At 41.9% G+C, this 60,948-nt stretch overlaps 1 protein-coding gene across 1 annotated transcript; it reads right to left on the minus strand.

The window, feature by feature from the left end:
* Positions 1-27,160: 27,160 nt before the first annotated feature.
* Positions 27,161-60,485, minus strand: aacs (acetoacetyl-CoA synthetase). The gene is made up of 18 exons (XM_061070790.1): positions 60,231-60,485; positions 58,787-58,890; positions 57,825-57,945; positions 56,382-56,495; positions 52,927-53,024; positions 52,415-52,529; positions 51,954-52,035; positions 51,695-51,848; positions 48,072-48,152; positions 46,807-46,931; positions 37,914-37,978; positions 35,866-35,988; positions 32,214-32,327; positions 30,721-30,846; positions 30,316-30,385; positions 29,944-30,002; positions 29,587-29,789; positions 27,161-29,486 (listed from the first exon to the last, which is right to left on the minus strand). The coding sequence occupies exons 1-18, from the start codon at positions 60,361-60,363 to the stop codon at positions 29,349-29,351; spliced, it is 2,025 nt and encodes a 674-aa protein (XP_060926773.1). The 5' UTR covers positions 60,364-60,485; the 3' UTR covers positions 27,161-29,348.
* Between the last annotated feature and the right edge of the window lie 463 nt (positions 60,486-60,948).

The following is a 60,948-nucleotide window of genomic DNA, read 5'->3' on the forward strand; positions in this document are numbered from 1 at the left end:
TCATAGTGTATTGAGTCACTGACAGGGGACACCTTTCTGTCCCACTCCAACTGGTTTCTGTTGCCGTATTAACGCACAGCAAGACCACTGTCAGGAACAGTAAATCAGAGCTGCGTCGTGTGTGTGTGTGTGTGTGTGTGTGTGTGTGTGTGTGTGTGTGTGTGTGTGTGTGTGTGTGTGTGTGTGTGTGTGCGTGTGTGTGTGTGTGTGTGTGTAGCGGAGGTAGACAAACAACTGCTCCCACATAAACAAAAATGAAAAAATACACAAGTGCACTCACACTTCCATCAAAGATATCTCAGATGAACACATATAGCTGGAGGGTTAACACTTATCTACACACACACAGACACACCGTGAACAGTCATAGAAGCACAAATTGTTATTAACATATATACTGCACACACAAGTTCCACTGACTTCTGCAGACACGCAAACAAGAACACAACCAGACATCTTAGCTTTATTTTGGCTTGGTTTATTTCTTTGTTTAATTATTTTCTATTTATTCTATTCTTCCCCCTCCTCCTTCACCTTCTACTCTTCACCTGTCTATCTCCTTCCTGTCTTCCTCTGACCCTTCTTCAGTTTCAGTCACCACTTTTGCCTCTCATGAGCTTTATAAGAAAATGGACATGGGAAGAAATGTTAAACAGCAAACAAACAATAAAAATACACACTGGAAAGAGTAAAACACCTTCGTTATTGTGGAGGAAGCAGATTTTGTTCATTTCATTCATGTTCAGTTGTTGCTTTTAACCTTTCCAGTTAATGTTTATTGAATATTAACAACATATGAAATAAACCTTTGTGCTGCAGTTTATGAAATTTCCACCCAAAGCCTTAAAAACGCCCTCTTTTCTTCTTTTCCTTGTTAATTCATCTTAAAATTTATTGTGTGGCTAGAAATGAGTTTGAAAAGGTGAATAACATATTAATTAAAAGGTGAATAACATATTAATTCATATTAATTAGTGTCCAGAGATGGCCTGGTGTCCATGTACCGAGCAGCGATGGGAGCAGAAGGTTCGATGTAAACGTTGCAGCCATGATGACTACACGCTCCTCTTCCCGATCTCCTGTACAGCCTCTGTCACCGCGATCACACACACCAGCAGCGGCCTGAGATCAATTACAGAGAATCCCCCCCCACCCACCCCCCACCACGCCCCTTCCCACGTCTGCCGCTACGGATGCAATTTACTTGCCCAGCGTAAATCAATGGAGACAAGTGGGGCTAATTTAGACCATTTGATGTCAATTTGGCCCTGACCCCTTCCTATCACACACACCAAGCCACATTTTCACTCTCTCTCGCATACACACACACAACTTAATGACTAGCTGCTCTAGGGTTTATTACGCAGAACTGAGTAGCATCCTCCAGTCTTGCTGGCAAGTGCACAAACACACACACACACAGACACACACACACACACACACACACACACACACACACACACACACCTATGAACATGTATGCACAAAAGCACACTTCCAGCCGCTTCATGCACGCGCACACACACACACACACACACACACACACACACACACACACACACACACACACACACACACACACACACACACACACACACACACACACACACACACACACACACACACACACACACACACACACAAGATGCACGCCATAACTCCTGTCCCCACTGCTGGAGATTTCCATATTGGTTCTGTCAGAGACAATTTTGTTTACAGGGCCCTTTGGATGAAATAACAGCGTTGGGTGCTATCAATTACTGTGAGAGAGAGTGGAGGGCGAGAGAAGGAGGGATGAAAGGAGGAGGAAAGGGGGGACATAGTGGGAGAGAGGGGGGGGGGATCACGAAACAATGGAGAGGAGGCTGGTAAGGGAGAAGAAAGATCAAGAGGAGGGACAGAGGAGGAGGAGGAGGGAGGAGACGGGAGGTGGGAGACAGAAGAACAGAGCCAGAGTGAGAGATGGATTTATTTTCTGACATAAACTGAGTCCGAGCTTTTCTGCCCCGACCAAGGTCCGTGAGCCGAGGCCTGGGAAATATTCAGCGTCACACGAAAGGTCCCGAAACAATAATTCATGCTCACAGACACTGCAACAGGACTTCTTCCCATACCATGAGTTGTTTACCTGAATTCTAAAATGTATTTTTGTTGATCTGTCTAATGATTGACTACAAACTTGTTATCTCACAGTTTGGTTTCACCACTGTGAGGCCGGGCCAGAGAAGAATGAGGTGACCCCCGACTCCGTTGAGTGACCAGGCATCCAGAGGAGAGGAGTGCAATAGTAATGATGGGGTGTAAGGAAAAATACACAAAACTCTCACTTAACGTGTACTCCAAAATGGCTTTTCGTGAAATTGCAACAAGATTATACGTTACAAAACTCTTCATTCTTAATGTGATGGTCCAAACTAGTGTTTTTACACGTTTTAGCCTCACAAAGTGCAGCTTTTAGACCTCGTCATCTCTCACATTTGCTGTTTAATAGGAAAGGTCCTCTTGTATAAAATGACCCCCACAGGTTGTCCATGCAAGCACCTGATTATGACCTATAATTACTTTTAGAGTTAGGCGACCTTTAGCTGCATAGTAATTACGACAGGAGCAAAGGAGAGAGTCAGGTGGTGCAGTCGTCTGTGGGGGGGCTGGAAAAACACAGGACTTTCACACAGGTGACTTCTGTTCATTTCTAATGTGAAACTGACGATCAACTTCTTTTATCCACGACCTGTCCACAGTCCTAACCACATGTTACTGTTGTAACCATGACTACGAATGAAGAACATCCCTATTTGTCGTCAACGTCACGGAAATCTGGTGTTTTAATCTTTGTGATTCTATCAATGAATTCTTGCAGTTACTCTAACCCAGTCATGGAACTATTTAACACATCGGGTATCTCCATCTCCCATGTGGAGATGAATCCCTGGAATATATCAGATCATTGGCTTTTTGTCTTTGACTCCTCACTTGTTTCCAGAAATCTAACTCCATGTTAACATCTGGTTTTCATAGATTATCACAGCATCTAAGGTATAATAGTTCCAAAATGGCAGGTTTACACTCCCCTCCCATTTCTGACAGTTCTGGGGTTTCCACTGATGCAATTGTCACCTCCTTTATTTGCACTTTTACTTTGATTACATCCACAACTCACCGCTGACAATGACAATTTAGACACTGACATCTGATATAATTTTGAATAAGGTCCTTAGAGTGATTGTTAACTCACAGCTCTGACACCCACTCCAACGCTTTTTCCGTAAGCCAATCATTCAACCTTTGAAAACCCATAGACTAGATATTGATTCCAAATATTCCCTTAGATTCCAAATCAGACCTTCTTCAAATCATTTTCCTCTATCTGGTAAACCTCTTTATTGTATGCATGTGTTTATGAGAGCTCCTCACTCCCATGTCCACTCACGGCCCATTACCATGTTTTGATGAAGTCCTCCTTCGTGTCCGCTGCACTAAATTCAAAGCATTTACCACCACTGCTCCGACAGTCTTAAATTATTCACCACTTATATTCAGGTGCTGGTAAGTGGTATGCAAATGGCAAAAATGAAATGATGCACAGAGTCCCATCCTCCCTGTTACAAAAAGGGTTGTCAATCATGCTCAGTCAGTGGTCTGCCACTCAGCGCAGAGGAGAGGTAACGTAAGGTGAGGCTGAAACACCTGTGAGGATGAAACACCGGCGTGTGAGGAATTAAAAGTATCTAATGAGCGGCTGTTAAATCGACCGACCACATGACCTGGCTCCAAACCAGAGTCGCAACCTTTTAGAGAAGAGGTCTCCGAGCGCCAGGCCACCCCTTGGAAATGAATGTCAGTGCAGCTCAGATGCACCCTGCTTTCTTTCTGCATTTTTATTGTCAGCTCCTGACGGCGCCACAGAGAGTGGGAGCAGCGCTGCACTATAAGAAGCTTTTCACCACTTCAATGAACAATCCCTGCAGATTCATGATACCATTTTAACAGACATTTCTCTGCCTAATGTTGAAGGAAATGCACAAAGGCCCTGCTGTCAACAAATGTTGATATTCACCATGAACCTTGTGTGTGTTTGATTTCAATCCACGTCTGTTTATCTTTATGCGACTCTGTCTGTCTGTCAGTCGGTCTTTAAACGTGTGTGTGTGTGTGTGTGTGTGTGTGTGTGTGTGTGTGTGTGAGAGAGAGAGAGAGAGAGTATGTGCGCGGATAAAGATGCAATCAAAGAAAGTGCCATTCATAGAGAAGCTGATATATATGGTAACTACATTCATACCCCTCTCACTTATTTTTATATTATACCTTGTGCTTTTTATAATCCCCTTTTCCCCAAATCTATGTACACAACACCCCATGATAGTAAAGCAATAACAGATTTTTGGGTGAAATGTATGCATAAGGAAAAACTGAACTTTTAAATAGACATAAGTATTTCAACCCTTTGCTATGAAATCTTAAATTGAACTCCCATTTCTCCAACCTTGATTGGAACATACATATCAGAACAAGAGGTCAAAAGAGCTCAGAGGTTGAGACGAGGCACAGATCTGGGGAAGGCTCCAAAAACTTCAGCTCAAATGAAAGTTCCCAGGAGCAAAGTGGCCTCCGACCTGGCAGCTCGATCAACCTTTGTGTGCATTACTCTCACTTTGTTTACTGGCAGAAAAACAGCAGCCCAACTGTACTACCCCCCCCCTCTTGCCCATTGTCAGATGGGATCAGCTCTTGTGATCCTCAAAAGACGAGCAGTGTCATCAATGGATGGACGACAGGAAGGAGTTGCAATCGCAAGAAAGATTGAGTAGCTTTATATTGAAAAGACTTTAGTCTGAACTATTCTTAGAAGAAGCAATAGCACAACAGTCTGTGAACAGTGAAGAATTGACTATGGGTCATTTCAAATAGGATGGACATGACGATTCCTCTCTTCACTGAGAAGTCAGCATTGGACTCGACCTGCATGAGACACCACTTACAAAGTTGTCGATTGGTGTTTACAGTTGATTTCCAGCAGGAAGAATACATGGCGGTAATAAGCCATGCAGTTGCAGAACCATGCTTTATTCAGTCATGCTCTAATCCTTGTTAATGAGCTTTGAGTGTTTGGAGCGGAGGACGAGTCCCGTAATTGCCTGAATGTTTGCAGATTGATCGCTGATCTGAATCATCTTAAACTGACTCGAGATCTTCAGACTAAGAGCAAAACTTAAAGCTCCCTAGACCTACAGTGGTGCAGCTGTGTGAACGTATTGAACATGTGGAATAAAAGAAGTTCACATCGGGATCATTCTTTTGATAAACTACAAAAAAATACAAAAAAAGACAATTTCTCTGCCGAAAAATTAAAGTGGTGGATGTTTCTCTGTGACAATTACAGCAATATTGACAATAATTATGGAGTAATATACACATATTTTCACACCTAATTTACTGCAGAGACATTTGAAAAAGGGGAAGTGATGAACTAAGAGAGACAATTCAACCTATCACAGATATAAACAGTCAGTTACATAGATGTCACCTACCCGAAGGCAAACACACACACACACACAAAGACTAGTGATTCAAACAAACATCCAATTTGCTGGGCACATTACCCAGGGGGCCTCAGTGTTTGCCACCTGTTGGGGGGGGGGATTGGGAGGTGACTCATCAGGAAGATGCTAATCTCACTTCTTACACAGAGACACACACTCATACACACATGTGGCCGGTAAATATTAATTCTCGACAGAAGCCCGGCGCGACTGGCAACTTAATTACACTCATTTGCCTGTGATTGTGTCCCACAGGAGCAACAACACACAAATACAAACACACACATACACACACACACACACACACACACACACGAGGAATGTTTAATATATAACTTTCAGCTAGAATAACTTGGCAAATACACATCTTTGGAACGTTTTCGAGTTATGCCCTAACAATGTAGAGCAAACCCAGAATGATATATAAGTGTGTGTATTTCAAAGAAATGATTAATGGAACTTTGATGTTATTCAGCAACACAATTTTTGAAAACCTCATCTCAGAAAGTAAAGAAGACACAAGCTGAAACAAGAGCATAATAGGTGCTGCATAAAGTATGAGGCAATTCCAAGGGAGTCCTCAGGAGACCTCCGTGATTTGACTTGGTATGACATGACTTGTTTTCCGCCCCCCCGCTGCTTTACTTGCACCATGTAAGTAGATTTTGCCAGGAGGACTTTGGTCTGACTGCATCGTCAGCCGAACCTGTCCATTAGTGGGACGAGACAAATGTCCCAGTCACACAGTGGTCCTTTTCTCTTGTTCTTTTTTATTGGATATCAAGAAACCAGAAAGACGGCGAAAGGGATGAAGAGACATAGAAGGGCAAAGTGAGGTGTGCTGCTGAATAGTTCAATTCCTCGACGACCCAAAATGTGTCCTGGTTTAGTTTCTGTCTGTTTCTGTTAAAATGAAACCAACACCGAGCTGAGAGACACCAGAAAAGATGGTTTGCCAACGGACGAGAGGACGCTCTCCCATTCTTTGTTGACCCTCGATCACCGGCCGCCTCTTAATTCTCAACTTGGTTGCTCCTCTTTATTTCCGCCAATATTATACTATTGTAATACTAAGGCCGCTAGGGGGCGATATGTGTCATTATAAGAACCCAGTATATAGCTGTGAATTGTTGCTAGCTGCAGCGCTTAGTGTTTAAGTCCCCTTCATGTAGTAACAAATTCCGTGCTTAAACACTCTTGGTTGGACCCAGAATAACTAAGTCCATGTGCTGATACCTGGACATGTTTCTGCTGACTGCTGCAGCCCGGGGCCGAGGTGATTAACTGGTGAGAACAGAAGTCACCCACAGCACTTCCTTAAAAAATTATTTAAAGCAATCTCAACAGACTTAAGAAGTTGGGGAAGCCTCTTACTCATAATGCTTGTTCTATAGAATGACTACGCCTGGTATTGATACTGTTGATAAGTGGTGCAAGCATGTTGTTTGATGTGGGTTTATGAAAAATGATCATTGCTGACGGGGAAGAAACCAGGTGAATGTGTTTTCACTCCTCTGCCATCACTGCTCTTCTGGGTCATAAATGCCACTGTGTAATATTACCCCAGGCCCGTCTCAGTTTGGCGAGTTCCTCCGAGTTCCGTGGCGTGGAGCATACGGCACCGTCACCCTACAGGAACAGATCGAGCCTTGACGTTGCGGTTCCGATAAAATTGTTCAGACTTTTTTAGTACAAACAGAGAAAGATGGAAAATGAGAAATAAGAAAAAGGAGACGACGACGACGGGCAGGTGGAGTCGGAAATTGAGCAAACTATCAAACTCTAAAAAGGTCGAGGAGACAGACTGAGATGGAGGTACACAGATAGATAGAGTCAGACAGGCAGATGGAGAGACGAGTGAGCAAATAAGAGAGTTAGTGATGGATGGATGCTGGGGTAGCAGAGAGAGGGAGCAGGACAGGAGTTGTTTGGAGCTGGTTGTTTGGACAGATGGCTGTCTGTGTGCTAATTACAGACTGAGTGCTTGACACTGTGAACACAATCAAAGAGGAAACTAGCTTTATTTGTTCAGCTTCACCCACACATAGGCGCGCACACACAGAAAACACACTTAGATACACACAAGCGCCGATGAAAACAGTTTGCCTGTGCCACAAAAAGAGATGCAGGCAAACACACACACACACAGAAACACACATTTATGCACATAGCGAAGCACAAACACACAACTCTCTATGTATGCACACGGCTACCCACAAAGCACTTGGCACAAACGCTGGAGGACAACCAGACCTTTTGTGTCATCTCTGCTACAAACTCAATTTTTTTTTATCCTTTTGAAAAATGACGCATGATGAATTTCTCCGCTGTGTCAAATCGTCCACATTTACTTTTGCCATGTTTACCTCCTCGACCTATGATTTTTATTATTCTTCACCGGCTCACATACTGAAAGTGGTCTTTACTAGGTTGTCATTGTCTACTCTCACTCGACCCATAATTGGAGACGTCCTATATGCCAAGAGTGAATATATATATATATATCTCAGTCCAATCAGTTAGAACTATACCAACTACTAAAAACAGAGGATGAACATAAACAAAAAGTTGGAATTCAAGGTAAAGCTTAAACATGTCTGACATTCATTGATTTCAGCTTCTTAAATATACCGATTTAGTGATTTTCCGAGTTTTGTATCGACGTCAAATCTTGGGGTTCAGGGATTTAATATACAAAGCAATCAACAACCACGGACGGGGCTGAGACAGAAAGTAGTCGCGGCTCTGCTCCTGTGTTTTGTTTGCATGTGGAGAGGATGATGAAAATGACCAACACGACACTTGCTTATACTTTTGTGCTCGACTGTTTATATGTAAACCAAAGTCACCTCTGTAAGTGTCATTAGAATTTAATATTCGCCACAAACAAAAAAAGGCCTCACAATAGAAATATCTAAAAACATGACACAACTGTTTGGCAGCGCAGACAAAACACTTTGTTACTCTGTGATTATTTATCCCTGTGCAATGCTGATGAATCTTGTTATCATCCAATTGTTGTACAGAAATTATTCAAAGAGGATCTTGGACAATGTTGACATTCTGAATCCGGAAGAGAACAATGGCTGCTTAGCAGGACTTTGGAAAAACAACACAATGGAAATGGAGATTATCCTTCTCTCCTGACATTTGCAAGTCATCCCCTGGTGAAGCAGTGTAATCAATGGACTGATTCTGTTTAGCACGACCCAGTGAGATGAGCTGCCGGGATTAATCACTGCTCTATTGTTTTTCTTGATCTTGATTTATTCCTTCAATTGCTTCGTAATTTACTGCTGTAAATCTAGTTTATTTTATGTCGAGGTTTTATTTTTGTTCCATCTTGAACCAATACTATGAATGAATACTTATAGGTTCTCTTCCCTTTAGTGTGCAGACGCATTATTCTGCTAACACCTGTTGAGTCACATGGTCAAGCAGGTAAGTTCATTTTAGCAAAATCACAAACAATAATCAAAGAGATAGCAAAACAGCTCACAGGTTCCTTTAAACCCCCCAAAACTGCAGCCCATTCACCTACTGCAACAGAAGTATATTCCCCTTCGGCCAGTTACATGAACTGGATCATGTTCAAATGCAGCAGGTAAACAACAGAAATCCATATCGGCAACTAAACCACAACAAAAACTGAAGTTCTCCCATGCCGAGGCTGCGGATGCACAGGGACAGAAAAAGACTAAATAAAGTGGTAAGAGGAGGCAGCTCGCTCTCGGACTGCCCTCTGGATTCCACTGAGGAAGTGGGTGAGAAGAAGATGTTACAGGGGCTGAACTCCATCATGGACACCACCTCTCAGCCCCGACACGACACTGTGGGGGCGCCGAGCCGCTCTCTGAGCAGCAGACTGCAAGAGGATTCCGAAAAAGGCCAAAGGAAATGTTTCCAGGGGACCAAAAGGTGATGAGCCTGCTGTAGTTCAATGCTTTGTGAAGTTCATGTTGCAGACTTCAATAACCAATATTTTGTGTTATTTTTGTATATTTTATGCGTTTTAGAGTTCTTTTAAATGAATATTGTTTTTTAATATTGACCCTTGACTTTATAACTTTTAAATAAAGTTATTATAATTGCATTGGAGCAGGAGTCTTCTTTGTTGACACATCTATGTTGTAATGAACTCAGATGAAATTCAACCATCGTTCATGAAACATCTGTGTGGAACAAATTTCTTCATCACGTCTTTAACAGAAAATACAAGACAAGACCTTGACATCATGAGTTCAAAAGGACCAAGAAGACAAAGAGAACTCTCCTTCCCTCTTCCTTTTCATTCACAGTTTCCTCATCCTTCCATCTTCCTCTGACTTCATGTCCCTTCCTCTCACCCTCCGTTGACTTCCTGTTTCTCATCCTTCTCTCTCTCTCTCTCTCCATCCGAGGCCACGCAAAAGCTTGTTCCATTTGAAAGCCGCGCGACACATTCCCACATCCCTCCACGGCTCAGTCACCTCCAAGCAGCCTCATTAGCAGAAAACATAATGAGCGGGGCTTTAATGAGCTTAACGAGGGCCTAACGAGGTGTTGGTCTCTGTCGTTACCGTGGCGTCTGGTCACGCCTCGTCAGGCAGCCGTATAAAAAGTGCCAGGCACCAGATGTTCTGTTAGTGTCTGTTGCTTTGTTTGCTTAGTTTTCCACCTGAAACATTTTTAAGCTTTTCATACTTTGGTAATTGAACAAAAGTTGGTTCAAATGTTAATTAATTTTTCTTTAATGAATGTCTGTGTTGATTCAGTCAAAAGGAAACAATTAGGAGCTGAACATTCTATGATGTTAATAGTGTAAGTCAAAGGGAAGTTGGAAGTAGTTTGTGTCATCAGAGAAGAGTTTGCTGAAACAGAAATAGGGGTCAAAGTCCACCCACAAATAGAAAGTATTAAAGTGTTTGCTTGTTTAAGTCCAATTTAGCGTGTGTATATATATGTGTGTGTGTGTGTGTGTGTGTGTGTGTGTGTGTGTGTGTGTGTGTGTGTGTGTGTGTGTGTGTGTGTGTGTGTGTGTGTGTGTGTGTGTGTGTGTGTAGTGACAGAGCAGTTTCTTCAGGGTAGTATTCTCAGAAGTCCAATTTAGGGACTGTCTGGAAAATCAATGTCTGTGTGTTTCATTTGTTTTTAACTACATCTGATGGTTTTGGTGTATATGTGTGTTTAATGTGAAGTTGTGTCTGAACCCCTGCTTCCACCACCGTCTACCAATTTATCCGCAGTGACACAACAGAATCATGTAACATATATTCCTCTCTCTGTGTCTGGTTCAACTTCTCACTGAGAGGAATTCAGATTTGGGATCCAGCCTAAAAGTCACTCAGCTATCACCAGCATTACGGGGACCTGCCATTTCGGAGACAGCTCTTCAGAGTGAATCGGTCGTCCCTGCTGCTGCCGGGTGTCCGGCCCAAACAGATGCAGCTTGGGAAGTTTGTGGTAATGTCTTATCGAAGAAGAAAAATAATTCAACTCTTGTCAATATCAAGAATGTTATTTTGAAAAAAAAGTGCGTCACACTCTGTCTTTAATGCTGTGTTTCGTTTGTAATGATCAGAGGTGTAAAAAGTACTGAAATATTGTACTCAAGTAAAAGTACCTTTACTTTGATGACATTTTACTTAAGTACAAGTAAAAGTACCCATCTAAAAATCTACTCAAGTAAAAGTAAAAAGTAGTTCATTTAAAATGTACTTTAAGTAAAAGTTACTTAGTTACTTCCAACAACTTGATGCGGATCGCTCCTATACAGTGCAAAAAAAGTACAAGGGGTCATAAATCTTATCCAACAACAGTTATTTTTAATTAAAGGAGAATCTTTACAAATATAAGTGCAATGACATTAAACATGTCAAACATTAAACATTTAACATGTCAACACAACATTTAAGAACTTTTGGGAGTACATGTCAAGTTCAGTTCATTTCATAGTTTTAAGGTGGAAAGTGAGAATGAAAGACTTAACTTGTTTTTTGGAGAAATCCATATGAATAAATCATGTTTTTTTGTTTTTTTTATTATTGCTAATTTTGCATGTTTATTTATTCATACTCTGCACACAAAAGGCACAACAAATCAAAGTTTTGATACATTTATTTTTAAATGGTTTCTTTTAGTTTGAAGAGGCACTTCCTGAAAAATACGGAAAAGATCGCTACTGGCAGGTGTGCCTGGCTGTTGGAATGAACGCGTTCACTGTCTACCACTGCAGTGAGAATTGCTTTGCGCCTTGAACTATGTTTTTTTTACTCAGTAACGGATGTAATTTCCAATGTAGCGAAGTACAATACTTCAGTCAAAATCTACTTAAGTAAAAGTAAAATCCAAACATCACGATTGTTCTGCAACCGTGTGTTTTTTCTAAAAATATTAAATAAAAAAAGGCCTTTTTCATTTCCATTACGATCTTGTTTTCTCCACTTTACAATTCCCTTTTCACTGCTGCTTATTTATTAGTTAAATTGTATGTTTATTTTGAAGCAAAATCAGATTTTATTATTTTTGTTCTATAGATGATAATTCTTATTTATCTTAATTGCAAAGGTAAGTGTATATGTAAATGTACAACATGTAACTTACTTACACCCAATCAAAACAATGACAAAAAACCTAGTTTGATGATGTCATATAGCAACGAGGGATCATGGGAGTTGTTGTCTTCACCACCAAAATGTTCCCCGTCATGACTCAGTTGCAAATCATTGTGGAGGTGAGGGGGCTGGAAGAGAACCCTCACCTGCACCACGGAGGATCAATCAGCGCAGGTGAGAGCTGTTAGCTGATTGGTCCTCCCACTTTAAAAAGGCAGCAACTTCGCTGCCTCAGGGCGACTCAGAGACTCAGAGAATAGAGACCTGAGAGGAGCCGGACGGAAGCTTGTCACTTTGAGTTTTGTAAAGTTATATGTTTGATCACGTGTGTGGTGGAATAAATATGTTAAAAGCTAATCACTACGTCTCTGGCTGTGTGTTGGAGAGCCCCGTGGCATGCACGACTGCCACAATCATGTTTACGGACGAGGTAAAGTATTAAAGTTTTATTCATGGTACGCAGCAGACAGCAATTACTATTTCTAAAGCATTAGAAGTGACCAATACAACCAGTGTTAGGAAAAAACTGCCGACTGGTTTCCTGGCTAACTGTGTTTTTCTTTCGTCATCAAGTATTTTTACTAAAATATCTATAAACTATGATGTTCAGCACATTTCTTATAAGAAATCCGTCTTGCATCAAATTCCACTGAATGCATGATGCTTCATACCAGTAGTAAACATATTGTATTAACGTTCCACACACCAACTTAACTTATGACAAAGAGTCAAAGAAGTTGGTTGTGGTGAAACTTTTTTTTCCCCTGACACTTATTTGAGGGAAGTTGTTTGTTTTAGTGATTTCAGTGAATGTTTACTGGAGTAAGTCCGGCCGTTCTGTCACCGCTGCCATTGTGACACGTGCTCCGCCGACAAGGCCGCTCGCCTGCGCTGACTGAGGCGGTAATCTTCCGGTAAGAGCCGTTAAACCTCCACAGCTGTGGCAGGCAAGCTGCCACCTGAAGCCAACTGGACTGCCTCATGCCACACACACACAAATACACAGACACACACAGAAAGACGTTCTGTAATTTACAGACATACTGAGCTTTCTTTTTTCTTCTGCTTCAGTCCACCTCATCTGCCTTTTTGTGTGTTTGTATCCGTCTCCTATTATGTTGTGTGTGTGGAAGAGAAAGACACACACGAGTAAACAAATTAAAATAGCAGAACATTTGTTGTGTTTAACATGATAAACACACACGAGAGAACGCAGCCCTCTATTCTAGTTGTGTGAGAGTGTGTGTCATGTGTGTCTGTCATGTGTGTTGGTGAGAGAACGAAAGACAAATAAAGGGGCAGTGGGGTGAAATTAGGGGAATGAGAGTTTACCTGTTTATTTATTTATTTCTCTCTCTCTCACACACGTACACACACACACACACATACAAACACAAACTCACACAGATTTGGGCTGAGACCAGGGGTGCAACAGCTTGCTATGAATATTCAGTGAATGGTATTTTGCGTTTGTGTATGTGTGCAAGTGTGTGTGCATGTGATTGTGTGTGTGTGTTTGTGTGTGTGTTTGTGTGTGTGAGGGAAAGAAGGGGGGGTGGGATTCCATATGGAGGCATGGTTACCGCTTCGTGTAATCCCACTCAACAGGAAACATACACTCCTGGGACAAGACATTTTGCTGTGTGTGTGTGTGTGTGTGTGTGTGTGTGTGTGTGTGTGTGTGTGTGTGTGTGTGTGTGTGTGTGTGTGTGTGTGTGTGTGTGTGTGTGTGTGTGTGTGTGTGTGTGTGTGTGTGTGTGTGTGTGTGTGTGTGTGTGTGTGTGTGTGTGTGTGTGTGTGTGTGTGTGTGTGTGTGTGTGTGCTCCTGCACACTGAAGTACCTCGGGGACACAGAGGGTACTTGTGTTTCTGAGTAAAGTAGGGAATCAGTACAGTGAAACACAAAAGGTTATAGCAGAAACACAAACACACAACCTCAGAAACTTTCATTTATTCTTTCTTTAATTCAAGCTGTCACCAACCGTATTTGTTTCTCTGTCTTTTTTAATCATGAACTTTGCTACGAGGCAGTTTTCACATTGGGATCAATACTGGCAATAATCAGATATGAATCAAAAAGAGTAAAATAGAAAGACAGTGAGTTTCAGCTGAAACTCCCCAAACCTTGACATTTTAGTTTTGAACTGGTCCAAACAAGAGAGACACAAACACAGACAGTGTATGCATGGATGTGGCCGAACGCATGCGATCGCAGCATTAGGAGACAAAGTGCTCATCAGTCTTTGTTAAGAGACTTCAGGTAGCATTTGTCTCTCTAATTAGACGTACGTAGTTTCAGAGGTTGTCTGGAGCAGCTAACAAATTAGCCGAATAATGAGCTCATGAGACGAGATTGGATAAATTGACAGCGGGATAATGTGTGATCATTTCATCAGCCAGGTAGTTAATCAGCTGGTCTGGTTTTCAGTCGCTCTGAGATCCCGTTAGTTCGTCAGTGAAGCGGCCGTCGGACGAGTCAACCAACCAGTTACTCCCCATTCAGCCCTCACCCCACTGACTGAAACTAACTAGTGTCAGTGGTTCTGATGGAGTCACGTAGCACAACGTATACATTTTAAAATCAAAATCCAGCGATTGACGAGGTCTGATACTCCCAGAATAATCAAGGTCAAAGAAAAGTCCTTGAAATCAATCAAACAAGCTAAACAAGGGAAGGTTCGGTGACTGTGTTATTGCTGCTTGCTGAAAGGTCGTTAAAAATATGTAATAAATCAGATTCATAATCATTTGTATATAGGAACAGAACCTCTAATTCATTTGCGACCTTGATTGATAACGTATTAGTGTATTAGCAACGCACATCTTCACCTGATACAAATAAACACTGGTGCTAAATCCTCCTCCTCCATTCCTTGCCCCCCCCTTATCCAGCCTGGTCTCATCGGCTATTTCTGGGCCAATTAAACTTGTCCGTCTGCCCGGTTTTTGGACCGCCGAACTCAGCGGATGGACTTCAGTATAATCCTGGAGCGGGGGGGGGGGGTTTGGATATATGCACAGCAGGTCATCGAGGGAAAAGGGGGGGAAACAGGCGTGTGTGGGAGGGCCAAGCGGAGAAAGACAAAAAGAACATAGACAAACAGCACAAACTCAGACTGGATCTGTTCTCCACAGAGTCCAGGCTCTTCTCATGCGGCAGAAGTTTGAAGACTTAAATCCAGCCTGGAAATATCAGGGCTTTGAGCAACAGTCAACAACCGAGTTCAAGTAATTAACTGATGCACCACTTAAAGATGAAAGTTTAGGATCAGAGTTTTAGATCAGATCTGAGTTTTTACTGATCTAAGAACTTTCTCTCTTTGGTTTGTTCGGTATAAGCGTGAAAGTGACTGACTCGAAACAGACTGAGGCCTGAGCAGTTGTCATAACTTTCAATGCACTGATTAAAAGTGAAATAAGGACATTGAAGCATCCACATTTCAATGCGTGAAAATCCACCTGGAGTAATAACTGAAGAACTGAACCTTGGTCTGGGCCAAGATGGAAAACATGTTTGCAGCCAAGTGAAGTGACATTTAGCTTTTCCCCACACAGTTGTTATCCTGGAGGTTTATTGCATCCAAAGGTTTTTAACAGCTGCCTGTAGATCTTTAAATAAAGAAGAAGGTCATGGTGGTGAATGAAATGAAAGTGAAGCTAAAGCGTCTCAGTCGCCTCCTGGTGGCTGGCAGCAGTATAGGTCATCAATACCAGCTCCTTCCTTGTGAGACAAGGACCAAATGGAAGAAGTTAAAGTCTAAGTCTCAAAGGTTTCTGTCATTTAAGGTCGTTCTTATATTACTGATATTTGTGTTTATGTTTCTGGTAAGTTTGGTTTCAATTAAGCTAGTTGATGGAATACTCCTTTAACATGTACATGTACACATGTATAGTACATATAGCAAGTAGGTGAGCAGCTGTGCTCACAAGGCAAACACAGCTAAAAACAGCACAAGCACATTTCTGACCTTGGAATTTCCAGGATTCTATCTTCAGACTCGTCATCATCAGTGACGCTGGTCCACAAAACGGAGGATTTACAATGAACTAACGGTCGTAAAGCTGCCGTCTCTAACAGGTTTCTGTCGGCAGCTCACTTATTAGCAGCAGCCACGATATTAGAGGGCCGCGGAGATAACCCGGATCTCAGGAGAGGCCGACGGAGACGGGGAAACGCTCCCAGGTGACGGTGCTTTAGCCCTCTTTAATATCTTAGATGGAGATTCAATCGATCCACAATCCCACTCGGAGTGCTGAGGTGAGGAGCTTCCCACAGTGAGTCTGCAGTGGGTTATATAAAGCAGATTAATATCGCTGCCATGCTTAGACTTCCAGTAATGATTTCTCAACCTAATTTACAAAACCCTCAGTGCTGCACTAAATGTGTTTCGTTACTTCAGGAACATAAAGTGTGTGTGTGTGTGTTTCTGCAGGTTAAGGCAAAGTGTGTGAGTGTGAGTGTGTGTGTGTGAGTTTGCTAAGAGGGTAGAAAAAGAGGATTAAAATACCTGAACAGTTGCAAAAGGAAAACCATGTGTGTGTCTTTGTGCAAAAAGTCGGTTAATTTAACTTCCCGATGTTCCATAATATCACTTTCATTAAATTATATTAAATATTTCCTCTGTGGAAAGGAAATAAAGTACCACCAATTACTCTGTATTTCTTGAAACACAAAATACAAATACTACTTACAATCATTAACATAGTAGAGAAGGTAATTATGTGTACATACAGAAAACTAAGTCAAGGGATGATGGAAAACCGGAGAGAAAAGGGACAGATAACCAGTTTATTCACTTCATGTACATTTTCATAAAATAAGCAGAAATCACAAGTTAATATAAATTCCACGGCTCAGTGGGTAATGTGTTTTTTTTTGCCATATCTGCATTTTACATGCTGATTTAAGCAAAAGCAAGTGTGTGAAAAATGATGTTTCTCATTGAGTTCCCTCCCCTTCAATTTCATGCAAATATGCACATTCACCTCTTCAGCTCACAATGTGACCATGTGGACACAAACACACACTGTCAAACTTAACACACTCACAGACAGACAGGACACAGATGCATGCACCTGCACATGGTAATATGCCATGATATCTTCAACATCTGTGACAGCAGGTTTTTTATCTGCAGAAATGGAAAGATTTACTTCCTGAAGAGCTGCCAAACTGTACAATTTGTGATTATGGGAGGAATCATCAGGTGTTAAACCGTCTCAAGCTGCAAAATCAGGAATAATGTGTTGTAGCTGGTCTCTGAATTTGTAAGATATGTTTGACTAACTCTGCTCAAGCTTCCTCTGCTTTTTGAAGAATCTTTTTTTGCAATTTGGGAAATAAACTTTCACATACGCACTTTCTTGCCAAGAATTACATGAGAAGAGTTTGACCCCTCTCACATCTGTACAGTAAATATGAAGCTACTGCCAGAAGCTAGTTAGCTTAGCACAATGTTGTTATTATAGAACCACATGTGCTTCAGGTTGAGGAGATCACTGTGGATGGACGCAACAACAAAACGCCAGCTTTAATCCTGTGAAAAATAATAGTCAGCATTGGTTTATTTTAACCATGACAAAAAAAACAACCAGAAAATGATGATGTGTTGTTCTAGCAGACGTAGATGACATGAGTTTTGTTTTATTTGACTCTTTGATTTCACAACCTCACATTAAATCACATCTTGTTTTTATAGTCCAGTTGTTGAACAGGTTCAATAAACAAGATGGTATTCAGTGAGTCAAAAATACAGCTTATCGATATCTGGGGAAATTGTTTAAGGTGTCAGAGGAATATTTGTGGATTGAGATCTCAGGTAGCTTAGTGAATGTTCAAAGGTCAAAGGTCAAACGTTTAATTGTAGAATAAGGTCATGAACATAAAGTGACAGTTCAACAAGGCAGATGAGCAGCAACACACAGGATCAAAACTCAAAAGTAGGAAATAAAACAAAGCATTGGAAGAACAAGGTCATCTTCTGATGATGTAGATTTCTTTTTTGTTTTCACAGAAAGACTTTGATTGGCATACGAATACATGTGTGTGTGTGTGTGTGTGTGTGTGTGTGTGTGTGTGTGTGTGTGTGTGTGTGTGTGTGTGTGTGTGTGTGTGTGTGTGTGTGTGTGTGTGTGTGTGTGTGTGTGTGTGTGTGTGTCTGTGTCTGTGTGTGTGTGTCTGTGTGTCTGTGTGTCTGTGTGTCTGTGTGCATCTGAAAGTGTGTACACGCATGCGTTAAAGAAACACACATTATCCCTGTGTAATCCACTGACCCTGACAAGCAAATGGAAAACAATATCATAAACAGGATTGTGCTCGTTATGAACTATTTTCCCTGAGTTTATTTTTTTTCCCACTTACGTCTCTTAATGAATTTGACTGCAGCCAAGGACACAGATCGATGCCGACGTTGAGAGATAATATTCCGAACCGTGGGAAAAATCAACCGGATTTTCTCCATCATGCTGACGACTGAGCTCGTTCACAGACTCGTGTCGATTCCTCAACAGCACCACAGGACTTTTAGGAAATGAAGGTCATCTTAACAATCTTCACAACTGATTTCTATGTGCTTTTCTTCTTTAAATTTAGTTTAATAGGTGTAATAAATGTAGCAATATACTCCAATGTTGTTAAATATATCATCTCAATCTCAAAAGTTAAAAAAAAAGCCGGCTTTATTTATTATTTTTATTTTTATTAAGTCACAGATTCATTTCAAACTTATTTTAAGATGGAATAGGATTATATGATTGTGTGCATTGGGCAGATATATAGTAATATCAAATGTTTTATTGACTGGTTTTTACTAGGATACAAAGTAAGTAATACTGCCAGATAATTGCAGTGGATTAAAACGTATATATGATATTTTCCTCTGAGATGTTATGGAGAACTAGTTGCATCAAATGGAAATGCTCTAATGGCCTGAGCCACATCAAAACCTACACAAGACAATGTTCAAGATTACATTGTTATAAGTCCTTTTACATTTTAGTGATATTGCACAGGAATATACTCAGTTTTTTTTTTTAATACGCCAAATGCACCTGCAAATCTCGGTGAATATTTTACTACTTTTCTCCGGGTAACTTTTGTTAACAAAGCTGTATCTCTCTCCAGGGATCTGCAGCTTTGCTGGAGTTCAATGTTTCTATTTTGAAGGAGTTTGCAGCTTAGAGGGATATATACCTTCAAAGTTTATTCCTCACTGCACACATCCATCCATCTCTCCATCCATCATTCCATCCAGGGATGAATGTGACACTTCAAATTTTATAATCAATTCAAAAGCAGCCAATGAGAGCATATTATTTAATAGAAGTTCTGTGGTATTATAAGTATATGCTTTTACAGTAAATTAAAGAGTTGTGGAGCATACTTTTCAAAAAAGGCTTTAAGAAACCAAGAATCTACAAATAAAAAGACGTGTGAGTGCGTCGTCCATCGACGTTTTTGCATTATTCACTGCACACACACACAAACACAGATTCGAGGATCATGAAAGTGCCAAGTACATCCCACTCTCACGATTCTTCATCAAACTAATCCCAATATGTGTGAGAAGAAAAACAAAACTGTTCGACTTCCTCCTCCAACACATTTGAACTCATCAGCCCCGTGCTTCACTCTCACACTCCGATTCTGTCACTTCCCAGAGCCAGGATCGCTCCACAAAAAGAACAGCGAGATTGACGGCTGGAATTGGAGGGAAATCAAAATGCTCCGGCTGCTCAGCCCATGTGGCTCATGTTTGTGACTTTAAATCTGATTCATCTCTCTTCTTCCACTCCCTTCCGTCTTCTTGTTTCTCAACTGCGCCATTTTGCTCCACCTGTCTCCGACTGATTATTAGGTTCGTGCTTCCCCTCTCCTGCTGCTTGCCTTACTATTTCCTCTGGTTTTCTGCCTTTCCTTCCATGTTCGCCGCTGAGGCAGAGACATGGAGGAGGAGAGTTTAGTGAGGTCTGCTCCTTGTGCTCGTTTGTTTTTTAGCAGCGAGAGGTTTGTCTCCTTCTGCGTTAAAGGAGAAGAACTGTGGCTCTGTTGGAAGGTACACATGGGGGATAGGCACTGAAATGCATGGAAACAAATAGAACTGATACTATTGCCTTTCCCTTTACATTATCCTTCCATTTGTCCAGGCAGGGGAACGGGGACACTCTGGTTGATGTCGGCCAGTGGTTAACTGTCAGTTCACAATCTATCCCCATGGTTTTCTGAGGCAGTACAACGAGGCTGGAGACCAGTAGTCCACCCTGTGGAGGTTTGGCTGCAGGGTTTTTACTACAGCATCCACCATCAGGTTGCTTAAAGATCTTGGAATCCATGAACAAGCCCGGCTCCAGACTATCATAGAAACATCCGGATGCTGCTGCCAATCGCTGAGGATCAGGAGGGAAGACCCCAACTGGGCCCCAAGATGTCAGGGACTCACACCCAGGTCTGATCAGCCTGTGGTGGGCCAGGCTTAGCAGAGGGGGTCCTGTGAGGAAAAGGCTGAAAACCCCAATGATGCAAAGGCCCACAATTGATGGTGTGTCCCTAAAATGTGCCGTTGGTTGTTAACTTATCATCAAACAAGTGTAGAAGACCTTCAAACATACAAGGATTATTCATTATGTTCGAGAATGAGGAGAAGTTGGGTACGACCCCTTGCATTTTCTTTAACAAAGTGAGATTGTGTGTTTTTCAACATTTCTCAGGGAATGATACATGTTAAACATGTTTATGGGACTTGTATGTATGAGTGTCTGCAATTTGGTGCAGATGAATAGAAAAATCTGAATTTAGTGAATTTAAATTTTCATGAGGGAAAAGTATTTTTAGTTTGAATATAACACGAACATGACACCTTAATAGAAAATAACGATCTTCATGAAGACCTGAGCCAACCTATAGTTTTTTTTTACATTTGAGTCAACCTTTGTAATATCATTCCAACAAAATAACGAACAATGGTTACAGTTCAGGAGGTCTGTCAGACTTCCTTCTGTCCTTTCCTCCAGTTCTCCGGGAGGTTTTCCAGACAGACGTTAAGATGTGGCTCATTCACATCAGAGTATTAAGTATTAGTCATGTGCACAGTGGTAGGTGCTGATGTGAGTGGTCCTGAAAGACCCCAGAATCCTCACGCTGTTCCACGAGCAGCTGAAATAACTAAAAGTGATGCAGGCTTCCTCTGAAGAGAGCTGAATAAGAACTGGAGAAAAACGGATTCCTCAGTGCAGCGTTTCCTCCCACAGCGTTCACTTCAGAGGCCTGTGGGGCTGCATTGATGTTTCCTGTTTAAATTGAATACTTGTCTTCGCCAGGCACTCGTCAGGTGACAGTGAGGAAAAAGTTATTGCTCACATAACCCGAGAAATAACAGCGGAAATTTATATAATAATCAAAAGGGCCTGCTGCACTTGTATTTTCATTATTCTTCTAGGGAGGATAACATGTGGTTGTGTAAGAGGGAGAAAGTGAGAGCAGACAACCTGTGCAATGAGTGGGGGTCAAACTAAAGGTCATATAAACTGTCTCTCTGGTGACTGATGGAAAGCAGGCATCTCATTTACTGAAGGGATGATCAGGGAAGTGAGAGCAGCAACAAGGTGCCCAGGAGAGTCTGGAGGTCAGGTGAAGATGAGATGTAAAGCGAGGACCACTGCAGGACATGAGAGGAACTGCACTGCCTGAAATTACACAGAGGGCAACACATAACAGGGGTGAAAAGGCTCCTGCATGAAATTAGAAAATATTTTGTTTAGTGCATCTCTTTGTAGCTTCCAATTATTTTTCTTCTCTTTTCAAAGAATACAAATGAGACATTTCTAATTAAATCTACAGATTACATCAATGTTTAAACCTCAGAATAACAGGATTTAAATGGCAACTAATTCACATTGGTATGTTTGTATAAACATAATTTAAATTCCAAACTTCAGAGATCATTACATACATCAATATTTTCCCTCTGCTGATTGAACTGTCACATTTTTGTTCGGGAATATATACATATGTATATATATAAACAATATATGCAATTTCTACATATAAATATACAATTTTTATTTATATAAATACTTCTATTATTTATGTTTTAGTAAAATAAACATTCTTCATGCATGTGTTTAGATATGTGATGTTTTTGTTTTCCTGAAGCTTGAATCTTGTTGTATTTCTGATTTGATCTCCAATCCCGGTTCTCATTCATTGTTACAGGAGCTCAGTTAAAATCCTTTAGACTAGAACCAGTGAGACACACGTCTGTAGCAACAGTAGCAGCTTCAAATGACACATAGCAACTAAATCTATAAGTGTCTCCTGTAAATTATATTATGTGCAACTGAAGTGAAACCGTGTTAAAATCATCGATGTATTGATTGTCTCAGGAACGTTCTACACATCGTGTGTATCAGTCATCACAGCCACACACAGTAAATACCCCCCCCGCTCTTTATATTTCCACGTTGACATTGTGAATGAATGACTTTGACAACAAAGAGGGTTAACCCGCACAGTGCAGCGGGCAACTGACCCTTTCACTGTAGATTGATGCAGATGTGTCTCTTTTGACCAGTTAACCCCCCCCCCCCACTCTGTGACTGGGAGCTCTTCAGATCAACATGAATCTTGTGCTGTTGCTTCTGAACAGTTTGGGGTCGACACCTTATCAAAGTCAGACCTTAGAAAACAGGTCAACGGCGAATTCATCACAGCTCATTTCCACTGTACAGGGTGATTCAGCACTTTTTTTTAAAACAAGCTTCATAAGGAGTTACCCGGTCCAAAATATCTTTTAATTAAAATGACGTTTTGTGTAATTATATCAATTATTATTATTTATTAATATTTCAGGAGGTCTGGTGGTTAGACTGACAGATTGTATTTGCAACACATACAACAGCATAATACTATGAATATAAATCAAACTATATGTGATAAAAGGGGCCATGAAGCCAAAGGTTTATACAAAAGGCCTGTTAACTTAAATTAAGAATAAAAATGTACTAAACAAATACATATAAACCAATTCGGTAAATATAGACAAAGTAAACAAGAATAACACACAAATAAAATGAGAATTCACCAGATCAACAGACAGTAATCAACTAAAAAGACAAATTAGTCAGAATCAAGAACTAATTAGACATAATGAAGCATATACAGTATGAATTATTTCTTACACGTGTCATGTATATATATACACACACACACATACATATAAACCTCTCATCACAGCTTTGAGAAGCTGCACCAGTTGTTCAATGCAGTTAAATTATTATACTTTCCCAGGTAATATGTGTCAAATATATTTTACATTCTGCTACATCACAGTTTTAATGTTTTATAAAGTCACAATTGCCTTTTCCACGAGACAGACGAACCTCGACTCCCTCCGTGGCGATAGAGGAATCAGGAAAATGTTCAGGAGCAATTTGCTCATCTCAATTTGGGCGACTCTACACAAGCACAAGTCTCAGCAGAGACTCTTTTCCATTTAGCTGCTCCTCGTGTCAATGACCACATAAAACCAATTGAAATTCATTTGCTTGAGGGGGATTTGAGAGAATTACTATTACAAAGACAGGAGCGGGGGAGAGGGACGTAGTTATCTCAAACAAATTGTTGACAGTGAATATGAAATGAGAGCCAGCGTTCTCCTGTGAGGATCAAATTGGAAAGGAAAGGAAACACGAGGCAGATTGGTTGTTAACGTCGCTTTATTTTGATCACTGAATATCTACTGAAAACATGAATCTATATCTGGAGGTATCAACTCCCTCTGGCTTTGGATTTCTTCCCCTTCTATATACGCTCACAAACACAATCCGTCTTACATAATCAGCACATGCGTCCAAACGTTAGTCACATTATTGACTTTAGTGTCTAATTTGCACAGTTGGGGAAGAACCATATTTAAGAAAACTGTTTATTGGCAAAGTATAAATTAAAGTGCACACAAATCAATGTCGGAAGAAATTGAAACAATCAACTATACTCCTATTTTCATCTTTTTCTTTTTCAAAATAAAATATTCTTGTGGTTACAAGGAAACCACAACCAGCATCACCACAGGCAGGTTTGGAACTGGCATCGTACTACTATAATAAAAAGGATGAAATGTGACGGTGAAAAGCCTGAGAGAACATGTGGGTCTTCAGTTTAACCTTAACTACTTGACAGATTGTAAAAGGTTAACTCCTCCACGTCTCTGGAGCGGCGACAATAAACGCCACAAACGACATGTGTATGTGTGTGACAGCTTGAGCATGAGCATCGTGGTTAGAAGGAAACTCCGTCCATCAGGTGCTGGGAGTTACCTCATAACCAACATACCAGCACATCAAGAGGTTCCTTCTCCTCTCTGTCTGCGTGGACCCTCAGTTACTGAATCCCCTCCCTCACTACCTAAAACCATGTAGACTAAACATCTCTCTTTCTCTCTCCTGAACTCCCTGTCTTGTTTTCTTTAACCAGACTAAAATAGAGGCTTCTCCCGATCCCTTAGATTTACATACAACAGGTGACGTGCTTCATTTTCACTTAAGGATTAAACATGTCTGCAGCAAATCCTGCCGCCGACAAGACGTCTGCACAGAAGTGAAGCCAGTGGAGGCTCTTCAGTGATGTTGTGATCACCCTTTCAGGAGGAAGTCTCCTCTGGGGCTGTGACGGAGGGAACGGGCCCCGGTGAACACAGCGTCACCTGAGGATAATTGGGGACATGGAAGAGAGGGTCCAAAAGAAAAAGAGCAATAAAACATCTGGGGGAGGAGGAAGATTTCCAACTTCCGAGTTGAAGGATAAATGTGGAGTTGGTGACGAACTCATCCAAACTTGAATTTGAGCAGACGACGGTGAAATGATTCCTCTGATGCTTTTTTGGGGTTCTTATAAGCACTGGAGAAGATGCTTTAGGAGCCCACTGTAATAATTAGAAGTAATGTAACAAAGCCTCCATGGTCAGGCTAATTCAAAGGTGTGTTTTTAATGTTCATCCCTGTCCCCATCCACTAACATGGAGGAGGCAGGATTTATGAGCTATACTGTAACCAGCCACAAGGAAGCTGACACTGTACTATTACTGCTATAACTATCATATTATGCTGTTATTATATTATTATCATTGCAATGCTTTCACTGTACACTATTTTTATTATTTTAATTTCAGCAGTATGTTATCACTATTCTTTTCAAACCAGTATCAAGACTTTATTTATTTCATCCCTCATCCTTTCTTATCTTAAGTGTGTACATATATAGCACTCACCGCATTTTGTGTATTTTCTTTTCTCTTTTTGTGTTTTTTGACCTTGTATTATATTACATTTTGATAAACCTGACTATCATGATAACTTTATTCGTATCTGGGGAATAATAAAGTTAGTTTCTATCTAGAAGTTGGCTGGAAGCTGGAGTAACTGGAAGACCCACGCAATCACCAACAAGAACAAGCAAGCCCAACACAGAAAGTCCAACCAAACTGGGATTTGAACCAGGAGCTTTACGACTGCGAGGCGTCAGCTCTGAACAAATTATCAGCCCTGAAATTAATTTCTCTGGCCATGTTGGAAAAGATAACAGACCCTGGTTTGAAATTTGGATTCTCTGGCTCTATCCTGAAGAAAACAAAAGTTCAGGAACATGTGGACACTCTGTCCAGGATCCAACCAAACCACCATGTTTTAAATCTGGCACTTTCGAGTGGAATCACTCACAGTCCAATCTGGTCACTTTCAATCTTTCATTTCGCTCAGTGTGGAAGGCAAACTTTTATGAGAGCACCACAGGTCAGTTTATAACTAAATAACTAAGAAAATAAGCAGTATGTCATTAGTCTGTGCAGTTTTAATTTACATTTTAATTGGATTGCATCGAGAGCGAATTACCCGCCAACCCCCTGTAAGTACAGAGTCGACAATCAAGCTGTTAACAAAGTCATTTTGTGGTGTGTGATGTGTTCTGTTAGGAGACAACTGGGATGAATCATACGACAGCAGAGGGCCCCTCAGGAGGGACTGTGGAGCTCGCATCATTCATGTTCATCAGATGATTATTATTGTGAATCTGGTGAATCTTTCAAGTCTTTCTCTCCGACAGCCTCCAACAAAACATCTTGTGTTCCTCGTGTCTGAACGAGCAAAGCTGCAGGAATAAATAAAATACAGGATCTCAAGATTAGTGAGACTCTTCAGGAACTGGACTCTCACCAAGTCTCACTTTTCCCTGTTTTTGTGTGTGTTTCCTCTGCGTTGTGTTTTGAGGCCTGGCTGACTGGCAGCTCTGAGCTCTCGCACTTGTAAAGGTTACCGAGAGTTTTAAAACTGCCAAGTCTATTTCGAAAAGTAGACGTCTGTCAAAAAGACTGGCATCTCAATACTCGTCAAAAACACACAGAGAAACACACACTGAGACATTTACTCAAAAACACACACGTCTGTTATTTCCTCCGCGTGTCAGCTCTGTATTTTAAAGCAGGATGCTGACGTTCAGGACATCACAAGCTGCGAGCTGTAGCACCAATGCAGATTTAATAATAGTACGTTATAAGGTGCAGATGGTGAAGGAGCAGGGAACGAATAAAGATCTGTAAAAAAAGGAACTACTGTGGATAGACGACAGTTGTTAACCAGGAAAAGCAACAAAATCTCCTCCTCCAGGAAAAAAAATACTAAATACAGCCAAGATGTGCGAGTTGAGAAAGAGTTAACATCCATTTATGGCTTGCGTCAACTTCAAACTAGACCCGAACATTAACCGAAGAAAGTTTTGTTAAAACTAGGGATGGTGATCCTGGAAAATTAAGCTAGAGCCGGCTTCACTTCAAAAATTGTACACTGCTAGAAGCCGACTTTTACGTGAGTCGCTCGCCAACTTCAAACGGTTCTTATTTTGTGTAAACCTGCAAACAATGAAACAAACACTGATGAAAACGATCTTTGACGGAGGTTGATCGACATTTGCAGATTTATTAAACCTATGACACAGGTGAGTCAGATACGAATCACTTCTTATACATGAAAAACACCCAGAAGTAGGTTTGCAAAGTCTGTTTTATTCATGAGAATTAAAACATTTTCTACATTTAAAAAAAATTCTGCATGCATACTACAGAAAGGAAACGTAGATCTGCCAGGTCTCACCAGATTTCACCATGATCGATGTCACATATACTGCAGTAAAGTGCAAAGTGTACAGTTTACGAGTTATGATCCCTGTCGACGTCTGACCTACTACAATTTAAGTACCGTTTGTTTCTTTGACACCTAAAAACATCAGTAACTTGAAACCTATGGCAGGAATATAATGTATCGCATCCCGGTATGAGGGATTCAGACTGCTCCATAGCACCCCTGGTAGTCAGAAACTTGACAGGGCCACTTTAAAAGATGACATTCTTTAAATCTAAGCAGTGACAATGACATTAAAGATGAACTGCAGAGTTTTCCAGTTGATTTGCTTACATTCATTTCTTTTTAAATAACCCCGACCAAGCTACAAAGACTGAATCATAAACCAAACAAGAAAACTCCTTTAAAAAAAAGACACACACAAGGAAATCCTATACAACTGTGTTATACAGTCTATGGTTAGTACAAACACTTCTCTGACATTTGAACCTGGGATTTCTCCACATTCTGGTCAGGTTACTTCTTTCTATCCCAACAGGAAATGAAAACCTTATTTAAAGCCCACGTTGCTCTGTCTTACCAACAAAACCACTCCAGTTCATCTTTAACAGCATTAACTGGCCTTTAGCTTTTGTAGCACATCATGAGAAAATACTGAATAAATAATTCCCCACATTATACAAAGCAAAAACCAGGCTGAACTGCTGCAGTCTGAAGGGAGTTATGACAACATTGATATGGAACCAACAAACACAGGCTTTTGTGGCGATGTGAACATTTGCTGAACTTCAGGTCACACAAAAAAATTCAAAACCTTCATACCACAACGTCTTGGGCGGATTGAAATGGAATCAAGAGAACAGTCAGATGACGGTTACATTTGATTTTGTTATACACAAGAGGTCAATACATGTTTTCAGTTTGGGTTAAATTATCTGTAAGTCTTTGTTTATATAGAATCTCTGGTTGTTTTAATCCAATTCCGATTGTGTCCCAATTCAGGGGCCGATTGCATCACAGCCCACGGATGCCAACCTATCCCTCGATTCATTGCACTTTTGTGATGAACTATTTTTCAAAAAGGTAATGGCAACGCTTCCACTTTTCCAACACAACTAAACAGTTAACGGTGCACACGCTAAAAAAACAACCAAGGGGCGTTGAAACTTTCTCGTCGGGCGGGACAATGTGAGGACAATTACGGAAATCATCCGTAGACCAGATCATTATATTATGGTTCGACCTTCGCAGATTGCACGACATTGGCGACAGCGATAAAGGCGGTACAAGCCGGTAACGCAAATTACGGAAACCCTCCGTAGGCGACCCTTCATGGGCTGCGTTCACCGTATCCTCGGGGGGGAGCGGCCCCTGAATTGGGACACTCTGTATCTTGAGGCATGTTGGGACTCAAACTTGTGAATAACTAACAGTTTTAGGTCACCATCTTTAAATGCATATCTATCATGTTTCACAGTCCAAAAAATATATATTCATATATACATGTAATAGAGAAAGACATAACGATGAGATGGTGATCCCAGTAGTTGTCTGCAGAGCGGAGATGCCTGGGACCGACTCAGTAACCGTCACCGGGGTCAAAGCAGGCGACACAGAGACTTTCTGAGGTTCATCACTGGCTGACAAGCATCAGAGAGCGGAGCCGAAGCAAAGAGCTCAAAGTTGAATTTCACGACTCCATCGTCTGTGGCTTCAGAGCTTGAGCTTTCTTCACATGTCCTGCTAAGTTATGTTTATTAAACCAAAAGCTGAATCCACAAAAACATTTACCTGCACAACAGACAAGGAGCGGCTGTTTGATCCTGGGATTGCAGCAGGGCGCCTCATGGTTTTAGTCTCTCGTCGACCTGATACTACAAACGTATTATTATATATACAAATTATTTGTACCAAATCACTTTGACATACATTTTTTTGTTTTGTTTTGGATCCCTGTACAAATGCTCAGGGCTCCTGTGTAAACGACCCTATCACTGCACTTCTCCCTGTTCCTGCAGATTCAAATAGATCATTTAAAAACTAAGCTGAAGTCTCGTCGGGCGGTTCTTCTCCGTGGGTCTTTCTCTCGGCTCTAGAAGTTTTGCAGCTCAGGAATGTTCTTGAAGAGGTCCAGTGAATCCGGGTTGGAGAAGGCTCCTCTCTGCGCCACCTCTCGGCCGGCGATCACCTGCTTCACGGCCACCTCCACCTTCTTACCGCTGATGGTGTACTGCAGAGAGGGGGGAGAAGAAAAGAGCTGCCAGTCAAACCTTTTGCAGCCGTGATCATCCGACAGGTTTGCTCCTATCTGATTTGCAGTGTGTTCTTACAGGAATGTCTCGGGTCTCCAGCAGCAGCGCGGGGACGTGTCGGGCGGACAAAGCTTTTCTGATGGCTCCCCGAATCCTCGTCGCCAACTCCGGACAGAAGGGCTTTCCAGGAGCCATCTTCAGGAACAAAATAACCCGCTCCTCTCCATCCGCGCTGTACTGGGGAACGCACAGACTGTCTGACACCTCCTCAAAAGCTTCCACTACAAAAGGAGAGTAAAACGAAAAGATGAGAAGAGCGGATGAGAGGCAAAGAGAGAAGAGGAGGAGCTCAACAAACTTTAAAAATAGGTAATGGGACAAAAACATAAAGAGCATCATGAGTCACTCTCCTCTGCTGCAGCGTTCCAAACTCACCGATGTTGTAGAGCTCCGAGCTGCCGAACCGGACTCCGTTGGGGTTCAGCGTTCCGTCGCTGCAGAAAAGCACGAGTTCCACATTCAAATCTCTAGTGTCTGTCATTGCAATGCAGCAGCACACAGGAAGTTATCCAGTTTCTGTGAGCTGGTTTTTCATTCTCTATATATTCAGCTTTAAAACATTGTGGATTTTGCCTCCGTCCGTTCTTTTTCTCTAAGTTCTTTATCTCCCTTTACCAAGAACTGAATATTTTTGTGTGTTATAAAGCAAAACATACATACACCAACTCTCTAAATTAATGAATCGCTTTAAACTAAAGTTATAAAACAAATACTACTCCACCCTGAGTAGAACAGTGAATATCTGACCTTCTGCCCAGCATGACGACGCCCCCTGTCTCTGGGTTGATTTTACAGTAATCTCCATGAGCCCATACACCTGAAGAGAAAGAGCATTACTGAGATTTATACAACATTTTACATTTTCATGGAAATTGGTCATGGAAAAATGCAAGAAAACGTTGAAAAGTATGGTTTGAGTAATATTCATTACAGGGCGATTGCACGGTGCTGCATTATATCATTGTAGATTCTGGTTTCTTTGTGTACATGTGTACTAGTGTGTGGGTAAATGAGTGTTTGTCAGGTTCAGATTGGGATTGGCTAATTTTCTCTCACTATCGATGGGGTTCGGACAAAAAATGGCCGCCCGAGCTGCACTCTGATGTAAACTGCATATACGGGTGTAATTACATATGATGTTTGTGTACTTACCAGGGTACGAAGAAAAGTATGCTTTGTGGTACTTGCTCCCGTTCTCGTCATTCCAGAAGTGTGTTGGCTGACAGGGGATCGGCTTCAGGCAGACAAGCTCCCCACTTTCTCCCCATACAGGTTTACCTGCACACACACGCACACGCACAAAGTTGAAACAAAGTTAGAAGTTTGACACACACACATACACCTGAACACAAATCCAACACTAAACACACCTACACCGTTAGTATAAATGACTCTGAGATAAAAACTGAAAAAAAATCTCCAGGTAATGTGTCCCACACTCAGAGAACCTGATACTCTTCTATGTGAGGTTTCATAAAGCCCTCGCCTCCTCCCTCAGGACGGTGTTACAGGCTTAGAGACCAACTACAATAATCCTGTGCTCTTTCTACAAAACTGCCTTTAAATTATCCCTCAATCCACTCTCCTTTGAGGTGGTGGAGCCGTGCCAGTGCAGCCAGCAGCAGGGATTGGGAGCTGGGGAACAAGGGACTCGAATCAGTGAGAAAACATAGAGGTGCTTTGAAGACTCCCAGCAAGTTTCGGGAAAATAAAAATCACCCTGTTTGGACTGTTAATGAAAAATATATAAACTGTTTCCCTGAAGTGTTTACCTGTATTTATCCAGGAAAAGTTCACTAATTACAATTGTTCAGCTCAGATTCATGCCAACACATACGGGTACATGCCCATATGGGGGCAACCAAGTAGAACCACAGTCCTGTACTGGTGGCTACCGAGCAGCTCCTGAAGCAGATGGAAAGTTTGCTCAATGGCACATTAGCAGGTTCTTAAATGTGTTTGTGATTAATTTTCCTCATTAATATTTTCTGGATCCCTTGTCAACCGGAAAATTTGTAAAAACCACAATGTGGCTCCTGGACTATGTTGTGGACGACAGCTAGAGCGTTCTGGTTTAAATAGAAAGCAACTACAATTACCACACTGCACCCAGAGCAGCTTCAGTCTTCATACTTTTTTATGGTCAAGATTTATGTTACAGTTCATTTTTAAGTCCAATGGACAATTGGTAAAAAATTTGAAGAAATGCCCTAAAAGCAGACTTGAGATATCATGCTCAAGAGCCCATACACAAGAATGGAGAGTTCACTGTGACCTTGACCTTTGAGAAGTTAAATTCAATCAGTTAATCTCAAGGTCCAAGCGAATATTTGAGCCAATTTTGAAGGAATTTTCTCAAGAAGATTACACATTCACAAGGGAAAGAAATTCAAGGTTGATCCTGAGATGGTATGTGTTCAATATCCAAAAACGTGTTCAGTTTCTCCTTTAGTCCAACTGAACATTTGTACCAAATTTGAAGGCATTCCCTCAAGGTGCTCTTGAGATATCATGTTCACAAGAACTGGACGAACAACCTGAGAACTTTCTGCCTCCGGCCGCCGGCTGTCACTGGCTCAGAGAAATAAAACAAAGAGTGTCATATTTGTAAGAAATTCACAACACACACACACACACTCTCTCACCATCGAGGCTCCAGGCTTCCACAGGCATGCCGAGGTTTCGTGCTTGGATCTCGCCGCGATACACTGGAACTGTTGGGTTCTGACCCATGAAACATGACACTATGTCAGTGCCGCCTGGAAAGAACGAGAGAGAAAAACAGTCACACACCGAGAGACAGATTTATATTCACAGACGGAAATAAAAAACCTGCCTTCAAGTTATTGTGTGCAGTTTCATCTTAAAAGAGTGGGGGGGGGAAACGAATGTTGAGTAAGATACATTTTATGCTGACCGTGAATCACATAAAAGACGTAAAGTGTAATATGTTCCTCGCATTGACAAACCCTCAGAGAGTTACCCCCCCGACTCTGCTGCTCTACAGACTTTTTAGCTTCAATTAGTTCCTGTTACCAGGCACTCACATACTTTTCTTAGCAGAGGACTAAAGAAGGGCTAAAAGAAAACACTTGGTTAATAACGTGACAACCAACTAATCAAATCACCACATTTCACACGCTCATAGATATCAGTCACTTAAATACACCTGATTCTTCAACTTGATCAATAAATTATTCTCTGGGAAAATGTTGACAAATGCTGAAAAATGTCCCATCTTATCTTGTGATGTTTTGTGAAAACATAACCTTCTTGGTGGTGGTATTTGTTTGAGTGCTGATAAATATCATCTATCATGACAGAGCTTCATATCTGTCGGAGGAGTTCATGTAATCAAAACAACAGTTTTTCTAACTTTATATCTTCAGAGGCAAAGACTGAGAACGATCCTTCAATCTCTGTTTCTGGAGGGACCGGTAAGACTTCCATTTCTTATTCTCCAATAGTTTATTGCTTTCTCGAATTCCTGCAACGGGTCTGAAGGCCCAAACTATCCAAAAATAGAGTTTTCACACTGCAAACAAGCTGAACCAGGGATCAGTGTGATCTGGACCAAGACGTCTCTTTTGCTCAGACTACATTTTGCTATGTCGGTCCGGAGGCATCTTGTTATTTTTGTTTTGATTAAAAGAAAAGTCCGAAGGTCCAGTCAAAATAATGAAGCACCTTAAGTTCCTCACGTCCTGAGTTCCACCGAAAAACATCTCCAACTGAAAACATGTACTTCCTGTTTTGTTAAAATTCAAGTTTAAGTACCTGGAATTAACTTTACTGCAATGTACAGGAGCGAACTTGAGTTTGGTTTCCAGGCCACATATCAGTGACACCTAGAGACATTAATAAACTTAGTGTCGGTATCAATCTGGTATCCGGGCTACACAAAGTGGCAGATTTAGCGCCCTGCTCCACCTCCATTGACCCAAATAGGAGTACTACTCTACTCTGCTGTAGCTCATTCCTAAAATTGTCTCTCACACACAAACACACACACACACACACACACACACACACACACACACACACACACACACACACACACACACACACACACACACACACACACACACACACACACACACACACACACACACACACACACACACACACACACACACACACACACACACACTACCTCTGCTGCAATATCCATTCGTCTCTTTCCACCTTCCAATCATTTACTATTTCTGACGCGTTCGATTCATCTCGCCTCCCATTGTTCCTTCTCCATCTCCCCGTTTCGCTCCCTCCCTGTATCACAGACTCCATCCATCCATCTTGTTCGCTTCCTTTCAACCGCTTTCTCCCCCTCCGCTGCTCCCTCCTTCCCTCTCGCTTTTCTTTCTGTTCTTTACACTCGTTCTCTCTCTTGTTTCTCTCTCTGCCAGGTTCTTTATTGAGCTTTAATTGGCTCCCAGGAGGAAGTGGAAACGTTGTCTTCTGATTAAACACACACACACACACACCTATAGCAGGAAGAGGAGGCATTATTTTATCATCACGCCGACTTTAATGGGTGGGTACACACACACACACACATTCACACACACACTCAAGTATATTTTAAGCAAAAAGCCACTGTTGCCTTGTTGAGATGCCTTCCATCAGCAGCCATTAAGTGTGCATGTGTGTGTGTGAATGCACACAAGGGCAACTTGTCACACTGGTTTCTAGGAGCAACCTGAGCAGTGAGGAACAAGATGTAGAAAAAACTTTATTAAACTAAAGTCTGGGGTTAGACAAAATCTCCAAGTGAGACAAAAAGGAAACCAGCACAGGCAGGCAAAGGCATGGAAAACAGAATCACACAGAAAAGAAGAGGAGAGAAGAAGAGAGGAGCGAAGAAGAGAAGAGAAGAGGGCTGACATATGGGCAGTCAGATGGAGGTATATTACAATGGGGGGAATCCAGCAGTGAAAGTGTTAAAATCCCCCAATGGGACACAACAGGAGGTCAAAAATCCCTGCTAACAGGATAACACACACACACACACACACGCACACGCACACGCACACACACACACACACACACAAAAGTAATTTGTAATAAACACAAGATTAAAAAAACAAACGCATAGACATATCCCCACTCGAGCACACGTCTGCAGACATGTTTGCACAGAGACACAATCACACAGGGTGCAATCGGCAAATGGGCACATCACATATGTCACTGTGGCCACCAGTCACACACATATGCTGTAAATCTAATGAACCAACACACACACACACACACACACACAAGCAGCGTGTTAACCTCGGGGGTCAAGGTTTGGGCGGTTGGCAGCCAACGGTGCAGCAACCTGCTGGTGCCCTTGGTGAGAGGGAGGAAACAGACAGGGGCAGGACATGCTGTTCGGTAACACACACACACAAACGCACACACACAAGGACACACCAGAAATGTGTCTCAAAACCTTACAACCCCATTAAGTACAATTTGAGTTAAATAAGGTTTTTGCCGCTCTTCCATTCACTTGTGATAAAACTCTCCTCACCAGAGTATTTCAGTTATAACTGGACAGTTTGTGTAGTTATCACCTTTTTTCTCTTCCAACTAAATTTGTTTTGTTTTCAGGCTTCACATTAGTGGTTTGAAGATGCTCAACATTAAACCCTTGACTGAAAATGCAACATGATGATTCACAAGGGCTTTAAAACTCAGCTTGCTGTGAACTATTGAGTGTTTCACTGTGTAGAGTGAAAAGTGGATGGAGAGTGAGTGCAGCAGAGGTCAGACACCGGTTTGGTCATAACAAACTTTCCTTGTTTGTGTCCAGTCTTTTCTACATGCATGTCACTGTGTGTGTGTGTGTGTGTGTGTGTGTGTGTGTGTATGTGTGTGTGTGTGTGTGTGTGTGTGTGTGTGTGTGTGTGTGAGACAGTGCTTTTGAAGCTAAATGCTATGTGCACTACAGCTGTCCTTCATTTGTTTTGGTGCAGCCAATGTGCAACAGTGATGCTCCAAGTTGCTTCTCAATGTGTGTGTGTGTGTGTGTGTGTGTGTGTGTGTGTGTGTGTGTTTGTGTGTGTATGTGTCTTCAACACGTCACCCAGTCTAAATGTTAAATGTGTCAGGAAGCACAGAGAGGCAGATAGCGTTCGAGGACCCTGTCAACATCACAATGGACCGAGAGGGCCACTGCAATTGTGTGCAAGTGTGTGGGTGTGTTGGCGTCGTGGGTGGCGAGGAAAATGTGCATTTCTATACAATCTATTTTACTGTGTCAGTCATAAACAGTGTTTGGAAAATGTTTACTGTCAGTAAATACTCAGTCACCTGAAATGGAGCCCAGCAGCACGTTGCTCTTGATGCAGCGGTACACGTAGTCGTAGCTCTGAGGTTTGAGAGGAGACCCGGTCGACAGGATGGTGTGGAGCGACTGGAGGTTGTGTGTTTCCGCTGAGGGACGAAAGAGAAAAAAGAAAATAATAATGAATACACAAAAGGAAAGATGAATTCAAATGGTTTAATAGAGATAGACTGTATGTAAAGATGAACGACATGTTTCCACTTTCTCTCACAATCCAGAAATGAAGCCAAATCATGTCAGATACGAACACCACACTCTGTGACACACACACACACACACACACATGCCCAAACCACCACAAGCCAATTACACCCTGCAAACTAATAAGCTTCCAGCAACCGTCCCTCATCCCATAAAAACGCACGCACGCACATGCACAGACACACACACACACAGAGACACACACACACAGTGGGATATTTTGCTACCCCCCCACCATGCCTCCAGGTGTCCTGGTCCAAATGTCAACCCAGGGAAAAGGCCCTCTCCGCTGGGGCAGCCCGTGAAGAAGCTCCCTCTACCCTACCCAGTCCACTGGAGGCACACACACAGACACACACACTCAAACACACTCAAAGATATACAGCTCTCCCTCTGCCATGCTTTCTCTAATAAGCATCCAAACACACACACACACACACACACACACACACACACACACACACACACACACACACACACACACACACACACACACACACACACACACACACACACACACACACACACACACACACACACACACACACACACACACACACACACACACCACACACAGTGCCAACTGGATCAAGTGGTTGGCTGACTGATGAGGGAGCAGCAGAGAGACAGAGAGGGAAAGAGCAAAGTTGTTGGGTTTTTTTGCGTGGGGGGGGGGGTCATACAACAACTAACTTACAAAATGCAGCCACACACACACACAAACACATAGGAGGCACAATGAATAAAGAGTTGTGGTGATTACAACAGCACAGTGGGAAGTGAGACACAACACTGGTTACGAGTGCTGATTTAACATTAGGAGAGAAGAAGGGAGGAAGAGGAGAAGTGATGGAGAACGGGAGAAGAGGAAGGACAAGTGGGACCCGGCTAAGCCCTTTGCATTAGTTAGAACTGGTAATTTACATGATAACGAGCACAATTCGATTTGAGGGTTTAAAGAGGGGAGGGTGAAGACCAACAAACAAGAGGACACGAGGAAGAACACACCAGAAGCTCACATGTGCACATGTCAGCTTGTGGGACTCGAGTGCTGCTTCCTCGGCGTGAGCAGCCACTTCTGTGAGCCAGGTACCCAAGTTGAAATACCATCGGAATAATTTGCTTGATGGATCAAATTTAAACCCAATTAAGGATCGGAGCCTAAGAATGTTATAAAAACCTGCTAAGTGCTTTGTTCGGTGGCAACACAGAACGTTCCTTCACAAAAGAGCACGTGCGCGTCTAACGAGGCGTTTTCTGTCACACAAACACTGAGAGGAGAGCGGCGTGTATGAAGGTTAGCAGCAAGGCTAATAAGCACTGGCACAACGCTGATTATGTGCAGAGACCTGGTCCCCCCCCCCCCCCCCCCCCCCGGAGAGCTGTGACAGTAAAAGCAATTAGACGGGCCTATCCATGACTCACAGGAATTATCCTAACAGCACTTTTATCCATTCGATTCAGTGTCAACCAGCAGAACACAGGGCAAAGTGTTGATTCACACGGTAGATGGCATAAAGGACATTTAGAGTCAAACAGCATCACTTTAATAATCATCATCGCGTCCATCTGCTCTTATGGTTTCAGGTTCCACAGAGGAGATGTGTGTGTGTGTGTGTGTGTGTGTGTGTGTGTGTGTGTGTGTGTGTGTGTGTGTGTGTGTGTGTGTGTGTGTGTGTGTGTGTGTGTGAGAGAATGCATTTCTCCCTCTGACTTTCTGCTTGTTATTTGTGTGCGTCCATGTGCGTCTCTGGATGTCGGCTTGCACGCTCACGTGGGTGTGTACACGATCGGGTCTGTGACCACGACTCACCGGGTTTCAGGTTCTTCTCCTGCAGCACAGACAGCCACTTGGCCCCGGTGCCAAAGATGGTGATGCTGGAGAAGAGGAAAAGAAAGACTGATGAGACCAACAATGTATTTTTAATATAAATATGAAGGTTTTGTGAATCCCTATTTTCCAACTATAAAGTGAACCCATGAAATGAGGCTGTTGTCTTTTATCTTTGGAAAAGAGACAGAATTTGCGTCAGTGTTGCCAACAATGACAGCCGATGTAAAAGTCCTCCTACAGACATGTACTGTATTCTGCACAGTGACAGCAGAAAGAATAAACAACGGAACCAAATTAGAAAACTTTATGAATCATCCCCCTGGGTGGATTTAATGTTGCTGCCAATTTTCACGGCAATTGGTTTATTCTTGAGAGACGGAGGTAGAGAAGTGGACGGACGCACTGGCTGACACAAACCGTCACCGTCATCTGAACCGGAAATTTTATAATACTGTCAGTACAGTTTATTGGGTCTTTTGTGTCTCAGAGGCTTTTATTCTGAAGTTTGTAACTCGGAGTAAAAGCGAAGAATTTGGAAACACAAACGTCCACATCAGATCTTGGTTCCTCTCACGGTAACTGGCCTATACTGACAGATACTAAGATTATGATACAAAGATCTTTCACACCTGTATGAATATGATGGGATGTTATTATTCAACTGGCAGCAAAGCAGTTGAGACACTGATGGGGAAGCTTGAATAAAGGAGCTTATGCAAGTGAGACTCCAGAAATCACTCGGAACCGATGCAATGCTCCATTTGTTGCCCTGAATCTATGCATGACAAGGCACAATTTGAATTTGTCTGTGTGCTGAATGCAGAAGTATAAAAGGAAAGAAAAAGGACAACAGTTACTGAAGAGCCTTTGCCCTTAATCCCGTCTGCTCCAGTGGAGCTGCTCAGTATCCTGCTTGTACCAGGGAGATCCCAGGAGACTGTGTCGCTGTGTAAATGTAGAGCAGCGTGATGCTGAAACACTGCCTGTGTGCTCAGTCAGCCCTCCGTGGATAGATAAGGAAAACGGAGAGAGGGAGAAACTGATTGGAAATTGACTTTCAACCGAACAAACAGTAAAAAGAATCAAACACAATAATGGCCAGTGTAGCATGAGAGGACAAAATGTCTCCTTTGTCAATGTTTCGACAGGAAATCATTCACATGGAGAGTGTAGTGACGGGACGTGTGCACACAACAACGCTGGAATGAAATGATTTGGGAAGGTGCTTTCTTCTGTGAGGGGAAGTCGCCCTGACAGCTGATAACAGATGGACAACATGTGGAAGAGGAGAAGTGACAAAACGTCACTTCAGTGTTCCCCTGCACTTTTTAATTTTAAAACAAAGAGCCTTTTAAAGTCGGCCTCTGTGAACGGGTGCGTTTGTCTCCATCTGCGTCTTTTCCAGTTATTTCTGTTGACACTCAATCAATAACATCGCCGCCTATCACTATGGTTACCGTGTCCGTCAGTCAAATATGAAAAAGAATCTGTCTCCGGGATACAAAACAACTGTCCGATGCTTGATTGGTCAATAACATGCAATTGGTTTGCGGTGAGAGATGTGATTTGCTCTCGGAGCCTCACATCGATTTGTGCTGATACAGGCGGCTCAGGGTGGATGAAGGCGTTCCAATGAGTGAAAGGGTCAAAGGTCCCAAGAAGTAATACCTCACATGGAGCAAAGTGAATGATGCACGCAGCTCTGGGTCTGTTCTGCCTCTGCACGCCTCACACTATCTCTCAATCCACCTGTTGAATGATCTCATCTTCACATGTTATGTCATTTTCTGTATAATGTGGATTACAACAATCTGCAATAAAATGTTTTATCTTGATCTTTTATCTATGAGGCTTCAAACTGTCTGGAGAGAATATTTAAATAAAACAATTGCAATGCTGCTTTAATGGTATTTCATTTTGTTGAAATAACAAATATATTAACCAATCAAAAAGAAAGAAAACTATGAAGACTTAGTTAGAAGAACACTATTCTGTCAATTGGATTTCTAACTTAAGTCCTTAAGTCTCCTTGTATGTAATAAGCGTGTGATATATAATCTATATCCACGGCACATCTGACACGACCGACGAGACGCATGAATTCATAGAGCTCATTTGTCATCTGCACTCTCACACGGGCCCTCTTCATTCTATCCATCATATCTAACCCCCCCGTCTGGATTTGTGTACCGGTGGCTGCCATGGAAACAGTCCCTCCGCTCTGATTGGAGGCAGGTGGCCAGGTGTGGCCGCTAATGGGGGGTTTAGGATGGAGGGCGGAGGAGACGCTGCGAGCGGCCGCCTGCGAGGGTGTACCTGCGCCTCTGCCTCAGAGAAGACATGCTACTGGAAGCTGCTCGGTCAATAAGAGGCACTCGAAAGCAGATCAGACACTGAAGAGCTCCTCCTGGCAGTTATTACATTAATGTGTCTCCGTGCAGGGGGGGGGGGGGGGGGGGGGCGACCACACTCCCACTTGTCAGCGAGTGCTTTCTGAACGAATCTCACACTCGTCCTCCAGGAAGAATCGTGATTGCTTTCGTCTCAAGCAGGCACAGACCGACACTAGTGTTTGATGGCGTAATTGTTTTGCGGTATGAAGCATAAAACGACATATTTAATAAGTCAACACACACTTTATTCCTTAGTGTAGCTTGATTTAATTACTTTGTATACTAGAGGAAATGTTCTGTATGATAGAGTGTGTTTTTAGGACAAAAATGAAATGAATTTTCTCTCACCAAGAGGATTCTGCGGCTCTGCCCCCCCCCCCCTGTCCCTGGCATATATCATTTTCCTCCCATGTGTTACTCAAACAACAGACATGTTCAGAGGGATTTTGTTCTCTTTATCTTTCTTTCTGTCGTGTATTATTGTGAAGCTCTTTCGATCTTTTCTCCTCCTCCTCCTTCTACAATCTATCCCATTGGCAGACAATTTAAAAAGACAGAGCAGATGTCAACATGTTTCAAAAAGAATCGGGTCATTTTACTTGTTTCAATGTTTATCTCGCACTTCAAACAAGAATGGATGAACAAAGAGTGGTTGTAAAGTTAGTCTGCAGTTTACAGCGTCAAACATGAGGATTATTTTAAATTGTTACACCCACGTGTTTAAAACTGTAACACGCAATCTGCTTAAACTGTATCTGTGCAACAACTTGAGAATTGTGCTGGTCATTAGCCAATAGACAAAGTTTCTCTTCAGCAGATGGTACGAGAGTAGAGGACAAATGCTTTCGATCCTATCGGCCTGACACATAATTGACAAAAGGTGGAAAAAGACGACAAGAAGTTCCTCAGAGAACAAAGAGCCGCCCCTGAAGTCGCACACATACATGGAACCTGTCAGGACTGTAAATGCTGTAACCTTTAGCTGGTTTCACTGAGGAATTCTGCAGAGCTGGTCTCCACCGTGGCCTTGGCTCAATATATCTGCTTTTCCTGCATGACACAGGCTGGAATACTTGTCAGAGCATTGAGAGGTTAGTAAATTTGTCAGTTTTATCGATATTGACATGGATTACGTTGTGGTTAAACATTATGTGATTCTATATTTTTCAAAGAGAAGTTTAAGCTTGTCCAGATTTATTGGGTTTATTCTTTTTTTGTGGAAATAAAACAGTGGACTTATTAGCTGTGGTGATTCAGCATTCTGCACCAGATTCTAACTGCTATACTTTAGGTTTAGATGAAGAAAGTCTACTGTGGCTCACTTTTCTTTAGACAGGAATGCACTGAATAACTAAACATAAACACACATCTCCTGAGACAGTCACGGTGCAAATCTGCAATCATCCATAACAACAAATGCAAAGTTCTTTTTGTAAAATTGTCCATCCCTCTCCATTATTGAAAATGTCATCTTTCAAAAAAATCTATTAAAGGGCATTTAAAACTGTAAATGTCACTTAATAAGGGAGATGTAGAAATAAAGCAGTTATTTACAACCGCACAACTAACACGATTCCAGGCAACAGGGGAAGCATCAGTTTAGGTTTAAAGGCTTTTGCACGGCAATCTCACTACATTGGCTGAATCTAAGTGGCACAAGTGCATCTAAGGTGTGTCCAAATACACTGCGGGTATTTTAATGGTGCAAAAAAGGTTGCAATGCCAGGAGTGCGGTCTGAAAAGATTGTTGAGGAGAGTTTCAGAGTTTAAAAGATACCATGTTTTTGCACTACCCTTTCTTAGTTTTTGCACTTCAGTTAATGTGTAGAAGACAATGTTGTTCACAGAATTAAATGTGACATTTGAAGTGAGTTGAGTAGTCTTATTTTCCTCATTTTTTGTAATGCCTTTGAATAATATGTGGGACATGAATCGCAATAAATCGCAGAATCGAATCGCAATACTTGCAGTATCGCAATATATCGCAGAATCGCAATACTATTGAATCGTGGCCCAAATATCGCAATACTATTGAATCGTCACATTTTTGCCAATTCCCACCCCTATACAGAATAGGAGAGACTGGGATTGAACCACTGACCTTCAGGTCAGTGGACGTGGACTATACTATTTTCAAAATGCTCCTCACTTGCAAAATACTGAACCATCAACATCAAACCATGTTTCTGATGCTTAATCGCTCTCTGTGGCATCAATGCACCCGACCACACCTCACACGTCCGGAGACGCTCATCGGCACGAGAGCAGTTGCAAGTTTTAACTATGAATCAGTTGAGTGCATCACCTCAGCTAAGGTCCTGAGTATCTTCTTAAATACAAGCAGCACTAAATTTCACACACTCGTGGAAATATGAGTTCTCTTCATTAATCGTTAACCCCGCGAAAAACAGTGAAAAGGTTGAAACACTCCATCTCAAATGTTGAAGGTGAAGAAAAGTCCTGGATCCGAAGAGTTCTTTCCTGACCCAAACTTCCACCAAGTTTCATGGTAATTGGTTTAGTTGTTTTTGTGTAATCTTGTATACATATCTTAACAAATAGGGGTTAACAAATAAGCTCAATGGAGGAGGAAACAATTAATATGAAACCAGGTTTCTGTCTGCCAATCGCTCTCCAACAACGCACTTGACCACATGTCATTATAAGACCTACAAAGCCATGGGTGCTCAGAACGCCACAGTTGTATTTGCTATTCAAACAACACGAGCCTCGGATGGGAAAACAACAGCATCGGTCAGAAACTAGCAAAGACACTGTACGTTTTGCTCGGCGCCACTTTGTGCCCGGTGTATGATCGGGCGCCGACTCTGACAGATTTACCCGATTTAAAACGTCCACGCTTAGATGAGAGTGTAAAAAAAACCCTCATGTCAGCCTCTCCCACGGGGCGGGGGGGTGGGGGGGGGGTTCACACTCTGGGATATGTCTGAGGTGGCACCATCAGCTCTTAATTGGTTCAAAACTCTTCCCACAGTTTAAAAGGTTCCATCTGTCTTTCTGTCACGCCGGCAGCTCCCCACTCAACTCCTCCATGTGGGTCATTATGCTAACAGTATTCTAACCTTGTTCACTCCATTTCAGGGTTGGGGTTTTTGTAAGGGGGCAAACGAGCAGCGAGGTTGAAAGACGAGGACGTTTCTCTCATCTCGGCCGCTACACGCCAAACAAGTGCTGTTGATATTAACCAACCGTAAAGCTTCAGGGAGTCGTTTAACACCTTCTCTATTGGTGACAAAGAACCACTCATAGTTTAAAGACCTGAGTATATTTGGTATTATTAATGTCTGCTTCAATACTGAAAGGAGCTCATTAGCTTTTTGAATCTACAAATGCTGCTCCTGCTTTCTGCAGTATAAGTACTTTTTCTTGGCACTTTCAGTCCAGAGCTTCCACTCCTCCCCATCTGTGTCAATTTTTTCTCCCCATTACTCCCTTCCTTGCTGAAGGCAATATGCCATCTCCCCTGCCCTGAATATGTGTCTGGGGTATAACTGTCTTTAAGCGTCTTACTTTTGCTGACCACACTGAAGTTTAAAAAAAAATTAAAATAACCTAGTTTAACCAGAGGTCCTCGGTAACACACTCACAGGCGGCTCCGTGTGAAACCATCTCTGGATGTTTTTGGGACACATCAGGTGCAGTGTTTACCGGGTGAAGATTAATTTTTATTTATTATTATTAAGTATTTGTGAGTAGGCCAACAAACTAAAGTTCCTACCAACTGGGTTTTCGAATTTAAAGCCAAACTTAATGTTTTTGGTAAATAAAATGCGTCGGTCTGTTTTTCCATTGTCTTGTCACGTAGAAAACTAATTTTGGCCAAGTGGGGTTTTCCAGACGTCCCTCTCTCCAGCCACACTTTCCAGCTCTACCTGGGGGGTTCCATGGCGTTCCAAGGTTTGATGGGATATGTAGTCCCTCCAGCAAGTTCTGGGTCTAACCTGGGGTCTCCTTCCATTTTTGCATAACCAGTAACCCTCCAATAAAAGGCACCTAGGAGGCATCCTGACTGGCCTCAGACCACCTCCACTGTCCCCTGTGGACATTAAGTAGCAGGTGTTCTCTCACTGGACGTCTGAACCCCCCCCCCCCCCCCCCCCCGTCTCTAAAACTCATTTTGTTTCGCTTGTATTTGCGATCTGTTGTGTTCTTAAAACTTTGCAGCGGGAGCTTGTTAAAGAACTGGCAGGTCATCTTCATGTGTTACTTTAGTTAACAGTATATTTTTACTGATCCTGTATTCTCCAGCTAATGTCTTGAAAACTTTCCTCATCATTTTTTAAAAAGCTATCTGGCTACGCTTCAGAAAGCCACGGAAATTAACTGCATAAATAAATATTTTCATGTATTAAGAGGGAGGCCCTGATTTGAAAAGGTCTTAAGAAAAGAAACTACTGGTTGAACTGGCCGATCATAGCACTACTCAGCTTTGAGGGTTAATTATGCACAATATTCTACGATGTATCTGAGCTTACCAGCCTGCAAAACTGACATTTTAATTGGAAACGCTCGGGGCGTATTGAGCACACATAAACTTTCACAAATTCAAATACTCAAATGCACAATGAGAAGAAAAAAAAACATATTTGCTCACCATCCTCCCTATTAAATCTGAGCCAATTAAGGGCCAGCACTCAGTTGTATCCTTGACCATTTCAGCTTCTCTCTCTCTCTCTCTGTCTCTCTCTCTTCACGAGACAATAAAAGAGGATCAATACTGGGTTTAACATCTGCTGTTTATGGTGGTGATAGTGTTGGATGTGGGAGGAGGGGGGGGGGCTTTACCACAATAGAGGATCTGCTGTTAATATTGTCTGTGCTATTTTGGACCTGAACCAACAGTGTGTGAAAATAGGAAGAGGGGTTCCAGGTTATTAAGGTGGGTCTATACAGTCTCTTCTGTATCTTCAGTTGGAATTCATCAGACTCAGTAAGAGCTTCTGTCTCTGTCAGATAGATTTGTGTTGTTTTACAGCATCAACAACCTCCGGATAAGATGGAGAACTCAAGATCTGACTGTCGTGCAGTTTGATTTGGGTTTTCACCATCTCCATCAATCTTCAATAACAACGGCCTCAGGGGACGACCGACCCGCTGACTTCAAACAGCCCGTTCAGCTGAGCACTTTCCAAATGACAGGAGGGGGGGCAGCTCATCTGTAATAATCGATGAGCAGGTCGGGAGGGGCTTTTGTGCGTCTGAAATATGAGCCTGATTTATGTTGATTAATGCTAAGTTATGTGAAACTTCATAGAGAGGTATGGTTTGTGTGAGTACAAAAGGCGTTCGCTATTTACAGTAAACCTCAAGTAGCTGTTTTGGGTTTTCCCCCTTTTTCCTTGGGTTTCGTTTCCTTTTCAACTGACGCGCCCCTCGACGCTCTGATTTTAAATGAGCAGAGATAAATTACTGGATAAACACATGTTAATGCATGTTATAACGAGCAGAAATCTTTATTCACGAGTCTGCTCGTGTGAGCATGTAGGCAGCTTGTCAATTAAGTGAACACATCGTCGGTTCTGAGGTTTAAAAGAACAGGAATACATCAACCTTTTCTACCACTCTCTTTCTAACTCTCTCTCTAATTTTGGTTTATTTTATATTTTCTTGATTTCTCTGTTTCTGATACATTACTTATTAAAAAGGAAATCACAGGACCCAACTTGTTCTTAGACCTTCTGTGTGAGTTGAATCCCTTATTGAAAATGCATTATTAACTGTATGGACTACATGACAGCTCGCAGAAAGTGAAACCAAACCATCTTGATCGCCCTCTTGTGGCTGGCTGCGGTACAGGTCATAAACCCTGCCTCCTCCATGTCAGTGGATAGGACAAGGGCCAAACTACATAGCATTCCAAGGACTCCAAATTATTTTTTCTCAAAGATAATTTCTGTCATTTTAGGTAGTTCTCATAACACTGATGTTTGAGTGACGGCTGAGACCGACTAGCAAATGGTCGAGGGCGTCTCTGATAGACCTCCCTTCTGCACGCCATCATCACCACTCTGTAGAATGATGTCATAAGCGTATCCAGGATATATTGGCCTTATTTTTGTACAACAGATGAAGTGGAGACGCATATTCCATCCTTATTTAAATTCTATACTATTAAAGCTACAATAATCATCGAGAGTATCTTCTATAGAGAAATTGGATGCATTTGTTTTCTCCCCTTATTTTCGAGTTTGTTTTGAACGACAGGGAAACGTGCTTCGTCTTTAAAGAAGAACACCAGAGCTGAAAATTACTGTAAATTAGTCTTACAGCTCCGCATTCTTCTGGAAAAGGTAAAGCCAATTTTAACACCACTTATTTGTGGGCTACAAAATAAAAAGCTGCCCATCAGTAAGCAATAAACAGCAGAGAAACCCAGTTACTCCCTTTTGGCAGCCCCACCTATTTCTTAGTGTTTGTGTGTCTCTGTGTGTGTGTGTGTGTGTGCGTGTGTAACTCACCCCAGCTGGTCCGTCAGGTTCCACAGTACATCAGGTGTGGGCATCAGTGGTGAACCGTCGTACAAAACCACTGAGGCTCCCGTTGCCAGAGCCGACACCAGCCAGTTCCACATCATCCAGCCAGTCTATAAACGGCACACATACAAACACAGTGGTCACTTCATCCGGCTCCTCTCACATCAACACTGATACACGCTTGTGTTTCTCTTTCAGCTTCACGCTGAGCTGCAGCTTCCATCGCTCACATGTACAAACACTGGTGACATTCATTCTATTGCATTAAAACGGCACACGGTGCTAAGTGCTTGCTCCAAGTGGGAACTGTTTCTCTAGAATATTGTAATGTCTCATCCATACTGGGTAAAGTGCATTGAGATAATGTGTGTTGTGAGTTAGAGCTACACAAATAGAATTGAATTTATATAGGCTGAACTGAATATAGGGGCACTAATGCAATACCAGCTAGTGGTTAATTTCTCCCGTAAGTAGCAACAGAAGATTCAACGTGTTGCAACAAACTGGTTTTAGCTTCTCAGTTGTGGGTGATTGGTGCTTTTCTCTGTTTTCTACTATTGTAGATTTAATTCCAATAATTTTGGATTCACAGTCTGAGAAAACAAGTTATTCAAAGATGTTAAGTTCTGGTAACGTGTTATGGATTTTAAAAAATATTTCCAGATCTAAATACATATTGGTCATAAACTGATTTTATTCACAGGTTGAATAAACATGTAAAATTTTTCTTCCCCAAGTGGAGGTAACTTTTATTTAAAATCTGAGAATTTCCTCAAATGATGCCATGAATAGACATCCTACAATACAGCAACTGCAGCTTTAATTAACACAAAATGACGAGATCTTTTGTTTGTGCCAAAAATGTGAAAGATAATAATTTTCACATCAGTCGATATCGATAATTATCATGACAATAAATGTCACATTATTATTTTTTTCACATTTAAAGACTGATGTTTTATCCAGCTTAGAAGCTTTACCTCCTCATCAAGCTTGCACAATGCATAACAAATAAGTTGATTATATTGAACTTTTGTTGCTATTAATGACAACAACAATGCGATAAATAGTATTATCGTTTCATCACCCAGCCTTACGTTAGTGTGTCTTAATGACCAGACTTTTGATTTATTAAAACCTGCAATATTAAACTTTATACCCCTGCAGATGGCAGAAGGGCAAAAGAACCAGGATTAGGAACCTATGGTACCATTAGTGTTTCTCTTATTGTGAAAAGGTCGTGGTTTTACCGTTGTGTAGTAGATGATGACATCACTGCTGTTCATATTGCCATGGATGATGTGTTCCTTCAAGTGTTGGATGAGCGTGCCCTGCAGAAACAGACAGAGATATATGAGATTGTTAAAGTGCCAGGGAACAGGTTTGACAGACAGAACTCATCTTGAATAAAAGACACTTGTAAAACACTCAATCTTAGAATTAGAATGTTTTTTCCAGACATATTGTCATGCTTCTTCATTCGGCTGCACAGGTGAAGCCTTCTATCCACGGCAGCTACACACAGAAGATCTCTGTCCAACAATAATGGGCAATTCAGGGTAAGTGTGGCTTCTCTCCCACCGTCACTAACCCATCACAATTGGAAAGGTTGTTATTGTTGGTGTGGAGTATGAACTGTACGAGTGTGTGGGTGTGTGTGTGTGTGTGTGCTTAAGTTTTGAGCCTACGTGTACTTTGCTGTTCACATAAACCGCTGGTCCGTGTACTTTGTGTGCACGCTAGTGCATATAATCTTTGGCAGGACTCAGCTGCCATGCCCGTCCAGCGGGTTGTGCCATCGCGCTGCTGACAGCATGTTAACAGAGCCGTAACAAAGCAGAGAGCACAACGGCGCCGCGGCTAATTGGTGGAGCCAGAGAGGACCGCCAGCGCCACAATGTGAAATGTTTTCACCGACACATTACTGTCCAATTATCCGCGGCATGGGGAGAAGGATGGGTCACAAAAAACAGAAAAAAAAGAAAGAGATGGAGAAAGACGATAAGGGAGGGAGGAAAGAAAAAGAATATAAAATACAAGGATAGGAAGGAAGAACGAAAGAGACGATAGGGGAGAAAATAAATCAAGAAGGGAAATGAACCTAATGAGCGTCTGGGAAAAAAAAAAAGGACTAAGTGGGATGAAAGGGAGCGAACACATGCAAGTTGAGACAGAAAATGACGGTGAAAGAACGAATGAAGGGAAACGGAGGCAGAACGGCTGCTTTGTGGAAACGTGTGAATGCATCTGTTTATGTGTGTTAACCTGTTTGTGAACGTCGAGTGCCTTAGCCTTCAAAGTGCAGTGGTCCTTTTGAAATCACACATTCATCCAACACTCTACCGCACTCAGATGTGACATGTAGCCCTCCTCTGAGAGAGAATAACTTTCAGGGATGTGTGGATGGGTGGACGGAGGTCTGCTGCCATCTTGTGGTGGAGAGTCATTTAAAGTAAAAGGCTGATAAGTAATACTGAGAATGATTTTAATAACCTGTTGGTTTTATCTGATTCAGTCCCCTTTCAAAAAGGAATTATACTAACTAAATATGATAGAATCTGGATGAAAAGAGCTCCATCAACAACTGTCACATCATCAAATTGAATAATTGAGAGGATAAAAGTATCTGAGGATGAAAATAAACCTAGAAGACGCTGACCAAGATGTCAACTTGGAAAGAAAACAGTAGAATTAATACGCCATGTCCTGTCTGCACTACCTCAACGTTCAGGTCCCGCCCCTCGTCTGAATGCTCTGGACATTTTCCTATTGTTGTTAATGTCTGCATTTAATATGTTCACAGACATTCTCTGGAGATCATGTAACAGTGTCACCTTCTGTTTATCTGTATTCATATAAATGTTGTGCACTGCAAATCAAACTGTCAATATAGGCCAACTCTGCAGAGACAGATGTGACCAGAATGTGTTTGTGTGTGCGTGCGTGTGTGTGTGTGTGCATGTGTGTGAAACAGCTGGGGTCTGACTAACACTTATGGGTCAGTAAGAAATCGTTTTTTCATTTACCATTACACAAATTCAAACTAGAACACAGGACAACCCATGGGCCAACTCGTTTTTCTTTTTAGGATGTGCAATGCACCATTTTCTGTGTAGTTTGGCCTCAGAGCCATTAAAGAGTTCACAGTGGGGACATTCAGCTTGTTTATGGACCCAGGGACTCCACTTCCTTCCCTCCTTCAATTAAACTATCACACAGATATTGAACGGAGACAAAATCTACCCACTTCCAGGAAAGAGCAGCTTTTAACACGTCAGAGAAATTTACGTCAGAGGACTTGGGAGATTAAACCCGGAGCGACTCAAGGCAGCCTAAGTCTCCTAAAAGAACCTCAAATCTACAACAACAAGGGCTCATCTCTGATTAACAGTTATGTGTTACTTCACTTAGAGAGAAAATTACGTGAAAGGGCTTTAACTAACACTGAGGTGTGAACCCTTCCTCCCGAAATAGCCATGTAGCCCTTTTCCATGCACGTAGTGCTGCTGTTGGTGTTTAATGTAGAACGGGTTCAGAATTTCTGGTCTGAAAGTAGGAAGCATTGACATCTCTCGCTATGGGAGGAGCTTTGAGAAAACACAAGCAAAAGCAGCAGTAGTAAAGATGCTTTATATAAAGATAGACGTGAACTCATATGTCTGCCTGATCTTGATCGCCACCTTGTGGCTGGCCGCTGTATATGAATCTCACTTCCTCTATGTTAGTGGAAGGGACATTTAAAAGTCAAAATATACGTTCAATGATTTTCTATCATTTAAGGCACTTTTTATCATCACGTTAAATGTTAATGTTTCTGTAGAGTTTGTTTTTAATTTGATACTTTGTGACTTAATTACCACGGCTTTATCCCTTCAGTGCTACTGTGGTACTCTGGTTCAAACTGCGCAAGATTATGGTGTTCATATCCGGGTTATCTTGGCTTCATGTCTGGACAGTGGGAGGAGACACGCCGTCCATTTATATAAAACAGTCCCTCAACCCTCAAATTTGAGATATAATGACTTTAAAAGTAAATTTATTTAAAAGAAGAACTGGCAACGCAGCTGGATTCTGTCCGATGTGATTTCTTTCAAATGGACATTATCCCAACTTTAAGTTAGGTTCTTCTTCTTTATTGAGATTTGATGGTGCTTTACTGCCCTCTAATGGTGAGTGTGGACCAGTTAACGATCCGTTCTCAAACCCGTCTCGGTTCTGATTTGGCTCCTCGCTCCGTCACTGGCACCGGCCCGGTGTCCTCTCTCCGATATCAGCTTCTTAACAGGCCCGACCATAAATCACGCTGAGCACAAACTGTGACTTAAAAACATGTTTTTCTCCTTATTGGCACATGGTGGGATAAAACTTCTAAATTAGTGGTTTCATTTATTTTGCAATCAAGTTTATAACATCCAGCCAAATATTTTATCTCCCTGCTGCACACAGAGTTACTGACCAGCTCTGTGCGGTCAGCTCTGTACAGCCATCTAATGACAATATCTGATCCAGCATCTAGAACACAAGCCATGTTTAATGTTGATCTTAATTTTTTCATAGTATAGCCTCAGCTTATTTTAATAGCAGAAATGATCTACTCTCTGTGGTACTAGATAGTTGATACTGAATGAATGGTCCTTATTTAGACCCTGGTGTATCTCTTTGTAAAGTAGAGGTTGGAGATCAATGTAATCTACTCATCATTTAATTATACAGTCTAAAGGTGCTCACATAGGAGCTGATGTCCCCTCAACGAGAGCATTTTATTATTAAATTCTGGCATAACTCTAAAGCTCATTTCCTTTCAGGTGTATTTCATGTGGAGTGATGCAGAGTTTATAAACTATGGGTTGATGAGAGCCAGTGATTTGCTTACCCCAGCAGAATGCACCATGCATTTAGGAGCCCCTGTGGTTCCAGACGAGTACATGATGTACAGAGGATGATTGAACGGAAGCTGCTCAAACTCCAGCTGAGGAAACTGGCCACCGTCACCTCGTCCGGACGCCAAGAAATCGTCTATAAAAACACTACGGAGACAGTCAAGAAAAAGGAGAATAAATGTATATCTGACCTGCTCTCTGTCATGTAAATAATAAAATCCTGAGAGTGTAGATGTATCCACGGACTCTCACCTGTTGGGGATCTTGGAGAGGTCAGTCTCGTGTTTGGAGCGAGCATAGGGGATGACAACCACTTTCTTCAGGTCAGGCAAACCTGGAGGTCAGAGAGGAAGAGAGGCTGAGTTAGTGGAACTCACTGTAAATTAACTGCAGTAGATATTCCTGTGGAAGCAGATTCGTTCTGTGCAACTTTCAAGCATCTGTTTTGTATTATTTCATTAATCCCTTGTAAAACAGTAAATCTACTTCTTCTTCTTGTGTTTTCGCTTTCTACTATTTAGCAGAAATTCCATTACAGCTTTACTTTACTCAGGCAAATGTCTTATATGGTCTCTGTTCATATTCTGACCTCTATATCCGATTTTACATCCATCAGAAGGAGAAACTAAATGTATCTGTTATTAAACAGAATAAAACAAAAAACAATTAAAATAAAGATAATTGTCAGTCTATTAGTAAATGTGGTTGACAACCTTTGACGACACTGATCAGCTTTTCCATGTGGTCGTGTGTTTTGCCGTTGTAAACCACGGCAGACACAGAGAAGATGAGTTTGGGCTGGATTTGGGAAAACCTGTCAAGGACGCCCTGAAACAGAGAAAAAGAGACAGAGACTGAAAACTGATGACAAGTAAAAAATGTGAGCAAATAATTACAACAACAGAAAAGCCTCAAAGTTTGCTTAATCTCTCCAGGGAATGAGAGAATAAAAATAATTTGATGACATTCACAGGATTCCAATCTGCCAGATGGGGGCAGTAGCACAACAGAAACACACAGCATGATGACAGAGGGACCATTGATGAAGGAGCTGCTGCAGGATGAAGTTATTCACGCTCACTCATCCACATCACACAATCCTTCCCTGTCCTGTTCCACCCCACATATGATCAGTCACCACCACCTCATTCACTTCCTTTGTTTGTTTTGTATAATGGTCTGTTCTGCCACAACCATGAATCCACGAGGATGGAACGAGTCTTACGTTGACGCCAAAGTCGACAGACGTGGAGCTCCACACGGCTCCGATGCTGGCGGCGGCCAACATGGCCTCCACTGCATGGACACCATTGGGTAGGTAGCCTAGAGTCAGGCGAGAGGAAAAAGGAAAACGTTAAAAAAAGAACATACATAACAAAATATCTACTAAAATCTACGACAGACATCTGTATTTATAAGTTTTTCGTTAGGCAGATTTTTCTTGTAATCCGTAGAATGTTTATTAAGATGGACGACACATCCCCACACTTTCTCCAGCTGTGCAAAAATGAAGCCAAAACATCCCGAATACAGGAGCCACCATGTTGTGTGTGTGAGGTCAGAGTCTGCACAGTAGTGATCATGGTTTAACGTTGCTCAAAAATACTATCGGCCATTATGATATATGCTGATATGACAAAGTATTTAACAGAATAAACATTGCATTGCATGTTTATTTTTTTCTAAATTTAAGTTATATATATTGGTCGTTATATGTTTTTTTAGTCAAAGTTTTACAGGTTATAAGGGTTTGATGGTGACATCTTAAGAATCATTGACATTTATTTGAATATGTATAATCAGCTGTGAAAAATCCATATTGGCTCTAGTGTAATTTCCGTTATTTAAACAATTTGTTGTTTGCGTATTATCTCATGTTGCAACGCTGCCACAGTTTATGTGACTGGTTGCACATTTGTATGAGTCACCAGTGCGGCTGTGGTTGCACACACTATGTTTTAATGACACACCCTTAAAAGAATATGCATTCCCCAGAGGATGAACAGTGACGTCTATCAGCTTGGTAACAGGGGATCGTCGAAGATGTCAAGAACAAGGAGAAGAGCGATGGAAGTGTAGAGTGCATGGAAAAGAGAATACGTGTGTGTGTGTGTGTGTGTGTGTGTGTGTGTGTGTGTGTGTGTGTGTGTGTGTGTGTGTGTGTGTGTGTGTGTGTGTGTGTGTGTGTGTGTGTGTGTGTGTGTGTGTGTGTGTGTGTGTGTGTGTGTGTGTTGGGTTGGCTCATGTTCTACTATAAAGCTCGGCGGGCTTCATCAGCTAAGTGCTTATACATCTCCTGGATTACAGACACTGACACGACAATTAAGCTACGACCTCGAGGAAGAGGACGTCACTGTCTCTCACACACGAGTGAGGACACTCAATAAAACACACACACACACAGATTTGAGTTTAGATATACATGTTGTTTAAAGGAAACAGCTGATTATCAATCCCCTTCTCTCTCTCTCTCTCTCGGTTGTTTCTCTAGCCCGCTCCCCCTTTCTGTCCCTCCCTCCATGCGTCCCGTCTTTCTAATGAGATTCCTACAGAGCTTAAGTCATTTAGCTAATGGATTTCCCTGCAGTGACATACATCTTTCTTCTGGGCTTTCATTCTCATCCTGGTCACTCCTGGAGAGTGGCTCAATATGAGCTTGTGAGTGGCAGCCATAGATGTTAGTCCCACTGCGGCTTCAAAATAAAAAGGTATAGGAAACTGATATAGGAACATACAAGAGCCACTGAATGTAGCTGCTTTCAGACAATGCATTGCACTCTGGGCTTTTTCCTGAGGTTTTCAAGAGGGGCTGTATATGAGAATGCAAATGTCAGATTTTCCCCAGTGAGAATAACAAAGCAAGAAACAGAAAATTCGTAGACCTGATGATTCATGACGTTTCTAACATGCGATTGAAGTCTTAGGATGAAAAAGAGATGTCACACGTAGAAGACATCGACAAAGACGTAAAGTTGGAAACATAACAAGGTTTGAAAGCTTTCAGGGATGTGGGTGGAAGGCGGAGTATTTGTGAGGAAAACTAAAACGTGTGATTTGCAAGGGGAATGTTTTCATCATGTCCTCCCTCTTGCGTGCTCGACCCAGACGCCAGACAGTCTCCTGCTGCGTTCTTCACATGTTCAAGAAGAAAAGTGCCGAAAATATCCGAACCCAAGTTTCGGTTAGTTTTCCATATTTCAAGTTTGAAACCAGCTCTTTCAAACTGCCAGATTTCTGTCACCGAGGTGAATGTGTGAGCTGACACCTGATGTAGCTCAGATTTTCTTCTGTATTCAAATATATATTTTCAAATCCACTAATATTTTCTGTAATCTCTGAACTACTGTGCTTGTTATCTGTTAATTTATCACGGCGTGAGAAAGTATGAAAAACCAAATGCTTGTTTAAATCCAGCGTGAGCAGCAACAGAACAAATTCCTCAAAGAAAGATAGTCTCAGAAATCGGAGATGCTGCTGTTCGACAACCTCGGTGCAACTGAAGCCTCCGATACTGACAGAGCACAAACAGCTCGATGCACTTCTCTGCGTCACAGCTGGAGAAACGGCACAGACAGAATATGAAACAGAGAAGTGGACAGATAAGACTCATATGTCTGACACCTGTCCTCATAACAAGCAACAAAGAACTATCTTATATTAAATATCAACTCTTCTCCTTTTCTTTGTTGAAATAACCATGGAGGTTATGTTTCCGTCTGAATTACGCAAAAAATACTCAATTTAAAAAGGGTTAGTGGGAGTGTGTGGCCCAAGGAAAAACAGATAATTTTGGTCAAATCAGGCTCAGGGGGCGGATGCAGAATAATTCATGAATCTTAATTTAAAACAAATTCAGACATTGAAATTTGGTGCAGATCCAAACACAGATCTAGATCTACTGAATTTAAATGTTGTAAGATTAAACTTTATTGATTAAGATACTTTTAAGGACACTTAATAATAAATAGATGAATTAAATGAATAAACAGATAAAACCTCTGTTCAGTCAGTAATCTTTGGTATGGCTGTGTCTTTTGTGATCAGCTGATTTTAAACAAAAATTTTCACTTTTCAAGAGTCTGTTTGACAAATGGTTCAGTTCAGAGGTCTGAGATACTTTTGTTTGACAACCCCAGAGTAACGCAACTCCTGATAACAGCTCAATATCCAGCAACAAGTGTGGCAACGAGACAGAGATAAGTTTGACATTTGAATGTTCTTTCTGTAAATGTACGGATCACAGAATGGCGAGTGGAAATGTACACGACCAAGCCGCCGCTGCACTCGCTGCCCTGCTCAGTGTGAATGATGGGATGTGTATATGACTACTCTTTACTGTGCTGACTTGCAGAAAGACAAATATTAACTTTGAAAAAAGTCAACGCTGACATTCATACAGAGCCGACTTGTGTCAAGTGAACCAGTCCTCCTCCTCCTGAGTGCACACTGAGCTAAAGGAGGAGAAAAGCCAATTTCCAAACTATTCTGCAACAGGCTACAAATAAAAGGATTGGATGATGAAGAGGTCAGGAGAGGAGCAGGAATGATTGTAGCTTTACCAGCACACAGGAAATGCTGGGCCTCCAAGTGTCTATTGTTAAATAGGTTATATGTAATATAGATACATAAAATGCCCTCCCCTGTTATTCCATACTCTGTGGTTATAACTCTGAGACTCACCTACAACCCTGTCTCCAGGCTGGATGCCCATCTTCCTCATGGCTGCAGCGAACACGGCCACGTCACGCCTCAGCTCCCCAAACGTCACCTTCTGGATCTCGTCATTCGCTTCGCCTGAAAGACGGACACAGAGAGAGAGAGAGAGACACAGAAGCAGAGATGAATACACACAACTCGAGAAAGGACTCCGTTAACCGAAGATATCTAGATATGTTTTGATTGGTTTGGACGTTTTAGATTTAGTGTACCTACTTTGTAAATAGTGTTTGTGACAATGCAAATGAAATGTTAAAACCACAGCGAAGACTAAAGAAAAACCGGTGAGACACAAATGGAGACAGACTGTGTGGAGGGACAGACGCCACAGGCAGCAACGGCCCCATTGTCTCTGTAAGCAACGGTTAACTGAGATTCAAAGAGGCTCCACAGCATTGTGACAAATGGGCCATCCCATAATTACATTCCAGCTCCTGAGGTAGATTGTGTGCAGGAGCTCACTCTCCCTTATACAAGCATCTTGCAATGATGAAGGGTCCTCCATGTCCATTAGTATGTGACAGCCAGAGCTAGAGCAGGAAGCATCAGTTGTGATAACAAAGAGACGTATGAACCCAGACGCTCACGATTCTGCTCTCAAACGCATCTTCAACACTCTTCTCTCAAATCTGTTGGACTTTGATTCTGCTTGATTTGGAAATGTAAATTCTGAGGATGGAATAAAGTACAGTAAACCCGACCTGTGTGACTCGGGGGTTGAAACACAATCACAGAAAGCAAACGTGTTAACACTCACAGTTACTGACTTCCAGAGACAATGCATGTTATATTCTTGGAAATATTTTATAATATGTTATAATATGATAATGTTAAATAATTATAAATAATTTATATAGCACTTTTCCAGTATTATCGAAGACTCAAAGCACAAAACACACTTCAAGACACAACTTTTCTCATCACCCAGCATTCATACACTGTCCGTGCAGCCATTCAGTGCCTTGCTCAAGGAAACTTAAAAATGTTGAATATATGTATAAGGGGTTCAAGCCACCAACCTACTGGACCCTCTCTTCCCCTTGAGCCACGGCCACATTTCCTTTTTCTTTTAATCAGATGCATAATATTAGAACAACAACAATAGAATGCCCTTCTCTCTAAATATCAGCATTGAATCTATAAAACCAACATTACTCAGCCAATAAAACTGGTTCTGCATGGTTGCAGTGTTTGAAGGTGTGTTCAAGAAGGATAATCCTGTGTTATCTGATATTAAGAATGTGTGTGTGTGTTTGTGTGTGTGTGTGTGTGTGTGTGTGTGTGTTGTGTGTTAACGTGATCCGTGCATAGAAACAACACAACCAAGATTCAGGAAACAGGAGCACCACTTTTACACTTATCACTGATTATTACTTTTATCAGTACCATATCACTCCATAAACTCACTTGCAGCGTAGAGAGCCACTTTGTCCTGGTCTGCATGTTTGAGCAGGTTCTCAGTGTAGTTCAGCCGAGCCCCTTTAAACCACTCTGGAACATCTGAGATCCGCTTGGATACGTCCACCACCTGGTAGACACAAGGACACACAGAGGAGAGTCAAACCGATGACACTGATCTGGCTGTGGTGTTTCAGGCTTCGGTGATGCAGCCAGCAAATAATCAAATCGCCTTTTCCTTTAATTTGTTGTTATTTTTCACACATGCTTTGCTATGCGTCACGTGTAACTTACAGATTTCTCTGTGCTTGCATCAAAAACATTCGCAAAAAACACAATTTTTCATGAAAATCCATGGCAACATTGGGATTTAATAGTCTCGCCCACATTGTGCGTCATGGTAACAACGTCTCCCTTTCCTCCATCCGGGATCTGCTGCTGCTGCAAACCTACCAAAGGATTAAATGTGTTAGACGAGTGTGTGCAGTGGAAATCTGGGGCCAGCGTGTGACGTGGAACGTGTTCTCCTTGTGTACTGAAGGGGTGTGTAGAGAACAAGGTGCGATATGAAAACATCAGTCATCTTTTTTTATCACACACACACTCACTGCAGTGGTTACATCCTGGTTTTAAGCAACATGAAGAGGTTACATCATTGATTAATGACCAGGATTATTCTCATAAATATACGAGCGCCTGCACATAAAAGGGGCGTTTTTGACTGTTTACGACCAATCACGTCCGTGTCCTGTCCACCAACAGGGAGGAGTCAGGGTTTATGACCTAAGCTGCTGCCAGCAACCACACAATACTAGGAGCAGTCAAGCTGCCCATCTTTCAATAGAGTCAAAGGTTGAAAATAAAATGAGTTTGAGGGTTAGACATTAGTGCAGATTAATTTGCTCAGTTTTAATTTCAAACCTTTCTACTTCTACGATCACGTTGTAGCAGCAGAGACCGGCTGGACTCACCTCCTCGTACGGTTTGGAGCTGACGACTCCACAGAAGCTCCACACCTCCGCCCAGAACTCTGGGTAGCTGTCCACCGACCACTGGTACAGGTCGCTGTAGTTAGCTGGAGGGAAAGAAAGTCACCAATTACTACGGATTAATAACAAATTACTAACCGGCTGTTGTGTCTAAACTGCTCAAACATAAAATGACAAATTGCTGCAGATGACCTCCATGTGAATGACATCATGTTTCACGAATAACAAATCAACAACGAAACCGAAAGGCAAAGAAAAATCCTACAATCTAGGATCTTGAACTCAGCAAACGTGAGATTGTCTGATAATCTTCACAACAGGATGGAAGATTTATGACAAAAGTCCTCTCGGTTGAATGAAATCAGCCGCTGCTGTTTTCTCTCCACCCTATTTGCATATTTAAATTCTCCACTTATAAGAAACTAAGATGTTAAAGTTGAATTTTCCACTGAAAGTTTCCTCTGAATGTTTATAATAGAAAAATGTTAAATAATAATGTGACCTTTATTTGGATAATTATTGATATTGGCTGATGTTACATTTTAAATTTATATTTTTTGTCCTCATCTTACTATTTCAACAGATACACTCACACATCTGCCACACCTGTCTGTCTCTACTCTCCTCCCTCAGCAGGGGCAGATCAAGGGGCGGGGTCAGGGGGCACTGGCCCCTGAAAGGCCCCTGTTCTGATAAATGTCTTTAAACAACAACTGCTCACTAACTCACTTACAATACTAACAGCTAATATGACAAATTGTTCAATAGTTTTCAATCTTCACATTTTGAAGTTCACGATGTGCTTGACAAAAGTGATAAAATATATTCAATGATATGTGGAAGTGAGTTTTCTCTGGGCAACTACTAATTTCTGTCTGTACTCCAGTGTCTCATGTGCACCAAATTACACTTTATACAGTGAATACATTCAGTTTTACATTGTATTATTATTCATATTTCCTTGCATTCATATATTGCATGTTTACGTATAACTTCTGCAGGAATAAGGAATATATAATTGGCCCCTCTTAAGTGAATTCAGGCCCCTTTCAGCTTCCAATTTAGAATAATCCTAATCCACTACTGTCCCCAATCATGTACATCTCTTCCTCCTTCTCTTCCTCTTTCTCTTTCTCTCTATTCATCCATTGTCCTGCAGACCGAGCTCTTCAGCATTCCTCCCTGAACTGACGTGTTATCACACAGACAGTCACAGTCTGTCGTCACCGTCTGGCAGCTGAGCTGGAGCAGATTCATCCACAGGAGCTGCAGACTCACACACAGCTACTTTCCTCCTCTGATGTGAACTGAGGTAATTCAGAGGAAACGTATCTGCGGGACAACATGTGCAGACAGATGCAGGGACTACTGTCATGGTTCCCTGAGGATTAACCCTCTCCTCCCTCCTCCTCCTCCTGCTCCTCACCCAGATTCAGCCCGTGGTTCCCGTTGACCTGCGTCCGGAACGTGTCCATCCTCGTGTTCCTCTTGGAGTCCGGGTACCACAGCACCTTGCCCTCCGCCTCCATGATCCTCTCGCTCTTTCCCTCTTTGGACATGTTGGCCGGGTGGAGCTGCTGCTGGCCGGCTTGCTGTGTGGGGCTGTGGGGGGCTGACTGGGTGCACCGGCGGGGGGCTGGGAGGGCTGGGGTCCGGTCGGGCTCAGCGGCTCGGCTGCGAAGTGTCTGCGGGGAATCACAGCAGCTGAGGCGGATACAAAGTGTCAAAGGCAAGCGTGGAGCTAACGCTGAAAAGCGACAGGCCACGCCCCGGCGCGATGACGTAGAAAAAAGAGCTGCGTTCAAGAGCGGAGTGTTTCAAAGTGTATCATCTGATCTGTTTGAAGAATTTATTCATGCTTTTAATTTGAATTGTTCTGAAATAAACACACATATAAAGTGACCGTGTTACCACAAGCACTGGTGAATATGGTTTAATACGGTGAATATTGTGTTAAGGACACAGCTGCCTTCACTGTTTGAACACTGGTGAACTTCATGGATGGATCCTGAAGAAAAGAAAAGAAAGGAAAATCTGAGTTTAAATCCTTCTTAACCTCGAATAAATTTTCAGATCATAAATATTACCATTTAATCAATCGATCAAACAAAGGTTTGATTCTCTATAAATATTAAGGTTTTGAC

Source organism: Limanda limanda, chromosome 5, assembly GCF_963576545.1.
Source record: "Limanda limanda chromosome 5, fLimLim1.1, whole genome shotgun sequence".
Lineage (NCBI taxonomy): Eukaryota > Metazoa > Chordata > Actinopteri > Pleuronectiformes > Pleuronectidae > Limanda > Limanda limanda.

Coding starts and splice junctions, on each gene's coding strand:
- aacs (XM_061070790.1), bottom strand. CDS start 60,363: ATGTCCAAAGAGGGAAAGAGCGAGAGGATCATGGAGGCGGAGGGCAAG. Junction 56,496..57,824: donor AGTGGCTCTCTACGCTGCAA/GTGAGTTTATGG, acceptor TCCGTCTTTCAG/GCGAAGCGAATGACGAGATC. Junction 30,003..30,315: donor GTCGTCATGCTGGGCAGAAG/GTCAGATATTCA, acceptor GCTTTTCTGCAG/CGACGGAACGCTGAACCCCA.